This window comes from Girardinichthys multiradiatus, chromosome 4 (genome assembly GCF_021462225.1).
Source record: "Girardinichthys multiradiatus isolate DD_20200921_A chromosome 4, DD_fGirMul_XY1, whole genome shotgun sequence".
Taxonomy (NCBI): Eukaryota; Metazoa; Chordata; class Actinopteri; order Cyprinodontiformes; family Goodeidae; genus Girardinichthys; species Girardinichthys multiradiatus.
In genome coordinates this window covers 41,122,539-41,194,627 of record NC_061797.1, presented here as the reverse complement: position 1 = coordinate 41,194,627, position 72,089 = coordinate 41,122,539, and the positions used below count along the sequence as shown (strand labels likewise).

At 38.6% G+C, this 72,089-nt stretch overlaps 3 protein-coding genes across 3 annotated transcripts; 2 read left to right on the top strand and 1 right to left on the bottom strand.

The window, feature by feature from the left end:
* Positions 1 to 22,566: 22,566 nt before the first annotated feature.
* Positions 22,567 to 24,734, top strand: rpp25b (ribonuclease P and MRP subunit p25, b). The gene is made up of 2 exons (XM_047362559.1): positions 22,567 to 22,892; positions 23,059 to 24,734. Exon 2 carries the CDS (start codon positions 23,393 to 23,395, stop codon positions 24,230 to 24,232), a length of 840 nt encoding a protein of 279 aa, XP_047218515.1. The 5' UTR covers positions 22,567 to 22,892; positions 23,059 to 23,392; the 3' UTR covers positions 24,233 to 24,734.
* A 9,149-nt stretch (positions 24,735 to 33,883) lies between these two features.
* Positions 33,884 to 40,944, top strand: dpep2 (dipeptidase 2). The gene is made up of 11 exons (XM_047364154.1): positions 33,884 to 34,029; positions 34,386 to 34,542; positions 34,654 to 34,780; positions 35,379 to 35,508; positions 35,676 to 35,826; positions 35,979 to 36,048; positions 36,480 to 36,656; positions 37,911 to 37,995; positions 38,088 to 38,163; positions 38,304 to 38,439; positions 39,070 to 40,944. The coding sequence occupies exons 2-11, from the start codon at positions 34,388 to 34,390 to the stop codon at positions 39,271 to 39,273; spliced, it is 1,311 nt and encodes a 436-aa protein (XP_047220110.1). The 5' UTR covers positions 33,884 to 34,029; positions 34,386 to 34,387; the 3' UTR covers positions 39,274 to 40,944.
* A 2,337-nt stretch (positions 40,945 to 43,281) lies between these two features.
* slc12a4 (solute carrier family 12 member 4) lies at positions 43,282 to 71,109 on the bottom strand. The gene is made up of 24 exons (XM_047362349.1): positions 70,884 to 71,109; positions 58,530 to 58,627; positions 58,313 to 58,444; positions 57,848 to 57,994; positions 57,049 to 57,103; positions 56,118 to 56,248; positions 54,130 to 54,371; positions 53,687 to 53,904; positions 50,702 to 50,866; positions 50,383 to 50,481; positions 50,198 to 50,255; positions 49,903 to 50,077; positions 49,586 to 49,704; positions 48,892 to 48,990; positions 48,577 to 48,696; positions 48,320 to 48,424; positions 46,364 to 46,532; positions 45,728 to 45,923; positions 44,801 to 44,970; positions 44,426 to 44,557; positions 44,083 to 44,190; positions 43,817 to 44,004; positions 43,540 to 43,673; positions 43,282 to 43,433 (listed from the first exon to the last, which is right to left on the bottom strand). Exons 1-24 carry the CDS (start codon positions 71,011 to 71,013, stop codon positions 43,342 to 43,344), a joined length of 3,282 nt encoding a protein of 1,093 aa, XP_047218305.1. The 5' UTR covers positions 71,014 to 71,109; the 3' UTR covers positions 43,282 to 43,341.
* Between the last annotated feature and the right edge of the window lie 980 nt (positions 71,110 to 72,089).

The window sequence follows — 72,089 nt, the reverse complement described above, 5'->3', positions numbered from 1 at the left end:
CTCACGTTTGGATTACTGTAATGCTTTATTTACCTGTCTTAGCAAAAACTCCCTGGAACATCTCCAGGTTGTTCAGAATGCTGCTGCTAGACATCTGACAAAAAGTATTCCCACTGCACACCGTTACTCATCCAGCTGCACTGGCTACCCATTAATTTCAGAGCTCAGTTTAAGATTCTGGTCCTGACTTATAGAGGTCTTCACGGTCAAGCCCCAATTTATATCAGTGAACTCTTGTATCCGTACATTCCCCCCAGGTCTCTGCGGTCATGCGATAAAGTCCTACTGGCTGTACATCACACAAGGCTTGAAAACTAAGGGTGATAGAGCTTTTGCAACAGTAGCTCCCGACTCTGAAACTCTATCCCCTTGTGTATAAGGACTGTGGTGTCTTTTAAAAAACAGCTAAAAACTCATCTTTTTAGGCCTGTGTTTGGTTAGTTTATTTTTGATTTTATCTTATCTTCTTTTATTTTACATATATAAATATATTATTCCAATTGTAATTTGTTTTAGTGTTGTGAAGCACTTTGTGATCTGTGTCTTGAGAGGTGCTATATAAATAAAATTTTACTTACTTACTTACTTACTTTCTCTCAAGCCCCCAGTCGGTCGTGGCAGATGGCCACTCACACTGAGCCTGGTTCTGCTGGAAGTTTCTTCCTGTTGAAAGGGAGTTTTTCCTCTCTGCTGTCGCTACATGCATGCTCAGTATGAGGGATTGCTGCAAAGTCAACGCCAGTGACTGTCCACTGTCTCTACATGCTCATCCGGGAGGAGGGAATGCTGCAAGTCACTGACTGGATGCAATCTGCTGGGTTTCCTTAGACAGAAAAACTTTTTATCCAATTTGAATAAATAACCAACTCTGACTGCACTGTTCAATGGTTAGGACTAATTGGAATGTATGTACCTGACTGTTGTGAAGTGCCTCTAGACAACATGTGTTGTGAATTGGTGCTATATAAATAAACTGAATTGAATTGAAAATTGTGGCCTGTGTGGCTGTCTCCTTAGCCTAGGTTGCGCATTGGCTCTACAGCTTCACTTCTGCTACCACTCACTGCACCACCTTTGTCTCCTTTCCATGGGAACGGTATCCATGAAGATCTGGGACTCCTAACTATGTCTGCCGGGAACTTGTGTGTGCTAAGAAACTCAGCTGTGAGATGTCGTTCAAAACAATGTTAAATTTTTAGGAGATCAAGCCAGCTGTAGTTGTTGGTTGAAGCAACAAGTATAAACAAACAAAAAGCTTCAAATGAAAAAGACTAGATCTGCTGCAAATGTTTGTGCTGCCATGCCAAGAACCGGCTGGGGATCTTCTTGCTGACAGCGTTACATAAAACCAAGGACAAAAACAACATATTTCATGTCTATATATCCTTCAAAAAATATCAATCAAATAGTCTTTTATTTTCAGTTGGCACGGTCAACGGGCGAGCAGTAGAACTCATTTTGGATAAGTTTCCAGTTCTTTGTAGCGATCAAGGCAAAGACACAACCAAAAATCCCAAAATTGTCCAAACATGCACACTCAGCTATTCCAGCAAAAATTGTAAGAAAAATGTTCATTAGTGGTTCTAAACATATTTAGGTTTTTTTTTTTACTTATTCCCGCATCAACTCTGACAGTGTCCATTACAATTAAATGCAGATGGCCTATTATGCAATTTAGGTGATGTTGTCACTTCTAGCAGCTTATGTCCTTACTGAGGAGTTGGCAGTTGTGTTACCTTTGTTCTGCAGCACTGATTACTGATGTTGAACACCTGGGGACATGGGGAGGCACTCAGTGGTTTAAAGTGATGGACTCTTGAGGCTTCAGTCCTCAAGAGACATGTTCATTTATGTTTAATGTGTCCCTGCTTCAACATAGCTAACTGAAATGGCTGAATTACCACCTCAACTTGTTACAAAGTTCTGCAGGAGCTTGATAATGAACCATTTATTTGATCCAGGTGTGTCTTACCATGGAAGCATCTGAAACATGTAGGACACCAGCTCTTGAGAACTGATGTTGGCCACCCCTGGTTTAAAACCTAACTACAGACAATACGTATTCCACAAGAATTTTGTTCCGTGAGATATTTGTTCTTTTACCCAAGGCTGAAATAACAACACAGTTCTTTCTCATTTCATCATTTCATCTCTACTCATGCATTCTCTACTCCACTGATTTGACTAACTTTATTACCCTACGATAGAAACATTTGATTTTTAACTTAATTTGGGTTAGATAAATTAATCTTACAACTAGCTGAATAAAACTAACATAACATATAGTTAATCCACTCTAAAACAAAATCTCACAATAAGTTTTCCTGTTTTGTTATTAATCATGATTTAACTGGGTAATGTCATAGTATGTATTATTCTACAGGATAGTATGTTATTCTACAGAGTATTGCAGGTAATTCACTCAAAGTTAAACTATTTGGAGTTTATTGAAGTTTTTAACTCACATTTGTGCTTCTACAGGTAGTCACAACTTGCAGGTGTGTGGACTTGTTTAGAAAGTCAGTCAGTCATTTTCTACCACTTATTCCATAGTGGGTCACAGGGAAGCTGGTGCCTATCTCCAGCAGTCTATGGGCAAGATGCAGGGTACACCCAGGACAGGTCACCAGTCCATTGCAGGGCAACACACAAACAACCATGCACACACTCATTCATACACCTAAGGGCAATTTAGAGAGACCAATTAACCTAACAGGCATGTCTTTGGACTGTGGGAAGAAGCTGGAGTACCCGGTGAGAACCCACACATGCACAGGGAGAACATGCAAACTCCATGCAGAAAGACCCCCAGCCAGGAATTGAACCCAGGACCTTCTTGCTGCAAGGCAACAGTGCTACCAACTGCGCCACCATGCATCCCTTGTTTAGAAAGTGTAGTTGCCTATTAAGGATTTCCACTCTGTCCATTATTCGAATATGCCCATTTTGCCCAGTTGCAGCATCCAACAACCATGGATAACCTGCCCCACACCCCACTGATTGTGAACTAAATACTGCACTCTCTGCTGTACCCCTACCTTTTGTGAGCACTGCTAATACTGCCAGTCAATAAACTGATTTGTTGGACCTATGAGTGAATAAATATATACTCACCAAGCAAACATCCAAGTAGGCACACTGTGGAAAAAAGTACAATAGAGATTGGGAAAAAGAGGCCTCTAATATACTGCAGTTAGGTGGACAATACACTACATGACCGTTTTGAACCTAAGACATCATCCTTAGAAAGCAACAAATAAAACTGGTTTTAAAGTGCAGCTGATGCTTAGCCAGGTGAGGGACCATCTTCAAAGTAAACACACAATGCTAGAAAAATACTCAACTGGTTCTGCTGTTGCTAGAGTCAAACAAAAACACTAACTGATCTGTTTACACACGAAGACAACCAGTGTACAGGGGGCGAAGTAACTTCAGGTTAATTTGTGGTGGATGTGTCTCAAATGGGAAGCTAAAATTAAGAAAATATTTATTTTTGTAAATGTACATAACCAAACTACTATAAGGCATCTTTGGGTAGGCGCTGATCAAAATGCCACTTATAGTTTAGATTCTAAATTAAGGTTTGCATTCTAATCAGGTTTGGAAACTTCCATAATGGCTCCTTGTAACTTTTGCTAAAAAATGATATACTATAGACCTAATAATATATTCGGGTTTTAGCAGGTTCTCAGTTTTCTTCATTGAATAATTGCATTGAATTTTCACAACAGAATTAAACTAAATGTACCAGTATCTTTTATAGATCTTTTTTTCTTGTCATCAGGTTGGAAACTATCTGCTTTTTTTCATTATTTTCCAGAAATATCAACATCCCTTAGAAGAAAATATATTCATCATCTTTTTGCAAAACCATTACGCTTTTATTTATTTTAAAACACAAAAATAGAAAGGTGATTCTTCCATGTAGTAGATATTTATCAAATATTATCAGTTGTCTTTTCTCAAAAGATCACATAACATTTGTGCCTCTAAACTAGTTTTATTTATCTGGACTGAAGGCAAAATTGGGTCTTTGGATTGCAAATGTTGCAGACCCCTGGTTTAGAATATAGTTGAACTTAATTTTGAGAAAACATTGTTCTTCCAAACATTCACAAATATACAACAAAGTCCCACTTTGTGACTAAATTTATTTAAGGAATTCCTGAACTCCTGCTACAGCAACAGTAGATCTTCATTTGTATTAAAGGTCAGGTTATTACTGTTGAAAATATTCAAAAATTTGTGTATTATGAGGCTGTAGTAGTGGTTCTGTATATGAGGTTTGCAGTGGACTTGTTTTTGAAAACTCGTACTTGTACTCGTCATCTTCCGCTTTATCCGGGACCGGGTTGCAGGGGCAGCAGACTCAGCAGAGACGCCCAGACGTCCCTCTCCCCAGACACCTCCTCCAGCTCCTCCGGGGGGAGCCCAAGGCGTTCCCAGGCCACCCGAGAGACATAGTCCCTCCAGCGTGTCCTGGGCCGTCCCATGGGCCTCCTCCCGGTGGGACGTGCCTGGAACACCTCCCGAGGAAGGCGTCCAGGAGGCATCCGGTATAGATGCCCGAGCCACCTCAACTGGCTCCTCTCGATGTGGAGGAGTAGCGGCTCTACACCGAACCCCTCCCAGATGGCCGAGCTCCTCACCCTATCTCTAAGGGAGTGCCCGGCCACCCTACGGAGGAAGCTCATTTCTGCCGCTTGTATCCGGGATCTCGTTCTTTCCGTCATGACCCAAAGTTCATGGCCATAGGTGAGGGTAGGAACGTAGACCGACCAGTAAATCGAGAGCTTCGCTTTTCGGCCCAGCTCTCTCTTCACCACAACGGACCGGCACAGCGCCCCCATTACTGTGGCAGCCGCACCGATCCGTCTGTCGATCTCCCACTCCATTCTCCCCTCACTCGTGCACAAGTCCCCTAGATACTTGAACTCCTCCACTTGAGGCAGGAACTCCCCTCCAACCTGAAGAGGACAAGCCCCCCTTTTCCAGTCGAGAACCATGGCCTCGGACTTGGAGGAGTTGATCTTCATCACAGCCGCTTCACACTCGGCTGCGAACCGCGCCAGTGCTTACTTCCATCGAGAGATCTGGCAACACTGAAGAAAAGCTTCTGGGTAATTTGGCAATAAAAAACACATGGAACTAGGTTGTAAAGAGGACCAGTGTGGATTACAATGGCCACATATGACTTTCAAGCACTAACTATATATCCTGTCTGTTTTTGTTGTGCCCTGCAACTACACAGATGAACACAGGATTTGAACCAGCAACATTCTAAAAGTAATACTTGACACAATACCATGCAATGTAGCTGCAACATAAAAAATACTTTTCGCAAAAACAACCAATAAACTATTAAGAAAGACTTAATATAGTTATTACATCTGTATAGACCTGTTGGGAATTTCTTTACTTAGCACTTACTGGAAAGTACTAAGTGAATTTCAGTGTGGTTTCCGGGCTTTGTTAACAAGGCTGGTGGCAGATGGGAAAAAACTGTTCTTGTGGCGCGAGGTTTTGGTCCGGATGGACCGCAGTCTCCTGCCAGAGGGGAGAGTTTCAAAGAGTCTGTGACCGGGGTGGGAGGGATCAGCTAGAATCTTCCCTGCCCGCTTCAGGGTCCTGGAGGTGTACAGTTCCTGGAGCGACAGTAGACTGCAGCCAATCACCTTCTCAGCAGACCGAATGACACGCTGCAGCCTGCCCTTATCCTTGGCCGTAGCAGCGGCGTACCAGATGGTGATGGAGGAGGTGAGGATGGACTCAATGATGGCTGTGTAGAAGTGCACCATCATAGTCTTTGGCAGGTTGAATTTCTTCAGCTGCCACAGGAAGAACATCCTCTGCTGGACTTTCTTGATGAGGGAGCTGATGTTTGGCTCCCACTTGAGATCCTGGGAGATGATGGTTCCCAGGAAGCGGAAAGATTCCACAGTGTCAATTGTGGAGTCACAGAGGGTGATGGGGGCAGGTGGGGCTGGGTTCTGCCTGAAGTCCACAACCATCTCCACTGTCTTTAGAGCGTTGAGCTCAAGGTTGTTCTGGCTGCACCAGTCCAACAGATGGTCCACCTCCCATCTGTACGCGGACTCGTCACCATCAGAGATGAGTCCGATCAGGGTGGTGTCGTCCGCAAACTTCAGAAGCTTGACAGACTGGTGACTGGAGGTGCAGCTGTTGGTGTACAGGGAAAAGAACAGAGGAGAGAGAACACAGCCTTGGGGGGAACCGGTGCTGATGGTCAGGGAGTCAGAGATGTGCTTCCCCAGCCTCACGCGCTGCTTCCTGTCAGACAGGAAGTCAGTTATCCACCTACAGGTGGAGTCGGGCACATTCAGCTGGGAGAGCTTCTCCTGGAGCAGAGCTGGGACGATGGTGTTGAAGGCAGAGCTGAAATCCACAAACAAGATCCTGGCATAGGTTCCTGTGGAGTCCAGGTGCCGGAGGATGAAGTGAAGGGCTAGGTTGACTGCATCATCTACAGACCTGTTGGCTCTGTAGGCAAACTGCAGGGGGTCCAGGAGGGGGTCGGTGATGTCTTTTAGGTGTGAGAGCACAAGGCTCTCAAAGGACTTCATCACCACAGAGGTCAGGGCGACGGGTCTGAAGTCATTAAGCCCTGTGGTCCTTGGCTTCTTGGGAACAGGGACGATGGTGAAGGACTTGAAGCAGGCTGGCACATGACATGTCTCCAGTGAGGTGTTAAAAATGTCTGTGAAGACTGGAGACAGCTGATCAGTGCAGTGCTTCAGGCTGGCTGGTGAGACAGAATCCGGACCAGCAGCTTTCCGGGGGTTCTGTCTCCTGAAGAGTTTGTTTACGTCCCTCTCCTGGATGGAAAGAGCCGTCCTCGGCGTGGGTAGGGGGCTGGTGGGGGGGAACTTCAGGGTGGGGGTTGGAGGTGCCAAGGCCCCTCTTGAGGTTGGAGAGATGGGGGTGGTGGATTGTGGCTGCAGCTGTTGGGGGGCGTCGTGGGGGATGGTTGCAGGACTGTCCCTTTGTCTTTCAAAGCGGCAGTAGAACTCGTTCAGGTTGTTGGCGAGGCGTCGGTCATTGATGGAGTGGGGGGCTTTCGGCTTGTAGTTGGTGATTTGCTTGAGCCCTTTCCAGACAGACGCAGAGTCGTTGGCTGAGAACTGGTTTTGGAGCTTCTCAGAGTACAGTCGTTTGGCCTCTTTCACTGCCTTGCCAAACTTGTACTTTGCCTCTCTGTATATGTCTTTGTCCCCACTCCTGAAGGCCTTTTCCTTATCCAGTCTTAACCTTCTGAGTTTAGCTGTGAACCAGGGTTTGTCGTTGTTGTAACTCACCCTGGTGCATGATGGTACACAGCTGTCCTCACAGAAGCTGATGTAGGAAGTCACAGCCTCTGTGTACTCGTCCAGACTGTTGGTAGTAGTCCTGAACACATCCCAGTCTGTACAGCCTAAACACGCCTGGAGATTCTCCACAGCCTCACTGCTCCACTTCCTTGTCGTCCTCACAACAGGTTTGCAGAGCTTTAGTTTCTGCCTGTATGCAGGAATCAGGTGGACCATGATGTGGTCGGATTGGCCCAGTGCAGTACGTGGGACGGCATGATAAGCGTCTCTGATGGTGGTGTACCAGTGATCCAGAATGTTGTCCTCTCTGGTCGGACATTTTATAAACTGTCTATATTTGGGGAGTTCGTGGGTCAGATTACCTTTGTTAAAGTCACCAGCGACGATTACTAAGGAGTCCAGGTTGGTCCGCTCCACACTCAGTATCTGGTCGGCGAGCATGCGCTGTGCGACCTGCACGTTAGCTTGCGGCGGGATGTAAACACCGACCAGGATGAACGAAGCAAACTCACGGGGGGAATAGAAAGGCTTACAGTTTATGATGAAGGATTCCAGGTCTGGAGAACAGTGCTGCTGAATCACTGTCACGTTGTTGCACCAACCACTGTTGAGGTAAAAACAGATTCCTCCACCTTTCGCTTTGCCAGAGAGTTCCGTGTCTCTGTCCGCTCTGTAGAGCTGGAATCCTGCCAGCTGCAGCGCAGAGTCCGGTATTAATCCACACAGCCAGGTCTCCGTGAAGCACAAAACTGCCGATGAATAAAAGTCCCTGTTTTTCCCCAACAGCAGTTGTAGTTCCTCAATTTTGTTGGGAAGTGAGCGCACGTTAGAGAGAAATATTCCAGGTAACGGTGTTCGTAGTCCACGCTGGCGAAGTCGTACCAGCACCCCAGCCCGTTTCCCTCTCTTCCGGCGTTTCACCGCATGAACAAAGGTGAGCGCACCTTTGACCAGAATGTCCAAAAATTCCAGAGCAGTAGGCAGAAAAGTTGGAAATAACTCCTCTGGTGTAGTAGCCCTGATGTTCATGAGTTCTTCTCTGGTGAGAGAGCTCCGGGTACCATCACAGAAGACCGTTTTAAAGCAAAAAACAAAACAAAACAATGCGCACCAACACGCCGAGGCGACCATCTGCGGCGCCATCTTGGAAAGGGTGGCGCCGCAAAGTACAGGTACATTGCTAAAAATTGCAATACCATGAAAAAGTTCCATATTTCTCACACTCATTTCAGAAAGGGAATCTCATATAATATAGATTCATTACACAGTGAGTGAAATATTTCAAGCCTTTACTCTTGTAATATGTATAATCTTGGCTTACACATAATGAAAACCCTAAATTCAGTGTCTCAGAATTTTTTACATTACATAAGATCAATAAAAAAGGATATTTTTAACAGAAATGTCTTCTGAAAACTATATTTATTTATGTGCACTCAATACTTGATGTGACCTCCTTTTCCATGAATTACTGTATCAATGTGGCGTGGTATGGAGGCGATCAGCCTGTGCCTATGCTGAAGTGCAATGGAAGCCCAGGTTGATTTGGTAGCAGCCTGCAAGTTATCCGCATTGTTCGGTGTGTTGTCTTTCATCTTCCTCTTGACAATATTCCATAGAATCTCTGTGGGGCTCAAGGCAGGTGAGTTAACTAGGCAATCAAGCACAGCAACACCATGGTCATTGAACCAGCTGTGATACCATTGGACATGTGCATTTTGATCACTATCTAAACCATATATATTTTTTGAAAGAACATAAAACTACACAAAATGTGCTTCAGTTCCTATCTTAAAACCAACATGATGATTTTCCAATAAGTTAACATGCATGGGAAGAAAACAGTCACCAGTTTAACACATGACTATCCAAAACTCGTAACGTTTGAGTCTAGTCTTAGTAGAGTTGTCCGTTTTCATCTTCTCAAGTAGGCACACAATTTCCCACAGCAGCACTGCAGACACACAGATGCTCAACCCCTCCCTAACTCGCAGCAGGTCACCTGAATAATGATGGCTGACAATCAATCTCCTGGCTCATTATTTTTTTGATGATTTTCATAATTAAAGAAAATATGATGAAAAATCACCAGAAGCACAGAAAGTGTACAGGACAGCTCTTGGATACATTTGCATGGAAAAGATCCAAGTTATCCTTTTCTTTTATGTCTAAAAAGCTCCTGACTTACCTATTACCTATTGGATTTGCACCATTTACGACAATATAAATATTGTCACAGGGGTATTGATTATGTGGTTTTTATCTATAGAAAGAGCTCCATACTTTTGTTGTTTTCACAGTTTTAAAAGTGTATGGTGTAATGTTTTTTTTTTTCTTAGTTGGTTAGTAGCAGGTTTACAATTTTGGCAACTGTAAGGGCAAGTAGTTACAGTGCAAAGTAAAAAAATCGGCTTTAATATCAGAGAACGATAACCAGACTAAATACAACATTCTGTTTTCAAATTGTAATTTCGTCCTTTAGTAACAAAATAAATGATAGGAGGAAAAGCTATGTAAACCAACCTGGTTAAACGTGAAAACGTAATTGTCCCCTAAAGTTAATGATTGGTTGTGCCATCCTTGGCAGTAACAACATTCGTTGATAACAAGCAATTACTTTTTGCATTACTGTAGAAGAATTATTTCCCACTTTACAGAATTGTTTTAATTCAGCCACACTGGAGCATTTTTGAGCATGAACGGCCAGTTTAAGATCATGCCGCAGCATCTCCATCAGATTTAATATTGCACAAGGTTTGTTTTTGTAGGCCATTCAGAGTTGAATTTAATTGTGTGTTTTGGATTGTTGTTCCGTTGCATAACCCAACTGTGCTTAAGCTTTAGATCCCAAACAGATGGTAGTGTCCTCCTTCACGGTTTTCTAGAGAGCCAATTGTAACTTTTTTGATGATCTGAACTGTGACAAAAAATAACTGAAGCAATTTGTAAGGAAGTAAATAATTTTTTCACAATACTATATAACAGGATAAACTGTTCCTTATTACAAGTAATACAGCTGTAAGAGCAGCTGCTGAAATAGACCAAGGACCAGGGACCCTGAGCAGTGCTAGGAAGATGGATGGATGGATGGATGGATGGATGGATGGATGGATGGATGGATGGATGGATGGATGGATGGATGGATGGATGGATGGATGGATGGATGGATGGATGGATGGATGGATGGATGGATGGATGGATGGATGGATGGATGGATGGATGGATGGATAAAAAATGAAGCTTCCATAAAATTTTGAGACTTGAGTGATTAAACTAAAAATCATTATATCTGACTACAGTATAATAAAATATATCTACAGCTGTATAAAACAGTATGTCTAAAGATGCAAAAACTAGACTACATTGTACTTTGCTCAAAGGCAATATACAACCAGCGTGTGCAAATACAGCTCCTGTCAACTGTGTTATTTTTTCCGTTAAATCAAACACAATTTCATGGTTGACAAGGCAGAAGAGGATTAACATCCAATTTATATACCTTTAAAAGAAAGTGTTAATGCTTTAACTTCTAATCCTCCCAGCCCTCCAGGCACGGATGTGTTCAGTCTGCTAGTTTGACTCAGAATGCACCAACTGGCCCGAATAGCTGATGACTAAAATTAAGAGAGTTCAAAGGCTACAGGGAAATCAAGAGTTGTTGTACCCAGCAGCTAGAAGAGGAACTTGACAGTGTCAAAGGATTATGTACAGTGGGACTAACAATACTAATGGCACTTCTTTTGCATTATGATAATTGCCAAGACAAAATTGCCACGTAATTCCTCCCTGTTTCTAATTATTGGGCTCTTCAATGCAAGCAGGCAGTGGGAGCAGAGCATTGGCAGGCAATTAAACTCCTGCAATTATGGTTCTATTGTAAAGCACAGCTTTAACAAAGATTTGTAGGGCAGGGAATGATTGCTCAGTGATGCAATTAAAGGCAGAATAAAACTACCACAGACCTCTGAATAGATCCTGTAAAATTCACTGCTGTGTTTCCTAACATCAGTCATCAGGCAGGAGACCTAAACAGGGTCTTTTCGGGAGGTCACTTACCGAACGAGTCAAACTGTACAACACAGTATCTAATCTGCATGTACGATATCTCTTCAGTATGTTTGGTAAAGCACATTCTCTCAGCCAAATATCTTTTCACTGATCGCTATTTATTGTTAGATTTTGCTTTGTATGTTATACTTAGTTTTCTTTTTAGCTAAGTATTAGGCTTCTTAACCGGGACCTGAGTCCTAATTCTGTACCTTAACATGTAAATGTGAGCGGGTATGACAATAAAAATCCAAAATAAGAATCCAAAACAATCTCTCTGTGTTTCTTCATAGATATAAATAAATGCATAAAGGAAAAACAGGAATTTGCATAGAGACTATTTCCATGGAGGCATGCTGGGTTGGATTAGTGCGTCCTCTTCTAGCGTGTCAGATTGTGCTTTGACCCGATGCAAATGTGTGCACTAGGAAGTTTAGGGCTATGAAGAGTGGGATACAGAGGAGCCTGGCCATCTGGAAACTCAGTGACAGTGAGGGTATATGAGAGACCTGGGGAAACAAAAAGTCACAATCCAGTTTTCCCCATTTTGCAGTTGAAAACCGACAGATTCAGTGCACTGTTGGTTTGGTTTAAAAAGATAAAACAAAAAAACATGGGAATACACATGGTCAAAGTAACACTCAAAACTATATTTACCATTAACGAAAAGAGTTTTTTGATTTTTTACAATGGCTGAATATTAGTTGACCGTTAGAAGTAAAAGGTTTGCACCAATTAGATAAAAGAAAGTGTAATTACTTTAGGGTTGGGGGAATATTTGCCTTATTAAGATTGGCTTAACATTGCAAATAAAATAGCTACAAGCTGCTATCATTACCATCACACTATGCACATCTGCCGTGTATTTCAGTCGTAAATGGGCATACACTTCATTAAGTGAATCTCACTTTAAGATCTTCTTTCTGCACACATCCTGTAGCATATGCAGTTTGATTTCCAGTTAAGTCAGGTTGCCACATATATTTTTAGACATGTCAAAAGATTCCATTAAATGAGCATTGTGACTTACCATAGGCACTGCACAAATGTGAGACTTGTCCACAATTCACATAAATGCTTCTCAATTCTCACAGCAAAGAGCTAATGTCATGATCTAATTTCATGTTGTCATGATTTTCTTTACAGATTTGACCCACTTGCAGAATGACACTCAGGAGGCAGGAGAAAAGTTTAAGTTTATTTAGACAGGAAGTAGGTATGGAGCTGGAACCGGGACAGGATGCAACAAACTGTATGGGGGAGTAAGTTAAAATAAATTACTGTGGTTTGATGTAGAATTATTGGGGACTGAATATAAGTTCTTGCTTATAGATGAAGGAAACGTGGTGGGCCGAGGGAGAACGATGCGGAGCCTGGGAGGACGGATTAGTTCCTGCTGAGTCAGGGTAATAATCCAAAGTAAGTGGAGAGATCTCTGGTGAAGATTCAGGGTAGCCGTAGGAAGTTGGATTGTCAAACAACAGTTCACAGAAATAATGAGGTGGAAGTGTAGTTTCTTGAGACTTGATATAGAGCTAAAGGTGGAGGGTGAGCAGGGTTCGCTTGCCTGAGGTTCTTAGGAGTCGAAGGGCTTGGGCTGTCCGCTGGAATTTGATCCAAATCAAGGCTTGGTTGTCTTGACTTTGGCAGGAGGCTGACTGAAGCTTAAAGCCAGCAACAAAGACACAGGAGCTTGAAGCCAGGACTAGGAAGTCACCTGAGAAGGAGCACAGGAAGAAGTGAGACAAACTGGAGTCAAAAAACTGGAGACAAGCAAGGATTCTGGCCAGGAGATGTTACCACAAAGGCTAACACTCAAGCACTGGAGTGTAGACAGCCCAGCCTTGTTATACACCTCCAGAACAAAGAAAATTGGCAGCACCTGCTCACCTCAGCACCTGTGTACACACAATCAGAGGCTCTGGCGGCAACTAGTGGTGAATGATAGTTAATAGCAGGTATGAAACAACACACAAAATCCCAGACTCAGACACATGTTATGCTATGCTGATGCTCTTCACTGATGGAGATTCACTCACAATGATTGTTTGAAGAGCACTGAACTTTTTTACAAATATGTTTTGGGGATAATTCAGTCGTGGCAGATGGTCGCTCACACTGAGCCTGGTTCTGCTGGAGGTTTCTTCCTGTTAAAAGGGAGTTTTTCCTCTCCACTGTTGCTACATGCATGCTCAGTATGAGGGATTGCTGCAAAGTCAACGCTAGTGACTGTCCACTGTCACTACATGCTCATCCAGGAGGAGTGACTGCTACAGGTCACTGACTGGATGCAATCTGCTGGGATTCCTTAGATAGAAAAACCTTTTTATCCAATTTGAATAAATAACTGAATCCGGCTGTACTGTTCAATGGTTAATTATTAACTGGAATGCATGTGCCTGACTAGAAATCTATATGATTCAATTGATTTGACTTAGCCCATTTTAAAGTTACCCACCTTTCACACAATGCAACAGGAAACAACACTCTCTAATTATTTTTACCTCTGCCTTCCTCCCTCTCTGTTGGATGGAGTAAGGGGGAGTCAGGTTTAGCCTAAACCAGCTCGGTTATGGTTAAAGTGCAAACACACCCTCCATTTCTGCTACCTGTATGACCCACTCTCTTTTCCAATGGTTATAATCCGTCTGACAGAGAGAGGTATCCCCAATCCTGGTGGTTTTTAGTATAACAATGACCATCAGTGGGCTCTACATGGACACACTTTATCAGTGTATTATTTAACTTAGTACCCCTACACATAGCCCATTCTAAAATGGCCAAACTCTAACACTCAGTTTAATCTAACCTTCCCAACAAAGCTATACCATTCCAAGCCCTTTGTGAAGTGCCTTGAGACGATATGTGTTGTGAATTGGCACTATATAAATAAATAAACTGAAACTGAAATAAGTATTAGACTGTGACATGAACCTGTCATAATATGCCTGTGTTTGGGGTTTTGAGTTTGTGCTCTGTGTATGTTCTCTGCACTGCCAAGTTCTTCACTTGCTTTATTTCAGTTCATTCAGATTTATTAGAGTCATTCTGTTGTTTAGGCGTTTATCTCCCTGGTTAGATGTTTTTGTTTGTATTTTCTTATACACCTGCTTTCTCCCTGTTCATGTTATTTTTGGTAGTCTCATTGTTTACTTGTTTCTGTTCACTTAGATGTTTTCTGTTACCTCCCTGCACTCCCTGATCAGCAGCGTTAATTAGTCACTCTCTCTCAATTATCTTGAATCTCTCTTCCACCACCTGCCTCTCATTCCCTTCTGATTAGCTCCCCCAGTTCATTGGTCCATTATCCTCCCTTCCTCAGTATTTAGACTCTCCGGTTTTCTGTTCTCACCACTGGATCGTATTGCTGATTTCCCATTTTCTATCTCTGTGTTCCCAACTATATACCCGCCTAAGTTCAACTTGTAAGTTTATCTGTTTTTATTACAAATTATTCATCTACTTACCATGTGGCTCACCTGTATGCACTTCGGTCCTGCTTCACCTCCACACACCATGAGAGAACCTGACTGTACATTTTACACTCTATATTCCTGTCCACACACACTGTACGAAACAAAGGGGCGTGATAGGTGACACTCTTGAAAAACAAGACAGGACTTCTTGTTTCACAAAATAACTCAAAACACAAAGAAGGGTTAATTTAACTCAAAATACAATAACAGGGACGCAATGCAAATAAAATCACTGGAACTTTGGGGTTAGAGTCAAATACTTTTTTTTTAGAACTTCGGTGTGCAAGTTAGTGTAATTTGAATATCAATTCAAATATCAAGCAAGAAAATGTTTTTTGCTCAGCAAGAATAACATTGTTCAAAATAATATGCTTATTTTCTCTCATTTCTGAAAATTGAAACAAGCCAGTGTTTGGTAACATAGGAATAATTGATATGAGTATAACTTTTACACACAATTGATGTCTATTTAAAATATAAAAACAAACATTGCTGTTTTGGGGGCTTTACATTGAGTACTTGTTAAGATTACTTCTATAGATTTTGACATATTTATAACAGTATAACAGGCTGATAAATACAAATATTGTCAGTTTTATAGTGTCCTGCAAACTTGTTTTTTTTTACTTGTTCCCATTTACTACATTTGAACCACAAACTCCAATGTATTTTATTCAGATTTTACATCACTGAACAATACAGGATAGCACATAATTGTCAAGTGCAAGAACTTTTACTAATCCGAACTTTTACTAATCAGGGCTTTGCATAGCATTAGAGTGCGCACCCCGCATGAAGGCTATTAGTCTGAGGTTCGATTCCTGGCTTTGGGACCATCTTAAGCTTTAAACATCCAACCGAAAATATGGAACTGCTGGGACAACTTCAAACATACTGAGAGGCCAGGCAAGCAGATCAATAATCAGAGTAGCACCCAAGAGGCCCATTGTAACTCTGGAGGAGCTGCAGAGATATGCAGTTTAGATGAGAGAATCTTTTAGCAGGACAGCTCTTACTCAGGCTTTCTACCAATCTGGGCCCGTAAGAGAGGCAAGAACAAAGATATTGATGAAACAAGTCACATTTGTAGTTTGGCAAAAGCAGTGCAGTAAACTTTGAAAGAAGGTGATCCAGTCAGAAGGTAGTTAAACTCTAGTGACATAAATAAATAAATCAGTCTAATAACCAGTCTTATCTGTCAAACATCTGTCTGAGCGATGATTTCTTTACTTTCCTAATTCAGTTAAGGATTATGAAGAGAATTACTAAGCACTGGTATTTACTTTAAGTCAAATCAAGTCAAGTCAAGTTTATTTATAAAGCGCTTTTCAGCAACAAGGCACTCAAAGTGCAGTACACGAGGAAAAACATTACAATGATCAAGAAAATCAAACACAGAAAAACAAATCAAATGACATTAATAGTTCTTGGGGGTTTTATTGGTAAGAGCTGGTTCTAGTCCAATCTTTCTAATAGAGGTAATTAGCTCATTAAGTCCTCTTTGGTAAGGAATTCATCCTGTGCTAGAAGGAAAATGATAATATTAATCCTTGAGGTTGCTGGTATGAGGCAGCTGTGGTCCCATCATTCAAATAGCAACAGTCATGGGCGCTCACTGAAGTCTAAGTAGAGAAGCTGGGTCACTGGTAGGTACAAAGTTTTTAAATACTAATAATTTTTGGCTTTCACTGGTATGAAATTGTTGTAATACAATCCTTTTAAGAAATCTAAAAATCTATGAATCCTTCTAAGAAATCTAAAAATCTCTGGTCATTGGTTTAAACACAGCTGTAGTAAAATTTTCAAATACTAATAATATTTGGCTTTTGCTGGTAATCCTTCTGAGAAACCTGAAAATCTATGACAAGTAATGAAATCACACATTTAGATAAAGTAAGATAGGAGGAAGAAAAATCATATTTCAGACTCTATTCTTAGCAGAATAGAGTCTGAAATACTACAAAAAACCTCAGCAAGGGTAAGCAACACACATAAGTAAAGATTTAGCAAGGGTACGGTGGAATCTTGAGGGTGTGAATATATAAGTGAGTGTGTTTGCAAGAATTAGACTGTCAACACTGATAGAAGCGCCATTGTCATTGAGAAGAGAGGTGGAAGTTTTATCAATCGGTCGCATAGTCCTATCAGCACACAGCTGGTCGGGGAGTGCTGGGAAAGAGCGTCGTGTTTATGTAACATCCAGGAGATATTTTGTCGATAGCCAGTTAGCAGAAGTTGCCAAGGCCACATTGGGAGCCGGATTTAGAAAAACAATAAATGTTGTGGTTCAGGCAGTTGTGAATTTCCAACTACATTAAGAGTTTTACAGGTATGTCTCAATTGCGAATCCAAATAGCCAAATTTCTGGTATTTTCCACAGATCTGGAGCGTACTTCTCCAAGATTATATCCTTTAACTTCTGAGTCCAACCGCTGCCAGGCCGTGATGCTGTTCAAGAATCATGTCCAGCTTGCGATTCTGCCAGGTAACCACCAACTCAAAAGAGCAGAAATCCTGTTATTAAAGTCCAAATATGTACACATTTTCTACATCGTAGACTGACATCGTAGTCAGGTACACAATCTTTCACTGCTGCCAAAAATCCATTTTGTATCCAGAGAAGAACGTCCCGTCTGGACAAGAGGGTCTCCTTTATCCTGTCTTCCCATCAAAAAAAAAAAATTTGATCAATTATGTTGAGAGTCCAGCTGACCAAATCCATAATTTACAAGTTTGGAGGAGAAGCATAGCGAGAATCTGAGAAACATACAGACAAAAAGCAGAAGCAGGGATCAGCAGGAAGGGAGGGAGAGAAAATGTGTGTCTTCCACCGAGAGCAAGAAAAAAAAAAAGAAACAAAGTCACACTAAGACACACTTATGTCTGTTTACTAATGATTTCAATAAGAAAACAGAAACATACATCTTAACAATTACTTCATGAAATGGGTGGACAATATAGTAAAAATGCAATATAACGGCTTGCCAACATATATTGTCTTCAAAAGAACAAAACTGATTTCCAAAAATATTTTAATCAGCTTGTATGATTTTGTCAACTTGTGTCAAGCACAGCTACGATTCAATGAATACATTGCCATATTTAAGTACCTAGACCTTAAGTACACTCTTCCTTAAATGATTTACCAAATTAATTAAATCTGATTTAAATTAATTAATTTAAAAATAAACACCACTCAGGTAAAGTGCATTTTGTAACCATGATTATAGGAATCAAATTCATTAGTTATTTTAACTTCAGTGTAAATGTTTAAATTAAAATTAGTTATTATTAGCGGTAGTAGTAGTAGTAGTAGTAGTAGTAGTAGTAGTAATATGTTTCACAAGGTCTTCTGTATTTCATTATATCTGGTACAGATAAATTACTGTGTTTCAGCCGGAGTGAACAATCCACCCCAATATGTTATTAAAGTTCAGAGTGCTTTTTCCCATGTTAGGGCTTTTATTGTGAAGGTTTGCCATACTGATGCCATAAGGTAAAGTAAAATAAAATCATATTATCATTTGGGTTGTCCTGCCAAGCATCAGCAGACCCGATAGAACGTCGAAGGATCTGCTGATTGTCAGATCTGGAGGTAGTCCTGTAAATTTGATCAGCTAGTAACAGGTTAAACAGACAAACTAGGCCATTCCAAGGGTAACACATCCAGCTAAATGTTTACTTACATAGCATTAGCCCCTAGGGAGCTAACAGCTGCTGGAGGAAAGGACTGCTCAAGTAATTTCTTTATGCATGTAATACTGTTCAACTACCTAAATCTATCCTCCAGGAAGTCATGAGTTTCTCAGAGGATCATTATTGCTGTTTCACAACATGTTTCACAACATGCTTCACAACATGCTTCTGTGCTTAACTGTGACGGAGCAGGTCGTTCTTTTATAAAGAACAAACATCAAGATGCAAAGTCTAATTTTCAGGAGTGACCATCAGATAACATTAAATACAATTTGTTGTGAGCTAATATCCTTTTGTATAAATAAACCACATTAAAAGCAAGATCATTTTTTATTTATTTAGCTTAAGTACAATTTAATTTACAACAATGTTCCTAGCAGAGCTTTTTACAGTGCTAAAAAAGCAGGTACAAATGTTTAATGAAGACATTGGGGTGATGATTATTCCATAAGCAAACTGCCCTGGCCATTACGAAGCCCTTATTGGTTAACCACCAATCCAGGTGGCCTATTTTTATTGTGATATGTCTATTGGCTCATCTATAAATACACAGAAAGTGGTTTTAAATCTGCAAAATTTTGGAAGAACTCTGGGGCATTCATTAGCTTTTTGCATTCATTACAACACAGCAAATTAATTCTTAATGTAACAGATCAAACACTTTTTTTATCAAGTCCATTAACTTTCACCCCGAGGGCAGACAAAACAGAAGCAATAAACACATGCTGTTTTTAAATGCCACTGCCAACGGAAATTAAAGTACCATTAATCGAAATGTCTGTAAATCATACACACCTAAAAGCATGAGGCAGTGTGGTAAAAAAAAAACACCCATTTCAATTAAATGTGGAGACAAAAAACCTCTCTTTTGTATCAGAATAAGCCTTTAAAAAAATCAAAATATTTGCTTGAAGGTGCAACAGCTTAGAAACACAATTACATCTAAGTTCAAATGCTTTTTTTTTTTTTTTTGCTTCTTTCTACCTGTTTTTCAGATGTACTTTCCCATCACTTTCTGTCACCTCCTACCTGTGGCTCGATTTCTTTCCCCTCCCTTGTGTCTGTCATGTTCTTTCAAAAACATCTTCAGTGAAAGTTTCCTGGCCCTTTGTGTGACACATCTGCATTGCAGCACTGACTGTGCAAGGCAGCAGCTGGAGGACAAGAGATGGAGATGCATGAGTGGCTTAAGACGGAGGATTAGAGAGTCTTATCAGTCATTTACCAAAACAACAGAAGTCAGAGTGACAGTAAAATATCTCTTTAGGCATCGTTTTATAAATGGAGCTCCATTGTTAGTGTTTTAGCTTTTGATGTGAAAAACATGCCTATTTAAATGTTAACAATCTAATACAAACATAACTATTTGCACCTCAAAGTGCTGTCACAGGGAAATCAAAACGAGGGTCATCCTCCCCCCCTCTTTCCCGCGAGCCTCTGAGCTTCACTGTTATTAATGGCGTCATCATTTTTCCTCACTCTATTTCCTTTCTGATAGTGGGGCCTGCTTCATCGTGTTCTGTCATGTTTCTGTAATTGCTCCAACAGCCTGCCTTATGCTGAGCATATAGTTTGAGAGCGTGTGCACTCGTGCCCATGCATGTGTGTGCATATGCATGAGTGTGTGGATGTTCCACAGTCCCCCCATAAGGGCCGGCTGTGAGTTTGTGGGGCAGAACCAAGCTGCGGGCGAGCTCCACACGGAGCGAAATGACAGCCTCCAGGCCGCCATTGGTTGATGACCGTGAAAACACTAGCGGTTAACGTGAAGTGAGAGACCGGCTGTCACAGTGAGGCACCGCAGTTATGTGCAGCACAACAAGCTGCTCTACAACTCAACTCTGCAGTGATGCTACAAACAGTTTGGTGCCTAATAATTTTACAACATCAACCATTACAGACACCTGAAATATAAAGTCAAGAGGCAGGGGAGAAAAAAAAGCCAGTTCTATTTGTCAAAGCTTTTGCGAACATTTGGTTTTCTTTACTTAAATCCTAGAGGTGTAAAACAAAAAAGCTGAAGGCGGTTGATGGACGAAGATGGTAGAGTCAGCGTGCTGAAGAGAATTCCGAGATTGTCACAGATGCCAACCAAGGTCAGATAAAGTGAAGAGTAAGTGCTTAGAGAGCTCGGGGGGCAGAGGCCAGATATGTGGAGGAGGTGTAAGAACTTGGGTGACCAAGCAAAAGCACCGCCTCAACCAATCATTAAACGAGGCACTTAAAGGAAAAAGGCTCCTCTTTCAAAGGTCGATACATGCACTTTCACATGTTCCTGATGGTTTTATTACGGCTTTGTAGAGTTTCACACTTATTTCATTGAATCGGGAGAAAACTTGTTTTTTTACACCAGAAACCACTGTGGGATTCACTGTATTTCCACACGCAAACAGATTACTCAACCTAATCTGAGAAATGATGCACAAACCTCATGTAATAGAAAAAACAGGGATAATTAGAGGGCATATTGTTAACCCCTCTGTGGTTAAATTAGATTTCTTTTACCCCCTGCCCTCTTCCAGTGCTTTGTTGCCTTCTTTATGTCATTGTGAGCATGCACATATGTGCGCACACATAAACACAGTTTATTATGCAGTAGCATTACCAGATCCCCTTAGGCAGCTGTGCATCTCTGTATGAGTGATGAGGGTAATTTCTCCCAAACAACAGAATGATCACTTTAGTGGTGAGTGCGACAGACACTCCCTCCTCCCCTTGTCTTCTCTCTCCCTCTTTCCTTTTAGCTTACAAAAAGGCAAGAAAAAGACAGACATTTGTTACCCTGTCTCATGCAGTGCCTGGAATGTTTTCGGAGATGAATAGCACCGCTGTCTTACATAAATGAATTTAACAACAGCAAAAAAACAGTCAATCATTCAAACAGATCAAACAAATCTACTCATCCTCTAGTTAAATTTAGGCTTCGCTAATAAAAGACGTTTCCACTTTAGCTGTGGGACTTGGGGGGTTTCCTTATTTTTTCCTTGATTACCATAGGGATCCAATATAATACACATGCCAGTGTGAATTAGGCTCATATTATGGACCGAGAAAGTCACAGTGAGTTTATACTGTGCCTGCACTACTGCACACCAGGGGATGTACACAGCAGCGAGTAGTTAGGACTTGTCTGTTTCTCTCTCCTGGCCTTATAGGTTCAGCCCCACTGGGCTGTCTTTACCCATTCTTTAATCTGTCAGTCACACACAAAAACAAATCCACCTGTCGACAGGGAGACTGGGCTGAACGGGGCAACGCCACAGCTGTCGGGGTTCGGCTCAGAGTAGGGGGGTGCGAGCCAGCGCCCTCCACTGGTGACAGAAAGTCCATTAGGATTCTTATTACCTTACCTGTCAGCCTTAGCTTTTCAGTTGCACCCATAAGCCAGGCTAATGAAGATGGTTACCATTAGAACACCTTGAACATGGGAGTCATGCTACTGTGAGTTTTGTGGTCCTTGTGTCCTTGATCACAAGGGCTCCCCCGGCTTGTGACAATATAACAATCCATGCGTTAAGAGACAGACATTTTTACCGCACCACTTGATTGCCCCAACAATGAAGCTATTAATGCTGCATTATGTAAATTGAATGGCCGCAAACATCTAACAGAATAAAGGCTAAGTACAGTGCAATTTAATGCTGCTGACTTTCAGTAGCCCTTTGAAGGATGCTTTCAATTATAACACAGCTAATTTAATTCATTGTTTCGCGGCTGAAAATGCATTTTTAAAGCCTGACTGACTCTCTATTTCAGAACTCAGGTTTAATCAGTCATGTACATTAAACACTGGAACGTCCTCTAAAGAGATTGACAAAGTTGCCGGGGATCTGCATTCCAGGTTTTAAAGGGGCGCAGCAGCCCTACACTTTTCTTTTCCCTCAGATGGCAGAGTTCAGTTGTGAAGGCGAGGGTGTTCGTCTAAAAGATGAAAAGACCTGCGCCTTTAAGAGGGCTGTCTCCCCTTTCCCTCTTGCTCCCCCTCAGCCACACAGACACACCTCCTATGAGCATTTGTGAGGCAGCTCCTGTCCCTTATGTCTCTTTGTAGGGAACAGAGCAGACTTCCCAGAGCATCACTGAAGACAATATACAACTCTAGGGACTACACCCGAGCTGCAGACCTCTGTGCAGCCCATCTCTCAGCTGCAGCAGCGGATCCCAACAAAGTGGGCACGTGGAGAGAAAAGACAGACCAACTTGAGCTGGAGGAACATAATTCAGAAGTCCTGAAGAAAAAGTGGAAATTTTAAAAATAAACAATCCAAAGGTCACTTCTGAAATGAAGAAATAATGATCAGCAGGTCAGACTCATCATCGTTGGATTGGACCGCAAAAGAAAAAGGTGGAGTCCTGATATGAGCTTTCAGTTTCTCTTTAAAAAAAGTTTTGTTTAGGAAGACTCAAAGCACACTTCAGTATGTGCAAAAATTATGATAAAATTGCTAAAAATATACGCAACAGAAAAAAAGGCTAATTTTACCTTGTAGTGTGTTTTTTTCTTTTCATAGGAATCTGGAACATATCCCGAATAGACATTGGTGGTTTGAAAATGAGCAGCTCTTTAAAGAACATCTTGAAAGGTCCCAACAGTGCTTTTAATTCATCAGCCAGGCGTTTATCTTATTTCTCCAGCTCTCTCTGAGAGGGAACATTAAAGACTTTGTTGATAGAGCTCTTGGGGAACGAGTAATAATTCGTATATGAAGTCTTAAAACTTTACAGCTGTTGACTGAAGAGAGACAGAATTGCCAAGTGCATATGAAAATTATATTTTGCTGTATTCTATGAGGGAGAAGTATGTGTCTGGACTAACAATACATTGCTGCACAGGGGACTGCAGAAATGTTTACAGGATGTGGAGTGTTTAGTGGCAATAACCAGTGTCTGGCTAACAGCAATGTCACTCCCCAACCAGGACATGAGATAAAGAGACCAAACCAAAGTGCTAATGGAGTAAACCAAGGGACGTGCCGTCTTTATCAGGGTCAAACTTACACGAATACTGTAATGCAGCCAGTGGTGTTCGACAGTGTCTCTAATCCACTGAAACCTTCACCGTTGACACCTTCTGCAACAGCAGTTAAACTAGGACAGGAAGGTTTCAAAAAAGTTTGCCGCACTGAGGAGGACAGCCCCTGTCCCTTTCCAGGCTTGGCTTCTGGGGTGCTGGAGATGCGTGTCAAAGAGGGTAGCAAGATTCGCAACCTAATGGGATTTGCTATGGCTCGCATGCAAGGAGAAAAGACTGGAAGTGCAGGAGGTGCAACCGTCGGCGGGCTCAGGCAGGTTGTCTTTACTGGGTCAGGTCGTGCGGTCACAAAGACCATCACTTGTGCTGAGATTATGAAACGAAAAGTGGGCTGCCTGCATCAGATCACCAAGCTAAGGTATAAAGTGTTGAAAGAAGTGTGGGAGAGTAACCAGGGGGCACCTTCTGAGATGACGGTGCACAGGACTGTACCTTCCATCAGCATCCTTCTTTCTAAGGATCCTCTGGATCCACAAGAGCCAGGCTATCAGCCTCCAGAGGCTTTTAGTGCATTGTGGGAGGACACAGCTGTGACTGAGCCTGCAACGCAAACAGCATACAAGAGACCTCTTGGACCATTGACATACAGCAGCTTCCCTTCCTGTAAGAAGCTGTGTTTGGGGGAAGGAGTCTCAGTCCTTCCTCCTAACTGACTGGCTGAACCCCTGTCACAGTGGAGAGGATTGAATCAGCAAAGTTCATTTGGCGCTGCACTCTATTCTAGCACAATGCTGAGACAATCAGAACATTCACTCAGTCAGAACAGTGCTTTCTTAGAAGAACTGAATCCCAATTCAAGCCTCAGGAGGTCAGTTTGACTGAGACTGAAAAGCTTGCTTCTGCTCAAAGAGTACAGAACAGATTTATGGCCCCAGACATTACAACTGTGGTAATGTGTGACTGTACTGTGTGAAGAACAAAACAACATCAAAATGAAGCCATTGATTGCACAAGTTGTGGGTTAAACTATTATTGGTATGAAGTCATTTTTGTTCATAAATACCCTGAAATTAAGTTTTTCAGATTTTAAAAAATGATTTTAATAGAAATTAAAAATGTAAAATACAGATGGTATAAATAATTGCAAATGTGCCAATGTAGTTTTGTCTGACTATCAATCTTCACACAAAAATAAACATTTTTTCTCCAAATTAAGTTTTCTTTTGTATTTTATCTTTTTTTTGTTACATCACTATGCAAAGCTCTAATGGAACAAAATAAGAAAAATCACAGTGTGCTGATGTTTTGATAAGAATACCGGCAGTGAAATTTGTCTGTAGAAAAGCTGATTTAATGACAAAGCTGTTGATAAGGAGCAAACCAACCCAGCCTGACAGAAATGCCAGGGGGAGAAATACAGGCAGAGATTATCATTAAGATAACTATATAACATCACACAACACAGAGTAGAAAAGGGATTTAAACTAGGCTTGACGGAGCTTTACACTGCACTGTTGCTGCAAAATATGAAACCAAGGCAATAAGGTACACTCCTTCTCATCTTGGCCTGCGGGCCTTCCAGTACGGCACCGTATCTTTTGTCATTTTTTTTCCCCTCCTAATCATCTTCTATTTCACAAGGAAAATATTACACATAAAACTCAGATTTACACAGGATCACATTTTAAAACAGCTCCATGCAGCTTCTCAGACGGAAATAATGCATCACCTTTTTACTTTACACCATTTAGATGTTATTACTGTTCAAACGGAGTTATTGCAAAGGTTTAAACAGAAGGAGCTGAAATCTATAGCAACGAAACCATATGCATTCAATTGTGTTGGTTGTACATTTCTGTTGCCTAAACTTTAAAAAAGAAATTGTTAATTGTAATTTTTATGCATTTATCATATTTACTGTAGGTTATAGTCTGCAAAGATGGTATCAATCACTGTAAAAGATGTTTGTGTAGACAACATTATTTCAGTTAAAAAAATAAAAAAAGCAGCTACAGACTGCAATCAAATTAATTTTACAAAGAAATATTAAAAAAAAGCATCACAAAGTGATCACAAGGACTTTAACTGTTTTGGTGGAAAAAAGTGACCACCCTCCCTCTCAATCCTATTAAATGAATCAGAGCAGAGCGGAACAACCAAGGTTGAATAAGAAATGCTGCGACTGCAAAACAGCTCACATGTAGCAAACTGCATGTCCTCAAGACTCCCAGAAGGTTATCATTTCAGGTCACCGTTATCACAGAGTTAACAGCTTTCACCCAGGAGACTATGGGCCAGCGGGTCTGCAGCCCGGGTCAAAAAAAAAAAAAAAGATAATCCCTACAAGTAAATTTCAAATCGACCTGCACATGTTATCATGCATTAAGGATTCAGGACCAAGTGTGAAATGCAGACGGGTAATTAGGGATAACGGCACAGCGTTACCTGAGTGAGAGAACAGATAAAACATACTGACAAAACATTATCCCAGAGCTAAATCCAATGTAGGTGCCGCAAATTAGGTTGGTGGAGGCGTCAAATAGGTGCATTATAGGATTGTGGACAAGGTTATTCACAGACTTGGAGTCTGTTTACCAATATTGTTTGTTTTAAAAGATTTATTCAAAATGTATATAAAAGCAATACAGTGTGACCTTATAGATCTATTTAAACAGAGTGGAGAGAATACTTTAAAATAAAATAAAGGATTGTTTGACTGGATTGTTTTGAAACTGAATTTGGACTGAACTGGATTTTATAGCTGCCCATGAATCTGTTTGTAAAGTGCATTGAGATTATATTAATTGTAATTTGGCACAATATCAATAAAATGGATTTCAATTCTACTGAAATTGTAATTAAAACACAGATGAAAGTTGGTGCTTTCATTATTTTGGTTTATCTCCAAGAGTATACTTAAAGTAAAAAATAATGTCCAGCTTAAATGGGCACCAAATTGTATAATAGAAAGCATTATCAGAAAAAAGAAGATTCTGTAAAGGTGGACGAGGCAGTAATATTTTCTTGACCAAAGTCAGTAACTAACTGTGTGCTCTGAATGTGAATACATTTGTTGTGAAGTTAACATAAAGAAAGTGTTGGCACTCCATTTCTCCCCTCTCTGCCTCTGCAGCAGATGAGAGTGAGGTCTTTGGGATGGCGTGGGAGTTTGCTATCTCCCAGCCTCCAGATGGCTCCGTCTTCTCTTATCTAGAAGAATGGGTGCCGCCTCAATTTTTCAACTCGCCTTATCTGGGAATCCTTTAAATTGAATATTTACTGGGCCTGTGTTTTCTGCCTGCGTTAGCCCTCAGAAGTCGACATTCCTTTTGCTTGTTCCAACAGGGCAAAAGGTTTTTCTCGCTCACACACTTCCTTTGTCCGTTTTGTCAAGCAATAGGACATTGATTGATTATGTGATTGCTTGGAGAGAATGGAAGGTTAAGCAGTTAAGCTGAGAGTTGGGCGGGGGCACATTGTAACAAATGACCAAAGAGGTAATATGAGGAACAATAAAGAAATGTACATTGCCCAAACATGACATTAGATATCTTCAGCTTATGTCAGGGGCAAAATAAAATATATTAATCATTTTCTAAACAGTCTATTGTTTCCAGCACAGCATACACAAGAGTGTAAAAGAACCCTTAAGCAGTTGTTGAAAACATCTTATTGCCATTTGACTGCCTGTGGTCTATCTGCATAAACAAGCTGTGCCGCAGCTACTCCCTGGTAAGTGTCTGGAAATGTCTTTTCAAAACCATTTTGCAAAATGTCTCCATGTTGGATTAATCAGTGCAGCTGAGGATGTAATTGCTGTGCTGAAGTGAAAGCTGTAAGAACAGATAATGAACACTAACTCCATGGCTGCCAGAATCCAGGGCAAAAAAAAGAAAAAAGAAAATGGCAAGTTTGTAGACCAAAATGTCTTCAGCATTCCTTAAAATGATGGAAAAAAAGGTCAACTGTATTTACACAAATTGTGAATATTTAGAAAAAAAAAACATCTGGGGTTCAGTAGGTGTAAAAATGCATTTTATTACAATATGACACAGCATTTATGGGGTTTTAGAATGTTAAAGGGCATTGATGTAAAAATGCCATGTGCTTTGGGGCATTTGCAAAGCTTAATATGATCTGAGACTTTGATTTTATATTTAGTAGTTGGTTATTCTGTTTTTATCATATTGGTGCTTGGCTAAGTTTTATACAGACATATGTAATACTCTTGGACATAATATGTCAAAAAAACTAAGTAAAGCAGCTGAGTGTTGCTGCCCTCTAGTGAAGAAGAGAGCTCAGAGTCAACTGCATACAATTCAACTTCAAAATATTAATAACAAATCTCTGTCAACTAAATGGCAGTAGGTTTCAGTATAGGGCATATATTTGTCTTTTTGTTTATGCATTTTTTTATGCACTTCTTTTTGCACATGGAAAATAATTACAGTGGGTGTGATTCATGCATTATTAATTTTAACCGATTACCTTTTTGACTTTGTTTTACTGTTTCACCCTTGAACTTTAGTTGTGTTTGAATAGAAAAGTTTATAGGGTGCATTATGCTGTGAGAATAGAGTGTGTTTCCCATCCCTATCTACAATAATCTGTGGTAATATTTTAATTAATTTAAAAGCTGCATGCATTTTGGTGAAGGAGTGCAAACACACACAAATAATAACTTGATGTCACTCTTTTATGTTTTCTTTTTTTTTTTCTCTCAATTTTCATAAAGTGTTTTCTCCAGTTTGGAGACTCGAAGCAGATGAGTCTGGTTTAAACTTATTTATACAAGATTAATTCACAACATGGTCTTACTGCATAAAAAACAGATAATGTGTTCCTGCTTTATGTTAAGCAAAGGAAATCTCTCAAAAAACATAGTAAACCACAAAGAACGAGAGCCACACATGTACAATAACTTTTCTATGGTGATGAATTTTATGTAAGTTCAACTAAAAATAAAAATTGTTTATGGTTGTATTGGGTAAGTCGTTTTGACAGATTTACCTCGTATGTTTCTATGAAACATTGTGGTTGATTTTTTTGATTAAATGAAATAGTGCTTCAAATTAATCTGTTTTAAAACTGTATTTACCTTTCTGTTAATTGTTCACTTATAAGCTATTTAAAAATCATATATGCAAATAGTAAGGTATCAAATCAAACATCTCAGGCATAGGATAATAGGAGGAAGCTGTGTCTAGTGTTGCTAGCAACAATCCATAGAAAGGTCGACAATACGACTAAATGATTTGGTTCATTTGAATTCAAATAGTCTCAGCTGGGTTTCCATTCTGCACAGCAGGGGGATTGGTCAAGTAATATCAACATAGTTGTGATTACTTACTAAATTAAATAAAAGTTGATATGTCTATATCTATATCTATATCTATATCTATATCTATATATATATATATATATATATATATATATGGTTTTTTGTTTTTTTTTACATTTTGTCAACAAAATGTCAAATATTGTTTCCACAAACTTCATGGTATTTTATGGGATTATTGGTGACTGAACACAATGTAGTGAATAATTGTGAAGTAGAAGCAAAATGAGAAATGGATTTAAATTGTGTGTTGAATAATAATGTGGAAGGCATTTGTATTTGTCTCTCTAAACTCTGATACCCTTAAATAAAATCTAGTGCAACTAATTGCCTATAGCCGTCACCTACTTAGTAAATGCAACGTACTTGTGAGTGATTTGATCTTAATGTAAATAAAGCTGTTCTATGAATGCCTCAGAAGTTTGTTAAGGAGAGTGGCTGGGATAAAGTTATGCTGAAGTTTCAAATAGGGTTGAATTACATAGCAACTTCAGTTTCACATGCTTATACACACATTTGTTTTACAAAAGAAGACAAATTAGATTAAATATGTTTGTGTATATCTGCATGCTATTCCCCAGCACAATATCTAATTACTTTGGCTGTTAAGTGTTCATTGTGTTAATAATCTGGTGGTGGGGGTAATAGGTCCTGAAGCAAAACCCCAGCCACCCTTTTCAGATTTTTTTTTGTACAATTTTTGAAAACCATGTAGCATTTTCTCTTAATTAACAACTCTGCGCTACTTTGTGTTGGTCTACTAAATATACTGATAATTGTGATGCTAGCATCTGAAAATGTGGAACATAATGTATGAATACTTTTACAAGGCATTGTAAATAAAGCTTCACAGTGCATGGCAAACTGGAGTCAAGACTGTAAAAATGTGAACAATATGCAGTTGATTCAGCCTACCAATTATTACAATATCAAAAGTGTATAGAATATTTCATACATGTCCACACACTATTTGCAATAATTCTACTTCATGTGCTGCCACCACATGACGAACACACAATAGCAATAGGAACCAGATGTTTTAGATATATCAGGCACAACATGGAGCAAATTATGCAGAAAACACCACTATATACACTCACTGGCCACTTTATTAGGTACACCTGTCCAACTGTTCGTTAACGCAAATATCTAATCAGCCAATCACATGGCAGCAACTCAATGCATTTAGGAATGTAGACATGGTCAAGACGATCTGCTGCAGTTTAAACCAAGCATCAGAATGGGGAAGAAAAGTGATTTAAGTGACTTTGAACATGACATGGTTGTTGGTGCCAGACGGGCTGGTCTGAGTATTTCAGACACTGCTGATCTACTGGGATTTTTACGCACTACCATCTCTAGGGTTTACAGAGAAAGGTCCGAAAAAGAGAAAATATCCAGTGAGGGCAGTTCTGTGGAATAACGTTTCCTGGTCTGATGACTCTCGATTTCTGCTGCGACATTCAGATGGTAGGGTCAGAATTTGGTGTCAACAACATGAAAGCATGGATCCATCCTGCCTTGTATCAACGGTTCAGGCTGGTAGTGGTGGTGTAATGGTGTGGGGATATTTTCTTGGCACACTTTGGGCCCCTTAGTACCAATTGAGCATTGTGTCAACGCCACAGCCTACCTGAGTATTGTTGCTGACCATGTCCGTCCCTTTATGACCACAGTGTACCCATCTTCTGATAGTTACTTCCAGCAGGATAACGCGCCATGTCATCAAATACGAATCATCACAGACTGGTTTCTTGAACATCACAATGGGTTCAACGTACTCAAATGGCCTCCACAGTCACCACATCTCAGTCCAATAGAGCATCTTTGGGATGTGGTGGAACGGGAGATTTGCATCATGGATATGCAGCTGACAAATCTGCAGCATCTGTGTGATGCTATCATGTCAATATGGAGTAAACTCTCTGAGGAATGTTTCCAGTACTTTGTTGAATCTATGCCATGAAGGATTAAGGCAGTACTGAAGGCAAAAGGGGTCCAACCCGGTACTAGTAAGGTGTGCCTAATAAAGTGGCCGGTGAGTATATGTGTATGTATATACAGGGGTTGGACAATGAAACTGAAACACCTGTCATTTTAGTGTGGGAGGTTTCATGGCTAAATTGGACCAGCCTGGTAGCCAGTCTTCATTGATTGCACATTGCACCAGTAAGATCAGAGTGTGAAGGTTCAATTAACAGGGTAAGAGCACAGTTTTGCTCAAAATATTGAAATGCACACAACATTATGGGTGACATACCAGAGTTCAAAAGAGGACAAATTGTTGGTGCACGTCTTGCTGGCGCATCTGTGACCAAGACAGCAAGTCTTTGTGATGTATCAAGAGCCACGGTATCCAGGGTAATGTCAGCATACCACCAAGAAGGACGAACTACATCCAACAGGATTAACTGTGGATGCAAGAGGAAGCTGTCTGAAAGGGATGTTCGGGTTCTAACCCGGATTGTATCCAAAAAACATAAAACAACGGCTGCCCAAATCACGGCAGAATTAAATGTGCATCTCAACTCTCGTGTTTCCACCAGAACTGTCCGTCGGGAGCTCCACAGGGTCAATATACACAGCTGGGCTGCTATAGCCAAACCTTTGGTCACTCATGCCAATGCCAAACGTCGGTTTCAAGGGTGCAAGGAGCGCAAATCTTGGGCTGTGGACAATGTGAAACATGTATTGTTCTCTGATGAGTCCACCTTTACTGTTTTCCCCACATCCGGGAGAGTTACGGTGTGGAGAAGCCCCAAAGAAGCGTACCACCCAGACAGTTGCCCAGAGTGAAGCATGGGCGTGGATCAGTGATGGTTTGGGCTGCCATATCATGGCATTCCCTTGGCCCAATACTTATGCTAGATGGCGTGTCACTGCCAAGGACTACCGAACCATTCTTGAGGACCATGTGCATCCAATGGTTCAAACATTGTATCCTGAAGGTGGTGCCGTGTATCAGGATGACAATGCACCAATACACACAGCAAGACTGGTGAAATATTGGTTTGATGAACATGAAAGTGAAGTTGAACATCTCCCATGGCCTGCACAGTCACCAGATCTAAATATTATTGAGCCACTTTGGGGTGTTTTGGAGTCAGGTAAACGTTTTCCTCCACCAGTATCACGTAGTGACCTGGCCACTATCCTGCAAGAAGAATGTCTTAAAATCTCTCTGACCACTGTGCAGGACTTGTATATGTCATTCCCAAGACGAATTGACGCTGAATTGGCCGCAAAAGGAGGCCCTACACCATACTAATAAATTATTGTGGTCTAAAATCAGATGTTTCAGTTTCATTGTCCAACCCCTGTATATATATATGTGGTCCTGCTGGCCCCCTCTAGTCAAAACCTACAGCATGCACTGGGGCGGTTCGCAGCCGAGTGTGAAGCGGCTGTGATGACGATCAGCTCCTCCAAGTCCGAGGCCATGGTTCTAGACTGGAAAAGGGGGGCTTTTCCTCTTCAGGTTGGAGGGGAATTCCTGCCTCAAGTGGAGGAGTTCAAGTATCTAGGGGTCTTGTGCACGAGTGAGGGGAGAATGGAGTGGGAGATTGACAGACGGATCAGTGCGGTTGCTGGAGTAATGAGGACGCTGTGCCGGTCCGTTGTGGTCAAGAAAGAGCTGAGCCGAAAAGCGAAGCTCTCGATTTACCAGTCGGTCTACGTCTCTACCCTCACCTATGGCCATAAACTTGGGGTCATGACCGAAGAACAAGATCCCGGATACAAGTGGCTGAAATGAGCTTCTTCTGTTGGGTGGGCGGGCACTCCTTTAGAGATAGGGTGAGGAGCTCGGCCATCTGGGAGATGTTCTGAGTAGAGCAGCTGCTCCTTCACATCAAGAGGAGCTAGTTGAGATGGCTTGGGCATCTATACCGGATGCCTCCTGGACGCCTTCCCCGGGAGGTGTTCCAGGCACGTCCCACCGGGAGGAGGCCCAGGGGACTGCCCAGGACACGCTGGAGGGACTACTGTATGTATCTCGGCTGGCCTGGGAACGCCTTGGGCTTCCCCCAGAGGAGCTGGAGGAGGTGTCTGGGAAGAGGGATGTCTGGGTGTCTCTACTGATTCTGCTGCCCCTGCGACCCGGTCCTGGATGAAGCGAAAGACGAGTATCGCTGTTCACAAACAAAAACCACCCAACATGAAGGAACTGCAGTAGTTTTGCCTTGAGTAACAGGCAAAAATACCAGTGGCAAGATGTAGCAGGCTCATAGAGACTTCTGCAAAGCAACTTGCAGCTGGAACTGCCGCAAAAGTTAGCTCTTCAAAGTAGTTTTTTGGGGGGTGGGGCCACAGTTATGCATAGGATTTCTGTTATTTTGTCCTATTTGTTGTGTGCATCACAAAAACATTAGGACATCTTCTGTAAACTGAGTTATGTAAACTCTCAATCTATTTGAATTCCAGGTTGTGAGGCAACAAAACATGAAAAATGCCAAGAGAGGTGAAAATATTTGCGATGCACTGCATGTTTGGATACAGCGATTGCACAATCACAAAGACACAACATAACATTCCTGTATTAAAAACAGTACATTCCCTTTAAATATCAATATTCTCTCTTTGATCAAGCAAAGCTGACCAAAATGCTTTTTTTTTTTTTTTTTTTTTGCAAAGTTTCCGTAAGCTTTGTTTCTTATTTCGACTTCCGACATAGGTAATATACATGTTTGCTGACATTTCCTTGTGGCATGTTACTTTACAGGTTTTAACAACGTGTGCAAATTTTAAATCTTTCCTTTATGGATAAAGTGTGTCTTGTTACCTTAGATGTGGTAGTAGTTTGATTGTAAAAATCGCTATTCTTGTTTCGAGCAGCAGGTGGTGTTAATTCCTTGTTTCGTGAAGAAGTGGTGAAAGTTGAACAAAAGCACGTTTTGACTTTGCAAACTCCAACTTTAATGTCTCCAGCATTACTTTAATTACCGTCTGTGCTTACGTTGCAAATGCTAATGATCATAAACAAATTTAGAGTTTTCTATCTGCGTCAAGTAAAACCGGACCCAATCATATTGCACTTTTTCAGATCGCATTTGAACGCAACAGACTCTTCTGCTATGTTTGCATTGTGCGCTCTTTATTAATACGGAGCGGAGAGCTAGACGGATCGAACGATTTGTCAACAAGACAGTCAACAGGTTCACAGGTGCCGGTCTGGTAAGATTGTGGCTGTAGTTTGAATGAACTGTTCTTATATTTAGCCGATTATGGCGATGCATATAAATTACTCCTCTCTTAAGAAGGAATTGTTAACTCTTTTTTGCCATTTTAATTAGTGTGGATGCATGTAACCTAAACAAGCATGTGATAGGCTCTTTATAAAATGGTCTTAATATGTTTATAAATACCATTGTATTAACGTTTTATAAACTCTAAGGTATATTCAAATTAAAGCTGAGTTTTGAATACATTCACTATTTGATGTTATTTTCTTTGTGTGTTTTTTGATCATACAGCTGTAACATTTGTGGTCAAAAATAACTGACATGCCCATGTGGTGTTTCTCTCCTCAGAAATGTCTTGTAGAAAAACTATATTAGGTGCTTCATGCAGCCTTTGTATGCTCTCTCTCAGAGCTCTGCTGGCTTTCTCTTTGTGCCGCTTCATATCTGGATACGCTGAAAAGGAAAGGGCACACAACTTGACATACAAATACCCTCTTATTGACGGGTAATGGGTGCATATGTGTTAATCCTACACAGAAATTATCAATCTTGGAAATGAGTGGCTAAAATCAGATTAAAATGATGTTCTCCCTACTCTTCCTTCTGCTCGCTGAAGTCATAATGATATAGCGCTCCAGCTGAGGATCCTTCACAACAATAAACTGAGCAAGATCAATCTGACCCATCTCAACAAAGTGGCCACTGACATCTCCCGCCTCAGAGCAGGCCATGTACAGACACAGGTACTTCAGGGCTTAACTGAATCAGCATTTGTGACATGGTTTTTGTGCATACAGCCTGTATGTGCATTCACTGGCATTCACCTTATAGCTACAATTCCTTTTTAACACAAATTGTAAAGTGACTTTGAAGGTGGCATGATTGAGTAGTTCAAAGCTAATCGCAGCTAATCTGATGTGATTTTGCTGTGATTTTTAATGCACAGCCATCTCTAAGATGGACCAAAAAAAGAGAAAATACCAGTTGGCAGCAGTTGTGTGGATGGAAATGCCTGTTTTGGTGGTTGCGTTAATGGTGTGGGGGATATTTTTTAGTACCCTTAGCACTAATTACGCATCATTAAACATCACAGACTACTTGAGCATTGTTGCTTATGGTGTCCATTCCATTATGACTAAAGTTTTCTCATCTTCTAAGGCCTACTTGCAGCAGGATAATGCACCATGTTACAAAGTTCAAATCATCTGAAACTAGTTTCTAGAACATAGCAATGAGTTCATTGTACTCCACACTATTATTATTACTATTTCTCAATCCAGTAGAGTAGCTTTTAATAAACAATTCTTGTTTTTTTGTTTGACATCCACTTCCCTTTTTCAGATGTTTGCAGTCTATGTTCTGTGTGGGGCACAGAAGATGGATGCTGTGCGGCTGACTTTGGAACAAATAGATGTTGTCAGACGTATGTGCACCGAATTCCCTGACTTTGAACTGGTCACTTCCACTCAGGGTATAGTACTCATTCTCTTGTTAAAGAGCCCAAGACTTACTGATTTTCTTATTGATTCCTTATCCATATGTTACAGGGCTTGTACCAAATGTTACTTTTCCTAATTAATGAAAGAACAGATGCAATGAGTGCTTTTTTGAATTGTAAAAGCATGTCTGTCTTTGCAGAACTGAGGGCTTCTGCGATGAATAAAAAAATTGCTTGTCTGATAAGTATTGAAGGTGGCCACTCCATTGATAGCAGCCTTCCAGCACTGCGCATGTTTTATCTGCTTGGAGTCCGCTCCATGTCCCTCACTCATTCATGCAATACTCCCTGGTAATCTAAAAAGCATGCAATATACTATGTGCAATTAACAGCAAAATTCAAAACATTAGATTTCTTGTCTTTAGGGTGTATATCATATCAAGATAATCAGTAGTCTTTTGCTTCCCACCTTCATATTAATCTATATTTGCCTTTTGATGCAGGGCTGAATCATCTTCAACATTTTATGATGTCTTTATAAGACACAATAACAGCCTGACAACATTTGGAAAGGTAAGGTTAAACTTTAGTGGGAGTAACCGTAGCAATCTGTCATTTATCACATCCCACACAGCTTGCATGCAGTTTATTTTCACCATATTTACCTAATCAAATTGAGGGAATATAACCTGCGGATATTAAGTTGTGTTTTTCAAATTTGTTGCGATTTGTTTCTATTTGAAAAGTAGGAAGAAAAAGTGAATAGTGGTTTTGTTTATAATGAAAGGGGTTGTAGATGTCTGTGGTATATATTTATTTGCTTAGCTGGACCTATGAACTTCAGAATGTAGGACTTCCTTTAGATATCAATAACAGAGTGTTCACATGTGTGGTCTCTAACCTTCTATTGATGTACTGTGACTGATTATTCCATTTTCTTCCTTTTCCTGATATGTAAATGGTAATTTAAATGGATTTCAAATGTTTTTTTCACTTTTTTTCAGGCTGTGGTGGATGAGATGAACAGACTGGGAATGATAGTGGATATTTCCCACACGTCTTGGGGCACTGCTTCAGCTGTTCTGAAGCATTCAAAGGCTCCAGTCATTTTCAGCCATTCGTCCTCCTACACGATCTGTAACCACAGTCGTAATGTACCAGACTGGCTGCTTCACGATTTGGTGAGAAACAATGTTTGCTGAATCATCTGTGGTTTGTTGGTTAGTGCCAACATCATAGAACATCTGCAAGCAGATTTCTATCATAAAAACAACATCCTGCAGAATAAATTAGTTTTTACACAAAATAAGGTCCTTAATCACTCTTCATAGCAAAATTGAAGAGTTTGGAACCATAGATGTCAGTGTACATTGGCCAAAATGATAGTGATCAACACACTTCAACCTTTATATAAACCATGGGAAGTTTTCATATACTTCCATAAACAGTATTTATATATTTATCATCTGGATAGGCATTCAAGCATAATTTTTTAAATGATAAATGTTTTGCGCTAGTAATTATTGATGATTTTTACTAGCTTTCAGAAATTTCTGTTAATGTCCTGTTTTTTTTTTTTTTTTGGTCAACTGCACCAGAACTTTGGAACTGAGTTTCGTTATTTCAAGTCCAAACTTTTTGAAAATTATTTTGGAATCTTTGCATACTTGATAAGCATTAACAAGTCTTTTTAACAAGGTTTTTCTGATACTTCTTTAATGTACGCCATGATAAGCTCAAGCAAACACTTGTAGGAGGTTCAGACTTTAAATAATCACTCCCATCTAAATGTGCTTCCTGTGTCTGACTTTTAGATCTTCTGCCAGCCATTAAGGTTTGTGTGCCTTTGGCGCTCTTGCATATACACACACATTCACAGGGATCCCATTATATTTCAGCATATGCCAACCGTTGTCCTTGGGGCACACGCTTCTCTGTGTCAGCATAACGGGTTTAAAGTTTTGAGTTTCTTCTGCTGAACTCCAATGTCTTTTTTCTTAATCTTTGTATTATTCTAAATATTTATTTAACATTAGAACATGCATTGTGATATTATAAGCCAAAGCAATTAAAACTTTGTAGCCAATTATTTTGCCTGTCTTTAAAACTGGATATGGATAAATTCTGATCAATAGGAAAGATTATAGCTCTCTCCTAATTTTTACTTTGCTGTTACAAAGGCATGACTAGTACCTCAGGGTAATACCACCCTTATGCTGCTATTACACATCTTGACATGGCATGTTTCTCATTATGTCAAATGCCTCTGTTTGCTTATACAGAGGCTGACACAACACACAGACTTCTGCTTTGACCTTATTTATCAATGCAAGTACAGTTTTACTGAATGTAAATGAAACACAAACATGTCTAGGATTCGTTGGCAATACTTCTTTATACTACTTGGTAGTATCAGTGTTTGTGCTGTGTTTCAGAAAAAAAACCGAGGGTTGATCATGGTGAATTTTTACAGCCCTTTTGTTTCGTGCAAGAGCGAGGCTAATGTTTTTCATCTGGCTGGTAAATTATCCTTTTTGATTGCATATGTTTTTAAATGTGGCATTAAAACTTCTGATACTTGAGTTTATTCTTGGTTTCAACTGTTTAAACAGACCACTTTGATCACATTAAGAGGGTTATTGGAGCTGAATCGATAGGAATCGGAGGAGACTTTGATGGTGGTAATAGGTGAGACATGTACCTGTATGCACAGCATGCAGAGAACTGTATATCATTATACTATCTAAAAATCTATCTATAGAATTAATAAAAGAAGAATACACAAAAGATAGAATTTCTTTCATCTGTTTTTTTTTTTTTTATAATAGCTTTCCTGAGGGACTAGAAGATGTCTCAAAGTATCCTGTAATAATCCAGGAACTTCTTAAGAGGAATTGGACAGAGGATGAATTGGCTAATGTCCTTCGAAGGAACTTCCTGCGAGTGTTTGAGGAAGTTGAGGGGGTAAGCTGGATTCTATAGTCTCTATAGACTCTATAGGAACTCTGTGGAATCCCACTATGCTTTCAGAGATATAAATGATGATTGTTTATTTTTATCAATTTACCAAATGCTAAGTGAGCGAACCCAAGCATACAGCCAAAGTCATTAAAAAACTATCTTCAGCATAAAGAAGAACAATAATTACTGGAAGTAATGGTATTGCCCAGACAGAGCCCTGATCTCAACATCATCAAGTGTGTCTTGGGTTACATGGAGAGACAGAAGGAAGTGAGAAAGCCTACATCCACAGAAGATCTATGGTTCATTCTCCAAGATGTTTGGAATAACCTACCTGCCGAGTTCCTTCAAAAACTGTGTGCAAGTGTACCTGGAAGAATGATCCAACACATTCCAAGTCTTTGGGGATCGAGGGCCTTGTCATCATCACCATAATCTTTGCCTCCATGCAATGATTCTATGTTGTATTTAAGCTGGGATTCCGGCTGGTCCAAACGAAAATGTTACTTACTGTCAGAGGAAACATGCTGGCCAACTAAAAAAAATATTTTAATCTTAATCAGCCAGAGGTATAAAAAATTATATATTCACATATGTAATATTTTCTCTTTGTTTTCTCCCTCTGCCTTTCAGGTTCGAGATTATTTAAGATGGAAGAAGCCAAGTGAGGAAGAGATCCCGCTACAGGAGGTTGAGAACCCCTGCAGATCTGTTCTCCAACATCCTTCCCTGAGAAAATTGTCCTCTAACCAGAGTCCATCCTTAAGAGCGGAGGGATCATTGAATTTGTTATACCTGGGCTTAGTTCTGCTTTTCTCCCTTTCCTTGCCTGGCTGAATGCTTTTCATTTCTTCTTTAGTTCAATTTTTTTAATATCTACATGAAGGATGAGACCTTAAGTGCATTATAGGTAAATGTAGGTAGATATTCACATTATCCTACTATTATTTTGTGCTTGACAAATATATATATATATATACATATATAGAGAGAGAGAGATAGATTTTATTGCTTATACTGATGTAACTGCAGGTCGTTATTCAAATTAGGGTAGGCATTCTTTAAATCTTAATGACATAGAACACATTTACAGAACTTTGGATGCAGAATTTTGCCAATCCATACATTATTTGCACAGTGGAAAAACAAAATGCAGGACAACTGAGACTTGGATCAACTCTGTAAAAACTTGATACTTTATTAGAGTGATTGTACCTATCTTTATACAACCCCACAGCTACGACATAACACGTTAAAGAAAAAGTCAGTACTACAAATGTGATCTTTTGAAGCCCGTCTAATGTTTACTTTGAGAGACAATTGCAGCAAAAATATGTATATATACTATTCCACTTGAACTGAATGAATACACTGAGCTGTGTTTTTGTGTGCTTAACGGAAGAATATTTTGCCACTTATTTGAAATTTGCAAAAAAGGAAACAAAAAAAAAGAAATTTGTTCAAACATTTAATAATTATTAAAATAGATGTTCCCTTGTGCACATACTGGTTAAAGAGACTAATTATTATTATTAGAGAAAAAGTTTAAATAAGCAAGAAATATGTATCTGAGAATAGTTTAATATCTCTAATTTCTAATTCATTTAGTATCAATTTCCTTGGGTACCTCATTGTAAGAAATTAACAGTTTTTGGACTGTAGAAAATTGAAAAAAATGCAGCTATTTATACAATGGAAAGTGATTTAAGTGGCAGTTGCAAATCAGAAATTGTAATATAAATACAATGAAAACCTTGTACACAAGCTCCTAAAAGATAAGCCTCTTTAAATTATACCATACTACTTGTCACCATTAAATTTTCTACATTTGCAAAATAAACGTACTAATAAAACTTATGGAAAAGCAGCTTTTCTGTCATCTCTAACAGCAGAAATATCTCTGCAAAAACATGAATCATAATTCTTTGTTTGCATGTTCACACGTTTGTTTGCACACAACATCAGGCAATGTAGTAATAAGTTCTAGCAACTGTATCTGTAACATCAGGGGGGGATATTCAGAAAATAAATAGTATAAATATGTTTTTTCTTGAGAGGAATAAATAAAATATCCTTTATAAAGAAAATACTTTTATGAATCAAAATATGCTATCTGAGCAATTTGAACTGTTGTTCTATCTGCTGCAGTGACTCCCATCCTAAAGTGAAACAGTTATAAGTCATACATGGATGTGGAATATTAATTTAAGGCCTTTCACACGATTTCAAGCCTATACATGTCTGAAAAAATCTCTGCTGCATTTTTTCATTAAGTAACCTTATTGTGAAAGGGTTGCTTGCAGTCAATGTTGCCCTCTCAGAAAACTATTTGCAAAAAGATCTGTCAATCTAATGCATTATTTACATTATCCAATTTATTCCTGGTGGTGTTGTAGAAAGGATTCTGGCAACCACATTTCATAATTTGTTTAATTTCCCTTTGGGCTTAATAAAGTATATTTGAATTGAATTGAATTGAATAAAATTCTGAAAGTTACTGAATGTTAATACTGTTTTCTGTTTTTTTTTTTGTTTTTTTTGTAGCTGTTTAAACGTAGCTAACTGTACTTTAAAAATGTTTGATGGTATTTTTGAATGGTTTCTATAAACACAAGCACACAAACATGTCATTTTAAAGCTCCCCTGGTAGTCTCACTGCAGAAAGAACATCAGGTATGGTTTTAGATTAAAAAAAGTTTGAAATAATGCACACCCCTTTATGACTGGCAAAACGCTTCTCCACATTTCTGTGCTTTTTGAAGTAATAATTTAATAAATTGTAGAATAGCATGAAGCCCTAATATAAATTGAGAATCATTTATCTAACTTTTTGGCTGTGATGGTAAGGTTCATTATGACAAAAACGTCAGGAATAAGTTATTTACGATATTGCAATATTATTTAGCAAGCTGTCATAATAACATGTTTTCCTGATATTGTGTGACCCTATATTATTATTTCTGGGTTCTATAATGCTGCAGCTGCATGAATACAAGACTACCCTTTTCCCACATCACAGGAGCAGCCTGATCTGTATTTCACCTGACAGTGAGACTAGAACCCAAGCTGAAATGTGACATTGAGGGTCTGACAGGCCTCAACATCTGCATCCAGGTAACTTAGGTGGTGCCTGGCCTCCTTCAAAAAAGCACAGCTGCAATTATTACTGTGAGTAAATACACCTCAGAACTTTTTGATTGTTTGTAGCTTCTCCAATCGTAGCAAGTAACTACATATGCTAGTATACATAATCAGAGACCAGTTGAAAGATGAATAGAGTGAACTGATTATATTAGCCCTTTTAAGGGGTAAAAGTTGATGTTCCCAAATGTTTTTTTTTTATGCCTTTGCTCTGCAGGATAGCATTTGTTTATGTGTGAGAAGGACATTTTTCACACAAAGCCTCATGGGGAGAAGGAATAAGGTGGATAAGGTTCTCATCTAGTGGACAAATGTTGCTTTAACAGCGAGGTCTGACATAAGACTGGGCTGTTCTTGTCTGACTCATTGAGCAAATTGCAAAATACAGGTTTATGAAAACATGTGTTTGATATATAACCAGGGGTGAAAGTAGTTTTAAATCCTTGCCGGTACTTAGGGGCAGAGCTGGGGGGGCCCTGGGGGCATACTGGGGGTATATATATATATGTGTGTGTGTGTGTGTGTGTTAATTGTTACTCTCATGTGTGGCCCCCTCGAGATCTCTCTCTCTCTCAGCAAAGTCGAAACTCAAACTAATTAAAATGTATCTATATTTTACTTTACTGTAGGCTGTTTGTATATGCAGAAATTAGAATTACTTGACGTAGAAATTTAGAATATATATATATATATATATATATATTTCAATTGTTAAAGAACTGCCATGTATGAAACAATGATAAACCATTTTCTAATTCATAACTTTTCATCTTTAGTTTCCGTTTTTTCTTTTAAATAAAAAAATTGACAGTTCGGTTGTTTTCTGTAGATGCTAAGTGATTTATTGTTCATCCTGTCCTAATGCAAGGGGCGTTTTTTTATATCTGTGCACCACCTGTGTAAAATCTCCCAGTCCATTAAATCTAACGCAACGATCTCCTTGGCAACCGCTCCGTTTTGGAGGTAACGCGCATGCGCTCTCGTGTAGTGTATGTGAAATCTCTGGTCATAAGCGGTGTTTTCGAGTTGTACTGTGTTGTAATTCAGCAAAATAACATGAAACACAACTAGTTTCTCTCCCTTTGCTTTTAACTGGGGTATTTAGCAGCGAGCAGACAGACATTAAATGTAGCGTTGCTCGTTTTAAACGCTGGCCGTTCACAAAAGCCTCGAGCTCCGGGGGAGAGAAGCAAAGCAAGAGCATTGAGGATCCAGCATAGCAGAACAGTTCAGAAACTATTTGGAATGAGGGGAAAATAACTATATTTATAAACAGATTAAATCGTGTTTTAGACTGCCTATTGGTAGCGGATCTGATCTTCTTTGTGTGCTCGTGAATTTTTGCAGCCGTAACTGGTTCTGGATGACGGTTTCATAACAGACAGCCATTCTTCTCTCTTCCCGGTACTGAGTACCGGCACAGGATCTTTTAGTGGTACGCAGTACCGGACGTACCGGGTCACTTTCACCCCTGTATATAACCCACATAACAAACAACAAAAGTGTGTAAACTGGTAGTGAATTCTAAGTAAAATAGTGACTACTTTAATTTGTCGTGCAAGAACAAAATGGCAGTTATCCACAATTATCAATATTCTACAAGAATAGAATCAACCTCTTTTGCATCCAAAAGTTTAACCCCTCTGCCCCCCCCCCCCCCCCCCCCCCCCCCAAAAAAAAAAAAAAAGCAAAGCATGTGATGCCTCCTGTCCCATGGTGAAATGTATTTTTATGGGGTCACTGCCTCTAACGACTTCTAACTGGTCATGAGTAGATCGTGATGACTTCCCGCCCTCCTCCTCTCACCAACATCACTCTTTCCAAACCTTCAGTCAGCACCTCCAGAAACTCCATATCTGAGCAAAAAATTAAAGGACTTAAAACCAAAAGCATGGAATTTTCACATCCCACGTTCTTACTGAAACCTCATGGGGTGTTGTTGATAGAAATCGCAAAGGATACAGTTTTCATCTCCATCTGTATCGCGAGGTGGGCCTGGCATGTTGAGCAGCACTAATCGGGCATCGTGAGACCTGTTAACTACTACTTCGTTAAGCTTCACAGCTGTATGCATTCGGCGCACATTCGACTGATCCCTGAGAAGCAGCAAGGGGGAGTTTTATTAGTGCTACAACAAAATCATCGGGATAATTAAAATCAGAATAAAAAGTAAAAAACAAAAGAGTGCAATTAGTGGTTGGAAAATGTCTTGAGATTTTTGAAGCTACAAATGGCTCACGGTTTTAGGCTCATGAGTTCTCTGAAGTTCTCAGGAGCATTGTTTCGGTTTCGCCTTTCGGCCTCGCACTTCTCTCTAGTCCATGTCATGTGGACCTTCTCTGGAGGAACTTCTATGACATCCTCCTCTTCGTCAGAGTATAGACTGCCCATTCGCACCAATGAATGTCTGTCTTTAACCAGCTGGGCCTGCAGGTACCATGAGAATGGTAGAACTAAATTGTAGAAGCGTATCTGTACTTTTTTTCAGATCTTCTCCCAACATACCTCTCTTTGTCTTTCTGCACTGGATAGCCTCATCTGCCGTAACATCTGGGACCTCTGCTCCATCATTAGTGTTCTCTCATAAGTGTAAGCTGAGATGTCGCTGTCATGCTGAAATGTAAATAAAATATTCATGGCATAAGTTTTAATATGCCATGAACATTTTCATATTTTGTCACATTACATTCACAAACTTAATGTATTTTACTACAATTTTATGTGATACACTAACACAAAGTAGAAGAGATGCATAGTTTTGAAATGTTTGCAACCAACAAACCGATCTACTTCAGATGTATTTTACCGTTACACATTCTACCATAAATGAGTTACTGTGTGACCTCACCATCTCCACCACCTCCACCTCTGCCTCTATTCTCAGTTGATACAGAAATGTGGCCAGGTCCTTCTTCATCTGGATACTATTGTCGTCCATCTGGGCCACAGTGAAGATCCGCATCTTGCATTTTCTCCACACCTAACATTCAAAAGTCTTGTGACCTTATCAGCACATTACTGGGAATGTTTGTTTTACAGAGAAAAATAATTTGCACAAAATCTGATATGAAAAAACAAAATTGTTTAAGATCAGAATTTGAATCCTGCAGATGTATATCTGTCACAAACAAAAAATGTAAATGAGGTTTTGCAGTTTTAAAAAAAAGGATGACATTACAATGAAATAGTAAATAAATGTAAGTATTAAGTCCCATTCATTGACCTTGTGCTGTTTGAGCAGGAAAGGCAGCAGCATCAGCATTCCTCCATCGTGGACAATCCACCACACATCAATGTTCCCATCTGTGAAGCGTTCATGGTTGCTTGGATAAAATGACACATTTTTGGGGACCATCAGAGCCAGGTGGGCAGCTGTTGTGCAGCGGACTGTGTCTAGGGCAGAGAAGACAACACACTGGCTGTGCTATTTACATATGTCATTACCATTACTGTACATAGGGCCATGGGGTCTCTGCAATGTCCCACCATCAAATGGCTGAAATACATCATAATTTGGTGTTGTAGATTTAGTTAGGAATGCTAAAGTAATGTTATGCTGATGACAGACAGAACTCAGTGAGAAGATGTTTTTGTATTTTTTCAATTTTCTTTAGTTTTTTTGTTTGTATTTTTACTGAGAAAAATGCTTTTTAGGTCAGTTTTAATGAACTTTTTTAAAATTTCATCCAAATCAATATTCCTGCTAATTGTTGACAATGCCAAAAAGAGCCAACAAAATGCCACAAAGAATTGCACATAATAAATGGGAAAATGTGTTTAAAGGGTAAACATTTCAGAAAACAATAATTAAAAAAAATCATCTCTATGCTAAGGACAAATAATAATAATGACATCCATTAAAATGAATGTGAAAAAGTAGATTGCTACATAATATTCCTATGACAATCTTTGAAGTTTATGTGCCCAATGTAGCAATTTATTTATAAATAAGTTTGCACAAAGAAATAATCAGAATCAATATTGCTGCAAAATAATCTGATAATGAATGTTTTTCTTTCAAACAGACACAGGTAGACCACAAAATATATATGGACCTCCAGCATTGGATTGAATTGAATTGATTATAAATGTTCAAGGAAGAATATTGTGATGTGCAGATTGGACTGCCAAACTTTGGGAAAACTCTTACTGATAAAAGTCTTCCAGGCTCGAGGGTCTTCACTCTGTCTCCAGCCGTATGGCCAGCCCATTACCACAGTGTTGTGTTTCATTCCACCCATACCACAGGATTGGATCAGGTGGGCAATGCCTTCCCGTACCTTAGTTGCCACAACAACTTGGCAGAAACCTTTGACCCGCTCAATCTCCATCATGTTCTTAATAGCCTAGAAAGACAGTAGCACCCAGATTGAATATTATATTATGGTTATTATATTGTATTATTATATTATGGTTATTTAAGTCATTATCAATTGACAGTCCAACCGCATATCTGATATTACAACTAAAGTCTTTATTCAGTAACATTTACAGAAAATCTTACCAAAAAAGTAATTTGAGGTGATTAATGACTTCCATTAGCATATGTCCCTTGATCTGTGTGAAACAGCTTAATTTAGCGCTACTAATCTAATAAATCCATGCTACAAAATAACAATCATAAACAATATAAGAATAATAAAACCATTTTTATAGAAGAAAATGCCTGATAAATATAGACCAAAGGATGTTCATGTGTTTCTATGTAAACTGTAATCACTTGTATCAATGCACAAGAGCAACTATGTACAATCCAAAAGGCTGTAGATATTTTTCAACCCTTTACCTGTTCAGCTGCCTGCATTTCCCCATAGCTTTCCAGAAAGTTGCCCTTTATGACAGAGCCAATGATCGTCAGACCTTTTCCTGCCTTCAGCTGTGAGGCGAAGGTGAGCATTCGTGGATATTTCACATGGAGGTCCTCATCTAGCTTTAACAGCACCAATAACTGTGGCCTGAAAAGAACAAATTACTGATTGATTAATTGAAAGACAGGCTTTTTTCACAACCATTGATGAACCAATTTAACAATTACAAATGGTTAAATCTGCATTGTGATAACCTAATTTAGTGCTGTGACAGAACTCAAGATAAGGATGAGAAAGTGTCTGTGGGAAAGGATGATAGATTGGGTTCTCACTGTATTTATTTATCACAAACCTTTGCTGACATAACATACTGTAAGTAGTTCAGTCAGCTTGGGTGATTGAACCATACGTTACAGGTCATCTGGTATTATTCAAAATGATGATAAGTATCTTACAGGACAGACTGATTACAAAATAATAGTTTCTACATGCTTGGTTGAATCTTTCCAATCTATTTCCAAACTAAGGTACAGAGGAGGTATCCTGATCCTATGCCAAAACCACTTCAACTGACTCCTTTTAATATGAAGCAGCAGCAACTTTACTCCAAGCGTCCCTGGACGATGGAGGAAACGTATAGAGGAAGCTCTTTTCAGTCGCTTTTATCTGGGATCACCTTCTCTCTGTCATGATCTATATCGCATCCTTATAGATGACTGGAATATGGATGGGTGGGTAAATTGACAGATTTGGTTTTGGTCTCTCGTGCTATAAATTAAGCCCTGAACGTCTATCCATCGATGCTCCATCCTCCCATCACTCAAAGCACTAAGATACTTAAAATCTCTCCACTTGTGACAATGACCGATCTATGATCTGGAGGAAGCAGTCCAACTTTTTCAGATGGAGAAGCATGTCCTCAGGCTTAGAGGAGCTTACTAACATCCCCGCCACTTCATGGTCGGGGGCAAATTGTGCCAGCTCACACAGAAGAACATAGCTTGAAGAAAGTTGAAATACTGAGGTTCCCAAGTCAGACAACCAGACAACGTCATCTTCTTGGTTACATGTTGAGATGCTGTCCATGAACACCACAAACAGGATTGGTGAGCAGGAGTCAAACCACACCGGAAACAAGCTTAAGTTGTAACGAGAATGCAGACACAAATTTTGCTTTGGTTACAGGAGTTTGGGTGGCCACATCATCATCCACAAAAGGACAAGATAATGAGACTTTTAAAGATTCACAAATCACATGTACACTGGAAAACCAAATTCCCATAACCCCATCATGGTTGGGGGTCAAGGAAATGCTGCAGCAGTAGAGTTCTGATCTCATGTTCTACTACAAGGATAAAAATCACACTGGATCTCCTGATTTAAAGGTTTAACTATATTTTTCTGTTGTTTTTTTTATGAATGTACATACTATAAGGACAAATAGATCTTTGTAGCCTGAAAATCCAAAACAACATACTAAATTCGACCAAATTTAACTCTGGATCAGAATGTTGATGCTGGACTGCATGTATTTATATTTTCTGTGCCTTTCTCTGCTTCCAAAAATAGCAAAAACATGGATGCTGTGTCACTGATGGAGGATAACTTCATCTGTTAGGTTATTGTAATCTGGGCTGCTAGCTTTCAGAAGCTCATAAGCAAACAAGACTTATTTTACATCTACCATATATTTTGCATACTAGATGACTCGAGCTTTGTGTAGTTCCAGTACATAAAAGGACCACACATACTGTATATTAACACTTTCTAGTAACACTGACGGATATCTGATGCAATCGTTTTTCCAGAATCTAAATACAGACTTGGCAACCTATTTCATTTGAACAAACAGACATGGTTGTTTACAAATAGAATAAAGTTGTCAGTATCTAATGATGGATTACTAATATTGGCTCCTGCCGCTGTTGCCATACCTCCAGTTCTTGGTGTGAGGAGGTCCTGCTTCAAGCCTCAGCAGGGCATAACGTGCAGCACTGAGAGACAGTCCTCTTATCCCATCTCCCCACTCCTTCTCTGCTCTAATTTTATTTATTATTCAAAAAAAAAAAAAGCTTAATGAGGTGACTTTTTGTTGATACACATCAGCTTGATGTATGCAGCAGTCAAATCTAGCCTAACAAAAAACAAGAAATAAGAATTCAATATAGTTGGACATCGGGTCTATACATACCCTTGGTATTCAATGTATTTGTAGATCATTCCTGCAATGCCCATGGCCACTATGGCATAGTACCAGGATGATATGAACATGAGAGCCAGGCACATACTCATGCCAAGGAATGATAAAGCCCTGCAGGTGTGATACATATGTAGTTATATTATATGTTTAAATACCAAAAACAATGACAGAATTAAACTAATAAAGCACTAATGACCAAAGCTTGTGGTTTCTCATGGGTCTCCCTCAGTGAAACTATGAAGAAATTTCTGCTTGTGAGGCAAAATGTGATTATCACAAAGAGCAAATGTTATTAAATAAACTAACCAATGGTAATATTTGAACCTTGGCCTCCAGTTGGGTGTCCGTAAGAGAGTTTGCACTGCACAAGCTAAGTTTACAAAGAGATAGCACATCAAGAAGAACCTGTTGAAAAGGAAAACACTGTCAAAACCAACATCTAAACGAAATAATTTACTGATTAATAAATTAGAACATAATTAAAAAGTTATTGTATTACACATTTCCTTCAACTCAGCAATCCATTAATGTGATTGGATACAGTGCTATGTGAACAGTTACCTTCTTTAGCAATGACCATTTGGCGCTAACCCTCTGTGTGGACAATGTCAGTGACTGCCTGCAGGGCAGCAGTCTTCCTCATGCTTGCATAAGCCACACCATAGCCATAACATATATCTGCATGTCAGTATCTTTTTTTTTATTGGTCTAATGTAATCTTCAAATTTTCTGAGAAACCATAATTTTGGGTTTTCATTTGCTGCAAGCTACAATTATAAAAATTGACAGAATTACTTAAATATTACTGTTTGTAATGAATCTATGTATGAATTTTATTTAAGTGAACTACAAATATAAAATAACGTTTTTGATGGTATTCTAACTTGCTGAGATGTAATTGTACATGGTTAAAATATATAAAAATATGTCTCATAATGGGTTTGTTTGTGGGGAAACTGTCAATGTATCATGTGATAAATTTTGCATCATATGTGCTTACATGGACAGGATGGGAGCAACCATGTCCAGTGAGGCAATAAGTATCCCCAGCTCAGCTATGAGGCCAGTTAGCAGCAGAGCCCACGTTGGCTCTCCATTAGCCTTTCCATGACCGAACACCTGGGAAAAAATCAACACATTTCCGTGCAGCAATGCAAATCATGTCTTATTTGGTTCTCTACCATTCAAATACATTTACAGATAAGCTTTTCTCAATGCAAATATTTGAACCACAACACACAGAGAAACATTGGGAAATTATTCAGAATGTAGATGCATTTTTAGAATACAAAAAAGGAAGTAATAAATTTCCCCCACCCTAAGAAAGGGAATAATGTTGTCCTTGGCAATAGCTTGTAAAAGCCGTGGAGCGCCGGTGAGGGACTGCAGGCCCGCACCAACAGTAGAGAAGAAGGAGCCAATGACAATAACCCATGGAGATGGCCAGGAGAGAGTGCCAACAACAAGGTTCTGTTGAACAGCATTTCCAAATCTGCAAAGCAGTAAAAAGTGAGTATGATCTGCAGTGATGATCAGGCAGTGTTTTCCTTATGTTCAATTAAATGTAAATATTCCACAACCACTGAAACTGTAAGCACCTAAATAAACTTACTTGTCCCTCAGGACTACTCCTTCTAAACAGGACCCAAACAGGACCACAGAACTTACATCTAGACATGTTGGTCAAGGAGCATAAAGTGGCACATGCTTGTATTTATACTACTGTAGCAAATTGGCTTTTATATTCAGTTTAAGGTAAAACATTGACAAGTGTGTGGTGATCAAAAGGTAGGATACAAACAAGTGAAGTAGTTGTAATGGCTAAAATTGTTCCCACAGGAATGGACTTTTGAGCATCCCTGAGATCACCGGATCTGTTAGAGCCTGCCATGATACCTGCAGAAAGAGAATACATAACTCAAGCACAAGTAAAAACAAATGTTACACAGTGCCCTCTACTGGCTAATTCCAACACTCCTGATTTTACTCATTGAACATTGTATACATTAAAAGGTTGGATACAAAAAAAAAACTATCCAAAAGATTTCAATAAAAAAAACTTGCTGTTTTCCCAGTCATATTGTATGTCATATAACCTAAACACTGTAACTCTTACCTGTAGCAGATGGGAAGAAGATCCCCACCAAAAGTGTAAAAGATGTAGCAATGTCTGCCGACACATAGTTGATGAAGTTCTCTATTGGACCGTGGACATTCACTGACTGCAGTCCTGCCTTTTCTAAGATCTCGCCTTTCTGTAAGTAGTTGCTCCACATGTTTTCTATTGCAGAAAAATATATTTAAATAAGTAGTCTCACATTAGATCAACATAAACTATTTAAATAAAGTAAATTTTTATTTCTATACAACAGAAATACATATTTGTATAGGACAAATGTATTCAAAGAAGACGCTAAAATTCAATTGAGCTTAATACAGAAAACAACTCAACTGAGTTGAATTTATATAGCAAATTAATGTAATCAGAAATTAATTGTGATTTACACAAAAACAATCAAACAACACAAAGAGTTCAACAATAACACAACGCATATAATTAACCTGCAAATGGATAGCAAAGATAAAACGCATAGAAATGGAAGCATGTCAAAACACATACATGGATCATTTTAAAATTGAAATTGTACAATAATCACTCAGCCAAATCAATGCTTTTTCAAAAAGTACCTTTTAAGTTTGGTTTTAGAAAATAGGTAGGAAGAGTGTTTTTTGATACTGCCTGGAAAGTTAAGGCAGGCAAAATCATTTTAATAATTAGGAGGTCAGTGTCCTAGGAGCAAAGATTTTTCGTGAAGGTATAGGGGATATTACAATCCCCAAACCACTCAGTAGTAATACTATCAACATGTAATATGAAGAATCTTAATATTAAGCCTTGATTTTACTGGGAACCAGTGTAAAAAGGCTAGCAGTTGTGTGATAGTATCTCTGCTGGAGGTAGCTGGTAATACTCTGGCTTCAGCCTTTTTTTTATTTAACAGCAGAGTTATAATTATTATTAATGTTGTTTTATTGATTTATAAAGCACTTTACAAACCCAAAGGCAACCAAAGTACTGTAGGTGTGTATATAAATAGAAGATGAAAATAAGATAATTAAAGCAATAAGCAATAAAGTACTTTGACAATATAAGTAATAGAACAGAATCAGAATCAGCTTTATAACCAAGTTTGCACAGACAAACAAGAAATTTAACTCTGGTACACCTTTCTGTCAATGAAGATTTTTTTTTATAGAAAATATATTTCTAAATGCAGCAATACAAGTACTGGCCTAATGGTTGTGCTCTCTGGAATTAAGGGCCAGAGAGCACAACCATTAAGGGCCAGTTTAAAAAGATGAGTTTTTAAAAGGGATTTTAAAAAAGTTTAAGTTCCAGGAGACCTCACTGAAAGCGGGACAATGTTCCAAAGCCTAGGAGCTACAGATCTGTCTTCCCTAGTCACGAGCCAAGTCCTGGGAACAACTAAAAGCTTCTGGTCTTGAGATATTAGAGATCAGCTGGGGATGTGTGGATGTAAAAGTTCTTTAAGGTTTGGAGGTGCCAGATGATTTAGACATTTAGAAACCAAAAGCAAAATCTTAAAAATGATTCTAAAAGAAACGGGCAGCCAGTGGAGGCAATACAAAATCGAGGGGATATGTACATCTCGTCTGGTCCTGGTTAGCAGATGGGCAGCTAAATGTTTAACCAACTGAAGAGGTTAATTAGAGAAAGGTCCTTCCCTCTATAGAGGGAGTTGCAGTAGTCCAGTCTAAAAGTAATAAAAGCATGAACAACCATCTCAGGGGCATCATGAGAAGGTTAATCTTGACTTTACTCATAAGCATCAGATGATAAAAGCTAGATTGGCCTACTGCACTGACCTGTTAACTGAATTTTTAAATCTGAGTCAAGGATCACCCCAAGATTCCTAACAGACACACAGTCAGAAAGGTCCAGTGACCCAACAGCAAGTTGAAAAGCAGCTAGAACACATCCTAAAGAAAGAGAGATGTTAACAAAATTAAAAGCCAGTGACCTACAGCACTAAATATCTCCTTCAACAATCTGGGAGGAATACTGTCACAATGACAATATAATAGACTCAGCTTTCTGAAATCTGAGAGATGGACATAGGTTCAAAATAATCTAAAAAACACCTGTACAGAAACTCAGAGCTACTGCAAAGAAAATCACACAGACCTGACCAGTGTGAGGAACATGAGAGAGAACCAGGAAATAATGATGTGAGACCTAAATCAACAAATCAAGCCCGAATCAGTCTTTCTGATTTCTGAAATCTGAGAGATGGACATAGGTTCAAAATGATCTAAAAAAAAGCTGAGAATACAGGAGATATACTAGGCTCAATGGTACAAATAAATATCCAAAAAATATAAAGTCTGTCCCTCGGTGCTGCGGAAGGTGCTAGTAAATGCATGAGTGTGTTCGTGGAGCTACGGCTCTGTGGATCCTTTGCAGCATTTAGTCTTAAAAGGAGCAATAACATCCCAAATACCCGAACAGAAAGGGATAAAATCATCCAGGAACTGATTAACATCTCCATCCTTTTGACACTCCGCACAGAGAAGCTGTAAAAGAGTCTGTAAAAGAAACTGAAAACCGCAGCGCTGTCTGTGCATTGACAAGGTGCCGGAAGCATGTAGAGGTGTGTAGACCAAGCAGAGATGTTAAAAGATGAAATAAAAAGAGGTAGATGATCAGAGATGCTAGTCTTGTATGTCTTTGACATCTTTGTGTAAACCATAAGTTAAAACCAAATCCAAGGTGTGTTCTTCATCATGTGTGGGATCACTCACTAACTGAGTTAAGGCAAAAGAACAAATGATGGAGCTGCGCATCATCGTCATAACATTAAAATGGTTTTTCATGTTTTCTAATAATAATTCCCATGGGAATGAATGCGATATGTCCAAGTCCAGAACCCTGTGGAACACCATTCATTACTTTGGTATGAACAGATGATTCATTGTATAGATGTACAAACCAAACCAAAGTCTAGAAGTAAAATATGAACTGGACCGCTTCAAATCAGCAACTCCACACATGTTTGCCTCAGTTGCATGTTAGATTTACCTCTGATAATCCCACTGCCCAATCCAGGAATTCCCTGTATCTCTGTCACGTTATTCTGGATAAAGTAATCATCACATTGCTCAGTACTGCTCAGGTTCCCACCAACGCAGAACCGATTCCACAGTTGACTGGGCACTGTAATGTTTCCCATTATCACAGTTTTGGCACATACATCAAAGCCATCTCTCACCAAAGTCCTGTTGCCCAACATGCATATCCTGCAGCAATAGAATGCAAAGAGGGTAATTAGTTACATATGTACAAAAAAGTACAAAACAACACTGATATTTAGATACCTAAAATGTTTATACAAACACACTGTTCATATACAAACGCATAAGAAAACCATTCACTTTTCTCATTACATACAAGTTCTACATTAGGGCTCCTAACAAATCCCACAACATCGTCCTCAGACACATATTTGTTTTAATAGCACTTACGGGAATTCTGGCGGATGAGTCATGGATTTGATTGCCCCAGCATAAATGGAGACAATTGAGATAATAACACAGGCCAGGAAAAGGGAGGCCAGCTTGTTGACATATTTGACCCCCACAAAAACTACCACAGCCATCAGGCTGAGGCACAAAGTGCCGTACAAACGCATGTTGTTTAGCAGGGCACTGTCTCGACCAAGATGATCAGCGGAGTGAAAAACAGCCGCTTGAGGGACCAGATATTTCTAAAGAGAAAAATGAAATTACAACAAATTGGTAAATGCATACAGTTAACACAGAATTTAGATGATGAATCATATATACCCTACATAAATACATGAATGTACAGTACTATTTAAATAGATTATTCAAAATGTTGTTCCCACTCAAAAATTACATTACTAGCAACAGGTTTAAGTATTTGTCACTCAATAAAAACAAAAATAAAAAACCTCACAAAAAATCTTGATTCAAATATTCAAGATATTCAGTAATATAACCATTTGCACAACAAGTTATCTTGGTACACCAGTTTATCATGAAGCCTTCATGCTTTGACAAAGTCTCTGTACTTCCCATATGTTTTTATTGGCTAACAATATTTATCAGAGCAGCATAACTTCATGGAGCTGTTTTTTTTTTACACACAGCTGTTTACTCTTAAAGCCAGATTAAGCAAATCAGTCACACCACAGGTCATAATGACATAAATACATGGTTGCTTTATCTTTTTACTGCATATTACAGACAGAAATGCAGCAGTGTTGGACTCTATTTAGTGACTCTGGACCACATTATACATTAGAATTACAGCAAGAAATATTTGGATTTAAGATAGGTGTGAAGAAATTATCTAAAATGCTGATCTTTTATCATGAATCAGCAAATCATGAAGCGTTTTGTTAAACATAATGCAAAAGCATGTCTAAATTATTGTTAGTTCTTGTTACTAGGATGTTTTGAAATCTTTCTGAAAAGAACTGTGCAGATCCAGAGGCTCTGACAGCATTTAGCAAAAGGAAACAATTTGCTCCAGTTTTAACCTCTTGGCACTAACTTCCAGGAAAGTTAAGAAACATTTTTTTTTTTTTCCCCGCAAATAAATCTCTTAATGACTAAAACAATTGCATCTAAAACATCACATGGTTCTGCATGCTAGCAGCAAACCACTCTCTGACCACAGACTAAATTGTACCTCCCAGAGTTTCTAAAAGTAGAATGGAATTCAGAGGCTATAAGGCTCTTGGCTTGGGGAAGTAGTTTCCATTATGACATGTTGGTCATAATGATGCCTGCTTCAAAAAAAAAAAAAAAAAAACATATATAAGGCTTGCATTTAGGGATTTTGATGATAATGAGCCTGGTTCTGGGGACCCTGAGCTATTCCCATCTTATTATTAACTTCCCACCTCTGTCAGCTCTGTCTAGGTTTTTCTTCACAGCTTTGGTCTTGTTCTTTACAAAAAACCATTTCTAGGGAACACCTCATGAAGCTCATCGAGAGAATGCCAAGAATGTGCAAAGTAGTAATCAAAGGAAAGGCGTCTATTTTGAACAATATAAAAGATACTTTAAATTTTTTTTAATAATTCTTTGTATGCATAATTCTATTTATTTTGCTTCATGCTGTAGTTTTGATCTATTGAGTATGTATCTATATTGAGTGACAAAGGTGTGTCCAGACTTTTAATTGGTAATGTAGATGTCATGACATGTTGGCTATTTTAACTATTCTACTATATTTCATTTAGCCAAAACTATAAAACATTCAAGTTTTTTTTAATTAATGAGAATCACTTCTACACATTTTATATCAGAAAAAATGCTATTGAAATATAATTTTGAATAATTAGATGTGTCGGATATTGCAAAGGGATATCTTTATGTACTATACTTGATCTTAAAGAACCAATAACGCACTTTGTTTTTCATAACTTAGTATGAGATATTAGTGGAAATGTAATGGAGGAATAGCATTTTAACAAACTAACCAAGAAGATTTCAATGGCTCCAAGAATGTACATAGCAGAGGCAAAGGTGGTGCCCAAGTAGAAGCACAGACCCACAGCTCCTCCAAACTCAGGGCCAAGTGAACGTGAGATCATGAAATATGCCCCTCCAGCTAGGAAAGAGAAGAACAACAGTCACACATTAAAAGTATATGTAGATTTACACTGTGTTTGGGGGCAAACTGGATAAAGAGCCTCAGCATTTCCATTGAAGCATGCACTCTTTGGCAAGTGTGTATACATAGGCAGCAAGGACAGTTCAATTTTCTAAGGATCTTTAATAACAATTTAGGTCTTTCCATCTCCCATAGCTTTAAATTTGACTATGTTGCCTACGACTTTGCTTTATATGTAAGGATATTAACTGAATTCTCCAGCTACAACCCTCAAAACGTGCAGTTTTTGTTGTTTTATTTATAGACAGGAGATGGAGCAAAGAAGCTGCAGTTTGAACTCTAATATCCAAACATCCTGTGGGCAAGTAACTGAAAGATCAACAGAGATGTGTTTAAGTTACATTATTGAAGATTCTGTCAGCTAAAGTGCTGTATTAAAGAGGAACATTGCTGTATATGAACACACAAATTAATCCTGCAACTATTTTAACAAAGAAGACGGAAGGAGAAAATGAGATATATGACCTATATATATTGTAAACTTTATTTCAGGCAAACTAGGGTAAATGGACAAGAACTAGTTCAAGTTGGAGCTGTGAATGTAGTTGAAATATTTAGGTGATGAACTATAAACATGAATCAATTCATTTTAACCTGGCTGAATGCTAGCACTGCGAACACTGCAAACAGTTTCCATCACAAAGCTGTTAAAAATTAGGCAAAATTACACTTACAGAATAGGTAAAACATCAGGGTAGTGTTAAATAGACTGGAATTGTCTGGGTTCCACATTTTACCTGGAACAACACCGTTAGTAGCAATGGCACTCATGGATATGGCTGTTAGCATCGTCTGTAAGAGAAAAGAGGAAATATGAGGTTAGAGCATATTTCTAAAAAAATTGGTGTAACTTCACATCCGTTAGCCTTCCATAGCAAATAAATAATGTTAAAACACACTTTCCTGAAAGTGATGACAAATGTGGAATAACAAAACGCAACTGTCTGTTCTTGTAAAAAGAAAATCGATTGTTTTGTTGGGATGCTGACACAATTACTGCACAGCTCATAAGGATAAAGGACTCTGGTGACACAGTTGGTTGTAGGAAAGTGCAAACAAATTGGAAAAGAAAATATGTAAAATGAAGAAATGTATCTGGCTAGAATATACAGGGTTTTATAGTAAACTTAATTCATTCAAATGGCACTCAAAACAGACCAACATAATACTACAAATTTAAGATCAATGGACTGAGAGAAAGATTGGCAAAAACAGTGAAGGATGGGGCGCAGTCAAAGTACCCAACTACTCAATAATATGCATATTTGCATTGATTCATTCTTGTCTTCTTCTTTTGCAATAGCACTGTATATGTAAACATCTGCTTTAAAAATCCTTTTTTATTTCCCCCCAAATTTTTATGTTTCTATTTGTTTCTGTCTGGATAATGAGAATAAAATGGAACCAAAGTCAAATTCCCTGTTTGCGTGCACAAACGTTTCGTTGACTAGTTCAGCAATAAGAGAGACAACAAGAGAGACTTTGTCAGAGGTAAAAGTAACCAAGTGTGTGGACATTACACATGTTCATACTAACACACGAGCAGCACATGAGGACAATCAGAAGGGACTGTATGATGCCGGCCATCCCCACAATCCATGTGAGCCGAAGGAAGAGAATGACCCCAAAGATGTTCTGGAGACACGGCAGGTAGACACCCATCAAAGTGCCCATGTTGGGAGACTAGAACAGACAAAGAGGGGGGGTGGGTATAGTGGAGTGTTGAGCATGACATTTCCGGATACAAGTGTAGAGATCATTAATATTGATTGATGTACTTTTTAAAGGTCATTCAATCATGTTATCAGCACTTTGCATGTATTTAGGTCTTACATGGGCACAGTCTAACTGCAGACTGCCCTACTTCATAAGCAATCTATCAATAAGCCGTAATAACTTAGATGAGTGCGCACAAGCGTGAGCCAACAGTAGGGTATAATGTTTCCAAACCTAAAAGGACTGCCTGTACATATGATACAAAAACAAAACTAGACTCTTGACCTTGGGGGTCTTCCTCCGTGAGGCCTCAGCAATTTCTTCCTCTTCATGCTCTTTGGCACCCTGCGTGATGTTAGTGTAGTTGACCAAGCGGCTGAGGAGAGAAGAAACCTTCGGCCGGATGTCAAGCTCTTCCTGAAACAGGAGGTTATCTGAAGGTGATTTACAGGTGGATTTGGGCTTATCATAATGGATGCATTGTACAGCAAAAGCAACAGACCTCAAATAAAGCCAGGTTCCTGTCATAGAAGTCATTCTTCCTGCCAGTGGTATCAGCATTGTTAAGAAAAGGGCTGTCTTCTTTGTGGTTCACATGTTCTGTCAGAGCAAACGATAAAAGCATCATTTTTAGGCTTGAAATAAATTTTATTTTAAAAAAAAAGCAATATGACAACAGTTATTGATGTAAAAGCTGCAACTGTTAAAAAAGCTGCATGAAAAGTGATGCCAGAAGGAAATCTTCATTCATATTTCAAGAGAAATGTATAAATCGTACATTTTGGTGGGCCTTTAAAAATCCAGTCAAATTGCATCAATTTACTACTTTTACGTTTTTTAAACTCCATATCTCCATGTAGCCAAAAGTCTTTTTTTTACTACAGCTGTATTGTGCGCCTTTGCGTGGCATGCTAGAAGAAAGATGCCACTGACCTATTTTGTTTGTTTTAGCCTAACGGCAGACATACAATAAAAGAAGAAAATACATCAAATTTGCTTTGAAAATATGAGCTCAAAAAAAAGAAGATAGTTCACGACTTTGATTCCAAATCTGAAACAATTGGAAAAAAAACATTTAACCTTCCTTTGGTGTTGGGGTCACCACTGACCCGTTTCAGTTTTTAAATACATAAAAGTACCACATACATTTTGTTTATGACATCGAGGTTTTAAAATACTCTGGTAAAAATTATGAACTTTGTTGTGTTGAGGTCACCCTGTTATTATAAATGATTTGAAAAAAAGAATTTTTGCCCAAACTGAAACAATTTTACCACACTAACACTATCAGTCAGCCCACTGACAGCCAGATGCTCTCCCAAACCTGAGTCCTACATTAGGGCTTCTTTTTCTACTTGTAAACTGAAGAACATCTCCGTGCAACAATGAAAACTGAGACATAAACATTAGGGCAGCAGCTGTAAATGACCCCGGGCTCACAAGATTTGCTGTGACAAGAATAAGCGACATCAAGAATTTTTTTGATTTGTTCAAGCCATTGACACTGAAAAAGGTTATAATCGCAATGACAAACCTGGAAGGACAAAAAGTCCATGGCGACAAATGCATCGATTTTGATGAGGAATACATGGATTCCTACATTGGTGTTCTTCTTCTTGCTGAAGTTTACAGACCCAGCAATGAGGCCATTGAAGGCCTCTGGGCTGCATTGTGTGGCAGAAATATTTATAGAGCACCAATGTCACTTCAAAGCTTTTAAGCACCCTCAGATTTAACAAAAGAGACACTCGAATGAAATCTGACAAGCTTGCTTCCATTTGGGATGTTTGGGAGAGATGGTTGAAACTTCTTCCAGTCATGTTCAACCCAGAGCCAGATGTGACAGCTGATGAAGGTTTTGTCCCTTTTTCGTGGAAAATGCCCCTTCCACCAATATATTCCAAGTAAGCCAGGTAAATATTGGATAAAACACAATAACATGTATTTTGAGTAATTGTTTTGTTGATTTTAGGACTGGGGTCTAACTTGAACACCATGAATAGTAACAGAAAGCTAACACTACAGGAAGGTGAATTTGCATATATTAAAATGTCATTGTTGAAAGATTTAGAAAACAATGGTAGAACTGAGATAAAATCCAAAAGGTAAAAAACCTGAAAAATCAGAAGCAAGTTTGCTTGGTTAGTAATTAAAAATGGAAAACAATTTATTTTTTTATAGTCTTCTTTTGAAGCTTTTAACTGTCACTGTTAATTTTAATTGAAAGATCTTAACAATGTCCATGAAGCAGAAACACATTTCACACAGCAAAATGGGAAAAGAAGACCAATAATAGCATTACACGCTGACAAGCAAAGTCCAGGTGATAAACAGGCAACTAATTAGATTTCACATTCATTTATGTTTGCTACTGAAGGGAAAAAAAATCAAACAGAGATAAGCAACACTGCTGTGGCAATTATTGCACACAAAGCATTACAGTAAACTTTAACCGCACACCCTCACACTCGCAGACATGCATGCACGTCATTACCAAGAAATTAGCTAACCTTGAGTTATTAGAGCATGTAAACTTCAACAGGCAGCTTCTTGAAGCCTAAATTAATCCTGCAACTAAAAGCTGGCCTATTTACCGAGGGGGCATGAAATGGAAAAGTATTCTCAACTTTGCTGCGTGACCTTCAAGGCAGGTCCTCACTCACCTGTGCTGTGTGTCTCACTGCTGCCGAAAATGCTTTGAGGAAGCATAGTTATGTGCTGTGTGCAGTGTGCAGGAGCGTACCCTGTGCTCCAGATTGGGGAATTGACACTCTCTATCCAGGACACCCAGTCACCCATAGTGAAAACTCATTCTGGGACCTGATCTAACACATGGTGTACAGACTGCAGGGGGGGGGGATTTGTTGTAATTCACTTTTATGTGCAGGTACAGACACACATACATAGTTGTGTATCATGAATTTGTTCATCACACAACTGAGACGCAGCTTACAGTTTGTTTTGGGGAGATAAACCAAAAACTTCAAGCAGTTGTTTAATGACAAAGGATCGCAGACTTACAAGAAGGTAACTTACTTTTTGTTTGCATAAAACAGAAACATTTATCTCCTACTTTCAGACTTGTATCCTGACAACACATTAATAAAATGCAGACTACATTCTTACACATACATGCAAACAATAGCAGATAACAAAACTGAGGAATATGTTGTATAGTATGTGCTTGGGTTTCAAGTTAGCTCCCTAAAGGATATTCATCACCATCATCATGAGTTTGGATTTGCCATTAAAACATACATCACTTTGCAAAAGTGCTCGTAGTCCTTTTTTGTCCTTTTTTTTAATCTTTCCTTAAATTACAACTTTAAACTTCAATGTAATTTATTGAAGTTTTATAAGACAGGCCCAGCACAAATAGAAAGTAGTTCATAATTGGTAAGTTTTATTTATTTATGTATTTTTTACAAATAAAAATCGAGTTGCATCCAGTCTGTAGGCATAATGGACTTGCAACCTGCTAAGAGTGTGCCCTCCTTCTTGCCTAATGACCACTGGAGATAAGAGCCAGCACTCCTGACCCTGCATGAAGAAGTGGGGATGGATGGATGGATGGATGGATGGATGGATGGATGGATGGATGGATGGATGGATGGATAGATAGATAGATAGATAGATAGATAGATAGATAGATAGATAGATAGATAGATAGATAGATAGATAGATAGATAGATAGATAGATAGATAGATAGATAGATAGATAGATAGATAGATAGATAGATAGATAGATAGATAGATAGATAGATAGATAGATAGATAGATAGATAGATAGATAGATAGATAGATAGATAGATAGATAGATAGATAGATAGATAGATAGATAGATAGATAGATAGATAGATAGATAGATAGATAGATAGATAGATAGATAGATAGATAGATAGATAGATAGATAGATAGATAGATAGATAGATAGATAGATAGATAGATAGATAGATAGATAGATAGATAGATAGATAGATAGATAGATAGATAGATAGATAGATAGATGTCCCTTCCCTGTCCATGTTGAAGAATAGACCCCCTCACAGCATGATGCTGCCATCCCTGTGTTTCACAGTGTGGATTATGTGTTCAGGATCTTAGTTTTATACCACATAAAGTGAGAATTGTGTTTTAAAAAAGTGTCCAGTCAACATACTCTCCTAGCTGAGTGGATCCCTACAGCTCCTCCAGAGTTACCAGAGGCCTCTGGGCTGCTTCTCTGATTTGTGCTCTCCTTGCCCTGTTTGTCTGTTAAGGTCAACAACTATGTCCTGGTATGTTCGCCTTTTTGACAAAACCCTTCCATTTTCAGATAATAGATTAAACAGTGCTCACTGTAATATCCAAAGGCTGGGATATCATTTTTAAATTCTGAGTTTATCTTTTCTATAACTTTATCTCTGAACTTTCTGCTGTCTTTGGTCTTTTTGACACTGTGTGCTCCCTAATGTTTTCCTCATTAAACCTCTGAGACCTTCACAAAACAAAACCTTTTATTAATTTCTAATTACATATACAAAATAATTAAATTTCCTAATCTAGTAACTTCAGACAGCAATAGATTACATTTCATTTTAAATTAATGGCTATCAAATGGAACAGAATACGTACACACACCATATTTTTCAGACCTTTAATTTGTAAAAAAAAAAAAAATTAAATAAATGTTTCCACTTCATAGTTACCCAGTAATCTGCATTAAAACCTTTGCAAAGTACATTGAATTTTATGGTTTTAACGTGATGATATGGAAAAAGATTTTGTGTATAAACATATAAATATGGAAGGGCAACTGGGACTGTCTGTGTTTGCAGACTGTTTGCAAACACAGACACGTAGTGCCCTCTAGTGTGGCTTGAATGTATTGCATTGCAGAAAAAAGAGGGATGGGGCATGATCTTCTTCTTTTGTTTAGGAAAATTTGGAATTTGATACAAAAGAAAAGATAAAACAGGACCAAAAAGTATAATGTCTCCACAACCTTTCTAGCGCCGCGTTCAGTCCAATCAGTGCTTCCCTAAACATAATATTGTCCAATATGTGACTAGCCTTATTTTTTATGGGCTAAGGAGACAGCCAGGTTCTCTAGCTAATAAGCAAACATTGAAGGTCTAATTTGAAAGATTAAGTAGCCTGTTATGAGCACAAGTGAGTTATGCTCTGTGCTCAGAACAGCAGTCTCTACTCAACCTGTGCCTACATGTCATACACCATGTTCCCAAAATATGTAAAAGCCCCAACAAGGAGATCAAAGAGTTGTGCATTTGCAGATGGGTTTCTCTGGAGAGAGAACTTAATCACAGCTTCCTTTAAAGTGTGCTTGTAAGATAGCATCTGAGAGAAGGATTTTAAGATTTTTAGGGAAAATATGTCATACTCATTAATGGCACCCAAGCTATGTTCACTATTAATGCTTTAAGGATGATTAAAAACAATATAAGCGATTAAAACATTGGAAATTCCTGTAGGACACTGACAACGCATATATACTTTTAAAATAATATAATAATAATAATTTAGGTTGTTTATTGATTATGCTGAACATAATCCATTCTATTGTACATAAAAACAGATCAATGGCCGGGGCAGATATTAAGGTCTGGCAACACGTTAAAACTATTAGGTGATTTACAAAGGTTAAATTAAACAACTTTCAAACATAAATCCAACTTTATCTTACAGTAATCTGTTGGCACTGCTTAAAGTGGACTGGAAAACATCGCTTTCATCAGCTTTAAGTTAGGAAAAAAAGTCCTCTTTGCTAAACCTTCTCTTTATGCATAATTTAAGACTTTACCCTAGGAGACCAAAATGTTAAAGCTCAAAACACTGTAATGGCAATGCTTACACACCCTTGCGGGTGGTACATTTACGTGTGCACATATGCATGTGTGAGCATGGTTTAACTCCACCTGAAGAGTTGCTGAAGCCATGTGTATTTAATAAGCTTTAATTCAGACTTATGTAACTTTCGGTTGCTATGAGTAAGGGTAAATGACAAGACACATTCAAAATTATGTCAATTACAAGTAACAAAGAAATATAATGTCAGCCTAATTTATTTGAATTACTGGTTGAGATGTGAAAAAGGCCCGAAAATAAATTACAGCTTTTATCAAACTTAAAACAAAAAAAACAACTATTAATTTGAGCACATTTATTCTGTTGGGAAAAATTATTTGGTAAGGAAAAAAAATATATAAATGTTATTCTTAGGGTGAAAGATGCCACTTTTTGCAGTAGCTCACTAACAATGAGGTAGGGAGTTTTTTTTTTCTGTCTCCCTCACTATCCTGCTCACTGTATGCAATGTGAACATATATTGGGCCTCGTTCAGGCTCGTAATCAGTGGTTGAACAAAATAGGTATCTGTGTCATATCATATTTTTACCCCACATTCAGTCATGGAAGTTCCTAGAAGGTCACATAGGACAAAACAAAATCTATAAATTGTTCAGTTAGATCTATTTTAGAGGGATTTTTCATGGTATCAACAACTGTGCAACAAGTGATTTTGTTAAAAGCAATTATTTCCTAACCAATAAATGTAGCTAAATTCACAATGGGATTTTTGGTGTTAGAAAGGTTTCTTAGACAAATAAATAAAGAAATTAGTAAATAACTAACTAAATAAATAAATGCTAATGGTGCCAATAAATGTGGCAGATACTAAATGTGTGCAGAATGGCCTGACTGATAGAAAGATGTGTACTTCCACATTGCTTCAAATTTACTTTATTTGCGGTGCTATTTTAATACACTGAAAGACCTGTAAGATATATGTGACAGTGACACTGGATTAAGCAACCATAACCAAAAGCTGCATGGTTTCTACTCATGAAGTTATAGAGTAGGTTGTTTGTGTACAGATTTCAAGGTATTTTAAAGCCTGGTCCATGTTGAAATCAGTCCCAAAGCTGGAACACTTATTATTATTATTTTGAAACTGCATTGGGGGAAATAGTCCAGATATTGTAACAATTTTCAACCATCTTCTCTGATTTCTTTCTTTTGAGTTATGATAGAGAAAGTGAGTCAAAAACACATAGTTCTGCTACTGTGTTTGCAATTAAACAAATTAACAAGGGTACAGTTATGTTAGAGTAAAATGAATCAAAGTGAAAGCAGGATACAACTATTTAAAGCTGGCGATTTGTCAGATTTAAACCAGCATGTCTTGGTTTCCTCTGGTGACAAAATAGAAATGGTTAAAATTGCACAAATTCTGAATACATTCCAATACACCAAATTAAAAAAAAAACACAAACTTACAGTCCTCAAATAAAAATAAATGCTGTGGACAATGTGTTTACAATGAAAAAGAAAATTATTCTAAAGATTAAATCATACTTCAAAGACCTGTTCAACATATTTCAGCAAATCCTATTATAATGATCATGAATAAAACAATACACATTGTAAGACTACCAAACAGATGCTGCAAAGGTATAAGCTGTTTTTTTAAGTACATTAATGAAATTTGAATTTGCTCTTAAATGGAGCAAATTAGCTTTCTTCCCACCTTAGCCTGTGGAAAGAAACAAAATAACTCTGAACAATACGGTATTAGCTGTACTTACTATTTCATGCAGAGTAAATCCTAAGCTGAACAGAGAAACACTAACCTGCTGTGTCATGAAGCAAATCATATCAGCTTTGATGTGCTCTAATGATGAAAAAGGAATGGCAGCTCCATCTGATCACCTCAGGGGGTGAAGGTGGGCAGGAAGGGGAGCATGGTACTCAAGCACAAACTTCTAAAAAGACAGATATGAACTAAATGAGGATGTCAGTACACTGTTCATAAAATGTAATACCTTTGGAAATTTTTCAGGGTTTTAAAATGTTTTGCTTGACTTGAGTTCTATTTGTTAGTGCCACTGTCAAAAATAATATGTTCTACTGGAGAAATACATTGGGACAATGATGTGCCTTTGCTATATTCTCATGATATATTAACAAAATTGTATTAATAATACAAATATGAACAGTCAGTTTGTATTCAGATCTAATCATGTAGGAAAAATACCTATTTGTTTAAAAAACACATACCAAAACCAAGAGCCGGTTAAGTACTGAAACAATCAGTCCATATCTTCTTTAAATACAATCCTTGCTATTGAAAGTTGTTTACATTTAATTTGTTTACATTAAATTTATTTTGACTTGCAAAACCAATTTTAATTTTAGGGTTAGCTACCTACACAGAATGAATCGGATGATCTGATAAGATGTGGAGGCAGACATTAGATATTAGAAAACAATGTCAAGAAAGTTCAAAAATGAAGGTTCAAAAGTCCTATCCAAAACTTGGGGAATATGCAACTATCAGCAGTCAAAAGCCAAGTTGAGTTGAATAGAAATGAACAGGAAAGCTTAACTGGATGTGACAGAAAAAGAGATTAAATGTTGTTGTAGAATAATCAGCAAAATAAAATACACATCTGAACACGGCTCATGTATTCACATTTTTAAGGATATCATCAATTACAACTTGAGGCACAAAAGAGATATGAAAACCAAACCAACAACTGAAGTCACAGAAAGGCAAAGTCAAGTCCAAAATGAGTATTTATATGCTTTCAAAACATCTTTTTCTCCCATGATGGAGAAAATGCTTGACACATTCCTGCTTTTCCTGGATTTTCTTTATTTCCTACTTTGTTCCCACATTATACCAGTTTTTCTCACTTAAAGTATGTGGCTATAGTTCAGATCACAATATCTCACTTCTCTATCACAGGGACTTACAAGAAATGATGCACACATATATTTTCTTATTTTCTATAAATAAATAGAAAAAATCAGAAATGTTTAATGTGGATTTATATTTAGCCCTTCTAAGCAAAACTTAGAAGATAAATGGCAACACCCATTCTCAAGACGTTTGGATCCTCTTACATTTTTTTTCTATGATTTCCCTGTCTACCTCCAATAATCTTCCCCTACACTCTGGACAGCTGCTCTGTCTAAGAAACCTCTGAGGTCATGGTAGAACAGCTGTATATATACTGAAATCAAATTGCACACAAGTTGACTTTATTTACTAGGGGTGTAACGATACACAAAAATGATGGTTCAGTGCATATTTGGATTTTAACTTCATGGTTTGGTACGTCGCTTCAATCAAAAGAAATACATAAAAATAATTTTTTTTATTTTTACGTTAGAGATTTAGTTGAATTTTTTTCCCTGAAAAAAATTGTATAGGTAGGCATTGACAATGCCTGGATAAATAGATTATACAACAATACAACCACTTGAAAACACTCACTGGTAATGTACAGAAATCTTTAAACAAGACTGTGGTCATATTTGAGACAAAGCATGTTTAAATCACTTTGGAGTTGTTTGGATATATAGACAACCTAGTTTTTCAGCTGTGCCTGAATGCATCATCAACAGCTGTTGGGAAATCCCTGTAGGGAGTTTGGGCTGATTGGATGGTACCATTTGGATGTCAGCTGATTTTTCTCCAGTGCCACTGATGTTTACATTGCACTTGAGGTTGTTGTGCTTGACCTTGTCAGGAACTAAACTGGGGCAATAAAGTTTGTAAAAAAAAAATGGAACTGAAAAAAAAACATTGAATCTGAAAAAAAGTTGAAACCGAAGGAATAAAAGTTGAAACAAAAAAAAAAAGAAAGTTTAAGTTGTTGAAAGACGCCTATGATGACATAGAGTTTTGTTTCAGTCCACCTTTCTTTATGCACTGTAGATGCACAAGAAACCTTAATGTTTTCTAATTACAGTAAGTTTAATGATAGCATGGAGTCCTCTTTGTTTTGTTTTGGTGTCACTTTTAAAGTTGTGATACAGAACATTGCATTGTGCACTTCATTCTGCACATAAACATTCTGCTTGGGTTTAGGTATAAAACAAGCTGTATTCATTCAGTGCACATGCATAACAAACCAACAGGCCTGTGCTGGGTATTTTTTGGTATGTACCTTGTAATGTTACCCCTCAGTTGTTTATTAATTCAGCCCTTAAATATGAAATTCATTAATTTCAGTCTGTAGTACAACTTTTTTTTAACTTTTATTTACTTTTCTTTATAATGCCACTGCAATGTATTTTTTATGTTCTTTTGTTTGTCACTGCAAAGTTGTAATGCACTTGAATTGTCTTGTTGCTGAAATGTGTTATATGAATAAACTTGCCTTGCCTTGCCTGATTATGTGGCCTGTGAAAGCCAATTGTTATCAGAGCAAAGGGGGCTGAAAAATAACACAAAGTTCAGATTTTGGTTTGAAACAAATTATTTCCGCCACTCAATTTTACACTAATTTGTGTTAGTCCATCAAATAAAATACAAACACATTCATTTAAAACAGACAAGCAAAACAAAAAGTGTAGGGCTCTAACAACAAAGATTTGAACTAACTATTGAAGTGTCAAACAGCATTGAGTAATTTTCAGAGAAGTTTTCCAAACAAACATAACAGAGGCAAGATGTTCAACATTCCCTTACAGCAAACATTCACTTAAATTGAACATCAAAAAAAAAAAAAAAACATCCTAGACGAGACATTTAATCTCTTTTTGGCTATATTTTTTCATGTATAATTAAGCTACATTTATTTTATCTGAACAAAGAGATCACCTACATAGATTGCTAGATTTAAAAACTGAACGATTTTCAAATAATCTTTTTTTCTATGCTATTTTCAGGATTTTGCAAACAAAAAACCCTGTTACTTTAAGTTAGTTACTGGAAAATCCTTAATCTACCATCTTTACAGCCTCTGTAAACATTAGATCTAAAGGACCATTGCTACCATGTTAAGGAAGCTATTCTTTTTTTGCAGTTTTATTTTTTTAATTAAAGGGAGATCTTAAATTCCAGAATTAGCTTTATGACTTAATCGGCTTCACGGTTGTTTGCCCCCAAACCATGTTGGCCAAAACTTTATTCATTTACATTAATATATGTGAAGAATTCTCTTGAGAGATTAGATTTTTAAATGTTAAACTGCAAAATTTCATGGGAACAATTATGATGGAGTGTAACGAAGAACTTTTGAGTCCAAAGAGCTATTTCCTCCCAGCAGAACTAAGAAACTAAAACTATGTTTTAAAACGTAACTCCTCTGCTTTCTGCATATGACAACGCAGCAGGAAAGTCCAGAAAAAAAAAAAAAAAACAGTTTCCACCCTTAACACTATTTCTGGGCATACAGTTCAGCAGTGCAATAACCACAATGTTGGTACTGCCCTGTGCTCACAGTGCTGAGTTCAGAGCCTGGAACAGATTTAGCACTGTGTCACTTCCTCCATGCATCACACGTCACACTCTGGACAAGGACTCATAGCATTAACGTGGTCAAGCCAGCCAGACCACTTTCCCACCCAGTTTTTTTTACCCACTTTTTGGAAAAAGTAAGAAGGGAGTAATGTGATTATGTATGAGCTTACAACTGCTCTATATGCAAGTCCCTAACACCAGTTTCATCATACAAATACAACATACAAATACAGAAAGTCTAATAAAATGTTAAATTCAGGATACAGACAAGCGTGCTGCTTTAAAAATGCAAATTATTCCAATTGTTTTTCATATTTCAGGGTTGCTTTAATCAGTGACAAACTGAATGTACTTCATCGTTCAGATTGATTGAACCTTAAGGCTCTAATAGTTCAAGAAATTCCCCTTGATTGGGTTGTAAAGTATTATGGCATCAAGTTTGCATAAATATTTGAGGTGTGCTAAAAAGTTCTGACAGAAAACAAGACATTTGTCTCTCTCTCTCTGTACTACTAGAGGGGATTTAGCTGCAATTGGAGGCTTTTTTACATTCCAGGAATTTACAAGGCAACAACTGAAGCAACAGACCGGACATACTACATTTTTATGATTCAAATTTCATCTGAAGCATCAATCAAACATTGTCTTCTTCAAAACCGATCCACTGACATATTCACAAACCTACAGATTTATTTAGAAGCTTATAAAAACACACTTTTATTTTAACCCTGGTCCTCTTCATGTTTTCAATGACAAAAGTGCCACAACCAAGTACACATCAGTGTAACTTCAACTGTATGCTACACGTTAGTGAGAGGGATTGTGCTCAGCCTATCCTTAGAGTAACTGGGTGCCTTATTTGAAGACACGCCTTTGTGAGTCTTTCACGTAGGGAGCAAAAAAACAAGTGTGGTTTCTCTGGTTTCAGCCCATATAAACAGACGCTACTTTCAGAAAAAATGAAATAAAACATGTCCAAGCTCTATCCACTCTCTATTCCTTTCTCCATGCCTTCCGTCTGTTGTTGATAACGTATGTGCTGGCCTTGCTTCTTCTGTGTTGATTCAAGTGAATGACAGCTAAGACATGCAAAGGCAGAGATGCAATGAGGGAGACATTAGCTTGGGTGTTGTAAGCAACCAATCTTTTTTTTTGTGAAAGGAGATCCTCTCCTGGCACAAAGAAAGCCCCATCTTTTGTGCGAAGATCTACAGAGGCCCACCCCCAGTGAGTGTTTTTTCCCAACAGCTCTCACCCCTTTTATTGTTTTCCCTTCGTTACTAAACTGGGCTTGCATTTTTGTTGTAAACTTACATCAGAAGGAAAAAGGATGTACAGAACATACAAAAAAATAATTTTTCCAACCTTACCTAAAATAAGCTGTTAAAAATAGATCTGCTTGCTTTAGTAATACATTGTCTGGCCATAGACTATTGCCATGGTAACCATTCAACCAGATGTTCACAAAGCTCCCAAGACAAGACCTGACTTGCTTGGCCTGTAATTTGAGCAAGTAAAGAGATATTATAAAGTTAATGGTCCGCTTTTCCAGCGTCTGATTTTCCATCTATGATTAAAAAAAACTGTAAAAGTTATGAGACTTACCTTCAGCACCATCTTGATGGTCAGGGCAGTCCTGTCCAGTGTCCCTGTGGTCGACCCAGTTAATCCCTTCTAAACTGTCATAGCTGGACTGAGCCTGATCCTTCACTGGTACGACTGTGAAGTGAGGCATGTTTTCATCCCTCTTCTTTTCGTTCCCAGCTCAAACTCAGCCTAGTAGGCTAGCTGTTAGCCAGCCACAGTTCAACTCCCACTAATGGCAACTACATTCCACTACACTGCGCTCACTTCCTCTGAAGAACATTATCATACTCCCCGCCCCCAGGCCAGCCTCTGATGGGCTTTTTTGTCTATACTGAACCAGTCTGGAGGTCTGGGGAGCGGTGCATATTGAAAGAAACCCACACCCCTTCAACTAGAAGGAGTGACATGGCACTTTCAGTGCAAGCTTTGAACTGAGTAGTCATGCATGCATTTTCTCTAGTCTCTAATCATGAAGGACTACGCACCATGGTTGAAAAAAGTGTAGGGTGACCCCTGCCTGATGTCTCTGTGTCACAGTGACAGCTAACAGAGTGGCCTCTGTCTGCTCAAAGGTTCACATCAATATTTTTCTGTACATGACCACCTTTTCCCAAAACACAGACAGACAAATTGTGGCAGTAAGGGATGATGGTAAAAGTTACAAAAAAAAAGAATATTCAGACAGCTTCTCAAAATTGGAGGAGACAAGCAATGACTCTTGGCCCCCATGTTTAATAGGTAAATAATTAGATGTTATTGCAGCCTCTGAACCCAGGAACATTCTGCTTCTTTACACAAATTTGACAAATTCTACACTGAATGAGGATAGCTATATGTTAGCTGTATGTTGTTTATTGTCATGGTCCACAGCTATTTAAACTATGATAACAAAGGTCAACAGTTAACCATAGCAACTTCAGTGAATGACGGTAAAATACAACCTTTCCAAAACCAGTAGCTAGTCTATAAACATTAAGAAGCCAATCAAAAGCATGCTTTAGAAAAGCTGTCATTAGTTAGCCAGCAGCTACCAATCTTGCAGCCACGTGCCTTAGTTACAAAGTCTTTCCATTTTAATTATTCTGTAATAACTGTTTTCAAGTTTTAAACACACTTTTAGAAACAAATGTTCTGTACTTTATTTGTTGACAGAAAAAAAGAAACAAAAAGTAAACTCTTGCTTGTGGTAACTTTAGTTAACTTTTTTCTTAAAAGAGTGAGCTC

What these genes read in the sequence shown, in the direction of transcription:
- rpp25b (XM_047362559.1), top strand. Translation starts at nt 23,393, where the DNA reads ATGTTTACAGGATGTGGAGTGTTTAGTGGCAATAACCAGTGTCTGGCT.
- dpep2 (XM_047364154.1), top strand. Translation starts at nt 34,388, where the DNA reads ATGTCTTGTAGAAAAACTATATTAGGTGCTTCATGCAGCCTTTGTATG. An exon ending in AAATACCCTCTTATTGACGG is followed by an intron (nt 34,543 to 34,653) that starts GTAATGGGTGCA and finishes TGCTCGCTGAAG; the next exon opens with TCATAATGATATAGCGCTCC. An exon ending in CATTCATGCAATACTCCCTG is followed by an intron (nt 35,827 to 35,978) that starts GTAATCTAAAAA and finishes CTTTTGATGCAG; the next exon opens with GGCTGAATCATCTTCAACAT.
- slc12a4 (XM_047362349.1), bottom strand. Translation starts at nt 71,013, where the DNA reads ATGCCTCACTTCACAGTCGTACCAGTGAAGGATCAGGCTCAGTCCAGC. An exon ending in CTTCTTCCCATCTGCTACAG is followed by an intron (nt 50,482 to 50,701) that starts GTAAGAGTTACA and finishes CTCTTTCTGCAG; the next exon opens with GTATCATGGCAGGCTCTAAC. An exon ending in AGCCTGGAAGACTTTTATCA is followed by an intron (nt 44,971 to 45,727) that starts GTAAGAGTTTTC and finishes TCTCTGCCCTAG; the next exon opens with ACACAGTCCGCTGCACAACA.